The sequence below is a fragment of the Squalius cephalus genome (assembly GCF_949319135.1).
Source record: "Squalius cephalus genome assembly, chromosome: 16".
In the NCBI taxonomy this organism is placed as follows: Eukaryota; Metazoa; Chordata; class Actinopteri; order Cypriniformes; family Leuciscidae; genus Squalius; species Squalius cephalus.
In genome coordinates, this window is record NC_137137.1 from 20034713 (window position 1) to 20096113 (window position 61401).

The 61401-nt window shown below is 37.2% G+C and overlaps 3 protein-coding genes across 6 annotated transcripts; 1 reads left to right on the forward strand and 2 right to left on the reverse strand.

Annotated features, from left to right (window-relative positions):
- Positions 1 to 14274: 14274 nt before the first annotated feature.
- Positions 14275 to 32358, forward strand: ccdc92 (coiled-coil domain containing 92). Of its 3 annotated transcripts, none has more exons than XM_079896724.1 (4): positions 14275 to 14684; positions 25573 to 25782; positions 27528 to 27569; positions 30650 to 32358. In XM_079896724.1, exons 2-4 carry the CDS (start codon positions 25647 to 25649, stop codon positions 31531 to 31533), a joined length of 1062 nt encoding a protein of 353 aa, XP_079752850.1. In that variant the 5' UTR covers positions 14275 to 14684; positions 25573 to 25646; the 3' UTR covers positions 31534 to 32358. The 3 variants fall into 3 exon arrangements, with proteins under 3 accessions (XP_079752850.1, XP_079752849.1, XP_079752851.1); XM_079896723.1 differs by having other exon boundaries at positions 14275 to 14520; XM_079896725.1 differs by lacking the exon at positions 14275 to 14684 and adding an exon at positions 16026 to 16050.
- Positions 32359 to 35405: 3047 nt separating this feature from the next.
- Positions 35406 to 37828, reverse strand: prnpa (prion protein a (Kanno blood group)). The gene is made up of 2 exons (XM_079897976.1): positions 37749 to 37828; positions 35406 to 36648 (listed from the first exon to the last, which is right to left on the reverse strand). Exon 2 carries the CDS (start codon positions 36635 to 36637, stop codon positions 36110 to 36112), a length of 528 nt encoding a protein of 175 aa, XP_079754102.1. The 5' UTR covers positions 36638 to 36648; positions 37749 to 37828; the 3' UTR covers positions 35406 to 36109.
- A 1709-nt stretch (positions 37829 to 39537) lies between these two features.
- rassf2a (Ras association domain family member 2a) lies at positions 39538 to 59925 on the reverse strand. Of its 2 annotated transcripts, none has more exons than XM_079897530.1 (10): positions 59585 to 59925; positions 50262 to 50345; positions 49018 to 49093; positions 48511 to 48662; positions 46299 to 46411; positions 46074 to 46216; positions 45819 to 45972; positions 42004 to 42125; positions 41784 to 41881; positions 39538 to 40614 (listed from the first exon to the last, which is right to left on the reverse strand). In XM_079897530.1, the coding sequence occupies exons 2-10, from the start codon at positions 50312 to 50314 to the stop codon at positions 40545 to 40547; spliced, it is 981 nt and encodes a 326-aa protein (XP_079753656.1). In that variant the 5' UTR covers positions 50315 to 50345; positions 59585 to 59925; the 3' UTR covers positions 39538 to 40544. The 2 variants fall into 2 exon arrangements, with proteins under 2 accessions (XP_079753656.1, XP_079753657.1); XM_079897531.1 differs by lacking the exon at positions 59585 to 59925 and adding an exon at positions 53360 to 53513.
- Between the last annotated feature and the right edge of the window lie 1476 nt (positions 59926 to 61401).

Sequence of the window (61401 nt, forward strand, 5' to 3'; positions counted from 1 at the left end):
ACTGAGTGCGCCACGCACAAGCTCGCATCCTTGAGATATAAATTATAGGCCGATACATTTTAATAAAAAAAGGCCTACATCATAAAACTCAGAAGAGTATGTATTTTAATATCTCTGATGTTCCCTGTTCTCTGGTTGTTAGACAGTAAGTCTGAATGACAGTTCATGCATGAACGTTAGGACTATACAGTCAATTACCTTTTTGTAGCTATTGTTTAAAATATTTAATATACAACGAATTATATTGATTTATATCTTAATTTATTATTATTATTATTATTATTATTATTTAAAACTTACTGACGAGGGCGACCATGGTAGGCCAACAGTCGTCATTCACCCTGTGCAGTATACAGAAGAAAGACCTGTCTAGGCTCTTCGGTACGGGTTGTGTCGAAGCATTCGTTAATCTGGTTGTTTGATGAGAAAAAGATGAAATGTGGTTGCAATAAATGCGTTAAGAATCCGTACAACTGCAGCAGAGGATGACTATTTTATTCTGCAGTGCGGAACTGAGGAAGAGCTGATGACGGAACAGTTTGATCAAGATATAGCAATCTTGTGAACTTTAATTCTTTAAAAAAATGTTTCCTTCATCTCAGTAGCAGAAGATTATTAGCCTGTTGTTTATTTTTTATCAATACACATACAAATACAAAGTTTATTCAAAGTATATTCAAAGTTAATACAATTATTTGAATTGTGACTAAAATATGCCTCTAAGTCTTGTCTTTAATAGCACCTTGCTTGAGATTTTTGCTAAAATAAACACTTCAAAACATGTCAAACAACAACATAAATGATATATACATCATCCATATTTCCACATTTGTATTAATGACGCTATAATGCAAACCGAAAGTTTCTCGTGCGCACGCGATAGTTTCTCGTGCGCACGCGAAAGTTTCTCGTGCGCACGCGAAAGTCCTTTTTTTTTTTTTTTTCACAGGTCCCCTCAGGGGCTCCGTACTATTTGCACTGGAAAAGGAGAAAAAAAAAAAACAGATCATGCAGGAGGAAATGGTTGGGGAGACGAGGGGAGCAAGGATTGTATGTTCTGCAGTGTTCTGAGTTGGGGGTAAATAAATAATTTTGCGATTTGCTGCTGGTCAAGCAAATGTTTGTGCTTTGTTTCTGTTTGATATAATTATAAATGTATCTATTAGAATACTGATATTCTGGTCTATAACTCCTCCCCGAACATCCCACTGTCCTGTTTCTTGCTCTCTCACGAGGTGTAGGTGCTCAATTCTCATCCATCAAGAGAGTCAAACATAGGTGTAGCTTATCACCATGACTGCTTCACAAAGCATGCATTCAACTCCCTCGAGAGCTGAACGCACTCCGTTCAAACGCTAGATTCGTATCACTTTATCAAGAATCAGACGAGAACAGAGTCTGCTGCCATGAGCCATTCAAATCTCCAAATCACAGAGGGAGGAACAGGATCCTCTGACCCTGATTAGCTGTTCAAACTCCTGACCCCCTATCAGTCTGATCTTAGATCAGATATCCAGAGCTCTGAGAGCTGCAAATAAACAGTGGAAGACTGTCGAGCTGCTTCAGTAGGCCCGGGTAACGGAGCCCTGGTGAGCCATTTGGTCTTCTCTACACTTTTGCTCCGCTCACTGTGGAGTTTAATAGTGTGTTTTTTTAACAGCCTCCATCATTCTGGGAGAGTTTAGGGCGAGCAGCTGCAAGCCACGCAGGGGGAACTTGGTCTGATTCCAGTGCTTTCATTTACTATTACTTTAGGTACTGTATGAGAGGGGCTTGAACACACAGTACTGTACAAAATGCCTCTGTGAAAGTGCTGATCTGAGATAATATGTCCCTTAGGATCATTCAGTAAAAACTGTGGAAGCTTGATTCTGCCTCAAAATAAAAAAATAAGAAATAAAGAAATTCGGTGAGATATAAAATTTATTCTGAAGCTGGCTTCTAGCAAATCAGCACAAAGAAACTTTATACAAAATCTATACCTAGAGTTAATAAAGAACATTGCAGTGGATGTGAAGCAAGCCCATTTTTCAGATGGATTAGTAGCTCCCACGCCTCCTCTGACATGAGTTTAGCAGAACATGCAGATGACCAGAAGAATTTCAGGCATTGCAAAATCCCTTCTGCTATAAATTTGACTTATGTCTCTTCCTCCACTCTCACTTTCTTTAAAGTTTTTTCATATATATAAATGTATTCAACTCTTTAGTATGTAATGTTGCTGTTTGAGCATGAAAAATGTCCGCCAGATGGAGTGCCCATAATCTCCGCAGAGGACACTCCTCCCGACTCCTGGGATATCTCATCATGAACTTCAATTCCCATAACACATTGCCTGGACTCATTATGTTGTGATTAGGTTCAGCTGTGTGTCATTAGCTTGTTATGCCCTGTGTTTTCACTTTTTCTTTGCGTAGTCTTGTTTGTGTCACCACTGTATTTCTGAATGCTCTTTCTGATTTTCCCGTGTAATGATTCTGACTTTCCTGGATTTCCCTGTTTGCTTGTTTTCTGCCCTGTGTTTTGACCTTTTGCCTGTATTTTGTACTATGATTGTGGATTACCCTAATAATGCTGCATTTAGATCTCTTCAACCTGTGTATGTCAGAGCAGTTTGTAACAGCCTGAAAAGTTAAAAAGCACAAAGTCCACTCCAAAGTGAGTTATATCAGTACGTTTCTAAACTCCCTGGAATGCCTCGATTGTAGTCTTGAGTTTTTTGAACAATCAAGCATGAAAACCTATATTCTAGTAGCCCCCAAAAACAAAATCAAGATGTTGTAAAAGGCATAATAGGTCGTCTTTAAAACATAAAGCAGGCTAGATTAGAGCAACATAATTTGTTAGAGTAAACCTTTCAGTCATAACTCAGAGTATGTGGGCTTTCACATTTCCAACAGCAGATTCTTAAAAAAAGATTGTAAAAGGTTGTAAAAATTGCAGTATATAGTTTTTGCTCAGCTATGTAATCTAAGCAAATTGGTATTACCAATTAAGGCAATGTTACATACTAAAGCAAAACTATTGGACATTTATGAAAATAAGGAATGCTGGAGTGTTACTCTACATTATCCTGAAACACACTTCTGGAATGCTTAAATGTATAACAGTGGAAAAGACAACATTGAGTCTTTTGCTAAATCTGTGCATTGGAACAAAACCAAGCAGAACAAGCACAGAGAAACCGTTCTATATTTAAGCCACCATGATGACAGGATAGCTTGAACAGCGACAGCGTTGATCTGTCTGAGCTTAGGCCAGGATCTCCCAGACACATGTGGGCTGCTCATGGGACTCAACATGCTTTAGTTTCCCGACAGTGCTGTAAGACGTTCTTATCTTTGCCTTTATTTGTGCTGAAAGATTCATTGTGAGTTTTGAATTGTGGGCCACCCTGATGCTTTCTAAGCATTCACATACAGTATACACAATATACAGCATCATTCATCTTTAAAAAAGGGAAGTGGCGCAAAAATGGTTGCGGTGTGTGCCCCATTACACCATAGTGTTTAAAGTGTCAGCACCTGAAGCTATGAACCACTTCACCTGCATGGTCTATAAAGTCTCTGACTGAGCTAAATGAACCTATTTTAACCTGTCAAAGCCCACTCATTAGTTCTCAGTAGTAACACTCCACTTCTGAGGAATCAAAAGGTTTCACAAGAGTTTGATTTATTAAATGCATCAATCACATGCCCTAACCAATTTGATATTCCTCATCAGTTCCAAAAAAACATTCGCCCTTACAAAAAAGAGAATTTAACTGCAATTAGTATACTTCTTTTAATCTAAAAATCAGAGAGTACACTTTGTATATTTTTATGTATCAGAGATATACAACAAATGTGTACTTGGCATATATAAGTTATACTTATTTACTCCAAAGTGTACTTTCATTAACCCCAAAATGAGCTAGAGGTACATAGCTATTATTAGTTGTGTCTACAACTGTTACTTAAAGAACACTCAAAAGTATACTTTTATAAACTAAAAGGCCAGTTTAGTCACAAGTACAGAAATAGTACTGAATTAGTACAATTACAAGTATACAACTGCTACATACAAGTACATTGATTAGTATACTTATTAGATAAAATATACTTGGAAAATGTAATTGGTAAAATAAAACCCTAATAAATATCACTATACTTCACTAGTTGATTGATTACATTAATAATAGCAAACATTCTTTGTATTACAAGTTTTCTGAAATGTATGTTTAAATATGCAAATGAGGCAATGTCTACTTAAATATGCATTAATTTGCATAGATTTCTAGAAAAAAAATTTGAACATTGGATGAAGTCAGGTTAAAAATGATTGTTTCATGTATTTGATATATTAGAGCCAAAGGTTTTTACAGAGGCGATTTTGGATCTCTATTTATAACTCCACAAATCAGAAAATACTGTCAACGGCCAAAAATAATAAAATTTTCGGCATTTTTTTAGGAATAAAATGTTGTATAAAATCAGGAAAATTATATATATGAACAAACCCCTTTGTAAAAAAAAACTTCTTAATATAGATGAATAAAACTGTATGTAAGAGATACTGAAGTGGAGATTTCTGACTCAATGTAGGAGGAAAAACTCATTTTGAGAAAACGGCTTTTAAAGATATATACTGCAATTGAAATCTGCAAATAGATAAAGTGCTCTAAAAGATACAGTTAAAAGTGTAGTTTGGATGTTTTCTGTCCACTAGTCTGAAAAAAAAACACTATGAAAAGCCAAAAGGCCCAAAATCTCAAAATTGACAGATGCATGAAAAAACAGTGTTTTTGCCTGTAGTGTCTCCCCTTAATGTATACTTCTTTTGTGTAAAGGCATCCATCTAGTGCATACATTTTCTAAGAGCAGTAAAATTGTATCAAATAAAAAACATTTTTTTTTGTTATTACACAAAAACATTTGTCATTTTTCAGTGTAGGTAAATGCACATCGTCTTTTTGTTTTGTGTTGCCCTTTTTTAAGTTGAACACAAGTATCCAAGTCCTAGTATGGAGAACATAATTCACTATTAACTACGACTTTTGCCTCAATAAACTCCTAATTTACTGCTTATTAATAGTTATTAAGGTAGTTTTTGTTGCATTTAAGTTTACGTGGGTAGGATTAAGTGATGTAGAATAAGGTCATTCAAAATAAGGCATTAATATGTGCTTTATAAATACTAAACAGACAATATACTAGTAATATGCAAGCTAATAAGCAACTAGTTAGTGAGAATTTGACCTTAAAATAAAGTGTTAGCTTACTTTTTACATAGTATCAAATATATTTGAGACATAAATACACAAAAACATTTTGACTTGAACATCAGCCCCCCCTGTATGTGTATGTAAGTGAAATTACATACAAAATGGCTTAGAATAGAGAATAAATATGTCAAATGGAACTGACATTCTAGCACCATCATTCTGTCGATCACGAGCCAAAACAGCATCATCTGAGACAGGCTCTTTGTTTGATTTTGTATGTTTGCCATCCAATACATTATCTAATGGCTCATCACAGTAATGACATGCGGTCCACCACTGCCCAGTTTTCACACATTTTTCCTGAGTTCCATCTCTCCAGTGTTTATGTGCTATCTCTCTATCTTTCTTGCTTCCTCCCTGTGTGTTCCAGCTGCAGAGCCCTCAGAGGAACCCAGCAAATACTTTCCATACCTCACCACAGACGAGAGAAAGAGAAACTCGTTTTGCTTTAACATCTGGTCTGAACATGATGAGGGGTATTAATGAAATAGACGGATGTCTCTTTGGAGAACGCTGATGGGGAAAAGGTTTATCTCAATGGTTAGGATTAACCCCTTGAGTTGAGCTTCGCAATGTGTCTTTATTCCCCCCTGAATTTTTGCCACTGATTGTGTTTTATGACTAAAACATGTGTACCTATACATTATGAAACAAAAGAATATGTCTGGTACCAGTGAAGGGAGTGGATTGGAATCCACTGCTGCTTCGATGTATATCTAATGAGTGATTATAATCAAGGTATTAATCAATATTTTTCCTTCTAAATATAAAATGAGATTTTACTTTGTTATAGAAGTTACCAGTGTGATTACTGAAATGTTCTTTTCATGTATTCTTTAATGTCAGTATTTGATATCTGAATGCAGAAACAGTGCTTTCTTATTTAGCCCGGCTATGAAATAGGGACTTGTTTTGTGTTTGAGAAAGATCTTCAACGTGTTAAAACATATAAGGGTCATTGAAGCCAAAAATTTAACGGACCATTTCTTTGTTAAAGCCTTACTTTCCAGTTAGACTAAAGTGTCCTCTCCTTGAGAGAAAGAACGCATTATTTTGATGTTTTGAGACGAGACTCCAGTTTATAGTTAGAGCCTGGCCAAATTCAACCTTGGAAAAGCTGTGTGTCGGTGTGTGTGTGTTAGTCTTCTTGGTTACAGGTTAAGGAACCACTGGCATAATTTGAGATTGACTGAGTTGTTGTTCTGGACATGCTGGCGCCCAGCAACCCAAATCTGCGACCTGGAAGGTCACGACGTGCCTAACTTCAGCGTCCGAGTGCCAGCTGCATAATCTATGGAGATATGCTTCCGTCTATCTGTATATGTATGGAAAATTACTATTTTTATCTATTTCTTAGCCAATCAGAAACTGCAACCTGAAGCAAGGACGCAGCTTAGACCTTGGTGAAGGGTATAACTGCTGTGATCTTTGTAACTGTAAGCGGGGTGGCCTACAAACTCCTGTGTGAGTCTTGAAGCTGACTTCTGCTGATGAAACTGCAACCCATCTTCAGTAAAACTTTTCTTCAATTTTTTATAATTCTGACTCCGGGTCTTCTTTCAAACATCTGGTCCTTGGGTCCTAATCTGTTAACCCCTAACACCAGAATGCAATATGTGCATTTTTATGTAAGTCGCTTTGGGAAGACGGTGTCTAAAGCCATAAATATAGGCCTAATGCAATGATCACAGATGCAGTTATGTTAGTGCATGTGGATGTCAAATGCATACTGCATCATATAAAGCAGTGATTCCTAAGCAATGGCACACACCCCCAGGCGGTATACTTTACTATAAGGAAGAATTACTACATATACATTTTTTTTTATATATATATATACACTCACCTAAAGGATTATTAGGAACACCTGTTAAATTTCTCATTAATGCAATTATCTAATCAACCAATCACATGGCAGTTGCTTCAATGCATTTAGGGGTGTGGTCCTGGTCAAGACAATCTCCTGAACTCCAAACTGAATGTCAGAATGGGAAAGAAAGGTGATTTAAGCAATTTTGAGCGTGGCATGGTTGTTGGTGCCAGACGGGCCGGTCTGAGTATTTCACAATCTGCTCAGTTACTGGGATTTTCACGCACAACCATTTCTAGGGTTTACAAAGAATGGTGTGAAAAGGGAACAACATCCAGTATGCGGCAGTCCTGTGGGCGAAAATGCCTTGTTGATGCTAGAGGTCAGAGGAGAATGGGCCGACTGATTCAAGCTGATAGAAGAGCAACTTTGACTGAAATAACCACTCGTTACAACCGAGGTATGCAGCAAAGCATTTGTGAAGCCACAACACGCACAACCTTGAGGCGGATGGGCTACAACAGCAGAAGACCCCACCGGGTACCACTCATCTCCACTACAAATAGGAAAAAGAGGCTACAATTTGCACGAGCTCACCAAAATTGGACAGTTGAAGACTGGAAAAATGTTGCCTGGTCTGATGAGTCTCGATTTCTGTTGAGACATTCAGATGGTAGAGTCAGAATTTGGCGTAAACAGAATGAGAACATGGATCCATCATGCCTTGTTACCACTGTGCAGGCTGGTGGTGGTGGTGTAATGGTGTGGGGGATGTTTTCTTGGCACACTTTAGGCCCCTTAGTGCCAGTTGGGCATCGTTTAAATGCCACGGCCTACCTGAGCATTGTTTCTGACCATGTCCATCCCTTTATGACCACCATGTACCCATCCTCTGATGGCTACTTCCAGCAGGATAATGCACCATGTCACAAAGCTCGAATCATTTCAAATTGGTTTCTTGAACATGACAATGAGTTCACTGTACTAAAATGACCCCCACAGTCACCAGATCTCAACCCAATAGAGCATCTTTGGGATGTGGTGGAACGGGAGCTTCGTGCCCTGGATGTGCATCCCACAAATCTCCATCAACTGCAAGATGCTATCCTATCAATATGGGCCAACATTTCTAAAGAATGCTTTCAGCACCTTATTGAATCAATGCCACGTAGAATTAAGGCAGTTCTGAAGGCGAAAGGGGGTCAAACACAGTATTAGTATGGTGTTCCTAATAATCCTTTAGGTGAGTGTATATATATATATGTGTGTGTGTGTGTTTTATTAATATTATTATTTTATATTTTTATATTAAAAATACATTTTTAAACTTTAATTTTAAATGTATAAACTAATAGATATAAAATACTATATTATATTATAAATTGAAAATAATATACTATAAATTACACAAAGACAAGACAACATTTTGTGTTAGAGTATGTTTGCATGGTGCACATGGATTTTGTGTTTGCTTATTACCATCATTTGAAAACAAATGCTCCATTTTGGGTCTCTAAAAGTCATTTCACTCTTGGCAAGCAGACAATATTAAGCAGTCAGTTATTTTATGGTGCATTTGAAAAACCGAGGAGTTCAAATTCAAACTCTAGGCTGTACAGTAATGAGGGCTCAAAAACTCCATTGTGGACCACGGTTTGCTGAAATCTGTCATTTTATTCAGTGGCTGTGAATACATTGGCAGGCTTGCTAGCTTTGAACTAATCAAATAAATGACACTTTCAATCCGATCTCAGAGCGATTATGACTTCCCTTTTTAAATGAAGGGGAAAAAAACTTTTGGAAAATTAAATTAGCTTTACGTTTTTGGGGAGAGATAGGCCCTGCCAACTCCAATATAATAACTGTAAGACTATTACTACCTGAAAATGGTTGGTTTTGGCAGCATGTCAGAAAGAGGGCAATAAAAAGTTGGTTTATTTGCCATCGTCCGATCTGCATCTGTGGGATTGAGTTTCTGAGCTTTTTACCAGCACTGAACCCACAGCCTGAACACCACCCAATCCAGATCAGCCAAACAGGACCTGTTCACACATACTCTATTCTGCTGATTTCATGCTTATTCCTCCTCACAACCTGCTTCTACTGAATCTACTGTAAACCACACCTGACCTCATTTCTGGCCTGGCACATACACTGCTGGGCTTGTAGTTTTTTACAGGTACGGTGTGCATAGGGGTACTGTTTCACAGAGCACTGTGTTTCCTCACGGTGACACTCGTAATGTGTGATTTCTCATTTTAGAATGTACCCGGTGGTGAGTGAGCAGTAAATCATTCTCACACATTTATGACACTCTCTGTCTGTTCAAGAAAATTGCTGACTTTGGTTGAGAAACTTTGTTTGCTTGTGAATAGTGAACATAAGCATCCCAAACCCTTCACAACTGCTCCTAAAATGTTGCTCCTAAATGTTACTTATTGTTCAATAAAGCAATATTACAAAAGTGTTTTAAGAGTGATGTTGGTCAAATCAGCATGCTATGATAATGTTGTCAATATTGAATAACAAAACTTTTAGGCACAATATTGCCAGCTACCAAAATTACCAAAACAAGCCACAGAATTAACCATAATTTAGTGAGGAATGAAGTTTATGACCATTAAAAATGTGTTCTAGTATGAATATATTCAGGCTGTAGGCCTACTACATTTGTCAAGTCATTATCATGTGACCTACATCGTCAGTTGTGTCGCTTCAGTGCCATTCGCAAATCCTCCTGTGGCCTCATGGAATGATAAAGTGTCCATTGGATGCGCACTTCAGAATCTTGCCAGAAGTAGGCAATCTGGGTACTTTTCACCTGCTTTGTGAATGCTATGGCTGCATTTGAAAGCTAAAAAAATGCTGCCTCCCTAGGCAACATATGGAGGTTGGAAAGCAACAAGTCATGTAGCCTAAGAATCATCGGATCGTGTCAACTCTCACAGATGCGGTCTATGAATTCAGACATACTTAATTCACATACTGTTTTTCACCTATACTATGATGTAAGAAAATAGGCATATTCATACTCGGGGTGTCATTTGTCGCCACATACTGGTATATCTACTCTTGTAAAAAAAAAAAAAAAAAAATTGTGTAAAAAAAGTTGAGTGTGCACTTCTACTTCAAATCTTAAAAGTATATTCTACTTAAAAAAATCTTTACTTGCAGTTTATATCCGAGTGAAATATATTTTTGAACAAGAAAAAATGTAGGGCGGTACTTGATTTTGTCCGTTGGAAATTGATTGGATTGTTGGATGGTTGTGGTTTGCTATTGGTCGATCTCATGTGATTGACACGTTGTCCCGCTCTCGCGCCAGTAAACACATCATCAGAGAAGAGAAGGGAAATGGGAAGTTACTTTGACATTTCAAGAGCACATGGATGGATGAGTCATTTATAATAAATACTGCAATATTCCATAAAACCGAGCATTGTCAATTTTGATTTCATGGTGACAGTTAAGTGCACTTTGTAATCCTGTCAAATTACATTTGACTTTAAAGTACATTTTAAATCATTATGCTTTAATAATATTTTGTTGTGCTTAAAAGTACACTTATTTTGATGTTGAGCAACATACTACAGCACATGCAAGTACTTTATCATTTTAATTATAATTTGTTATTTTATATTAGCCTACATGTAAATATAATATATTTTGTTCTAAATTGCAACTTCATTACAAAAATGTGTAGTTAAATATACATGATATACAAGGTTCAATAGAAATGACATTTCTATATTTTAGTTTAGCATAAATGTTTGTCAGAACATTCGGCAGTATACGCTTTGTATGTGCTTAAGTCCTACTTAAGTGGGTCAAAAAAGCACTCTTAAGTTATAATACTTTTATATTTAATTGCAGAACTCTTTTTCACAACGGGATGTAACCTGCTAAAAGAGTAATTGAAAAATGATCACCACTGAAGCACAGACAGACCATCTGGAACGCACAAACATCGGAGCGGAGTCATACTAACATATCTGTCACAAGACGATGAAGACCGGATACAAATATAAACATGATTTAATAAAACAAAAAGGCAGACAGGCATAACAGTGTGCATAACATAGCATACACACACAAACAACCAAATCAAAGACTGAAAACAGAGGAACTAAATATACAGAGATAATGAAATGAATGCGAACAGGTGCGATAATGATGAATGTGTGCAGATGTGAGCCAGGAGGGATTATGGGAACTGTAGTTCGAGGTCACTGAGGACTGTGACAGTATCAGTATCTGTTTGTTTCTTTGACAGTGAAAGAAAAAAAAGTCATCAAAGTCTCTTTCACTTGATTAGCTGGAGTTGCCTGAACGGTGCATTTTTTGCGTGGTTGAAATAGCTGATGGTAGTTTGACTGGGAATTTTTTGGAAAACTGTGCCAAAAGTTCTGGAAATCGCTTCAGGGAGTTGAGGAGACTAATCGCATTTACAGGCATACATCTTCAACTAGTACCATAGCGCCTGACAGCGGTATGTGTGTGTGTGTGTGTGTACTGAAAGCATGCTGGTATTTAAACTTGACCCACGTCGCACAAGATTTCTCTCGAATGATTCAGTGTGTTTTGAAACACTAGACCGATTTCCTCTGGATGGACGTTTACTGTGGTCTTCATGTTTTATTTGGGGAGTCCTCCTTCCCCCTTCTGAACTTTTATGGCTACCTGTTATGAAACATAAATAACTCAGAAGACACAAAGTAAAACAAATCTTGAATGAGGTATGTGTTTCAATGGAGAAGTTTGCTTTCATGGGAAAAGAGACGGTTGTGCCCTCAACCACCTCTTTCTCTCTCTTACTCATTTTTCTCTCCTTTCCAGATTCTGGGCTTTTAGCCAGACGCCCTAAAATAAAGACATGAGAAAAATTTAATCCAGGTCAATAGACTGAAAGCTGGGTAAAGATTCAAACAATAACGTCTCGGTAGCATGACAACAATTCCGTTTCTCCCACAGACCTGCTGCCTTTTATTTGAGACTGTCCTCGCTCTCTTCTTCGCGAGTGGTTATGAAAATTGATTTCTTGTTTGGTTCATATCACTTTACACAGTAGCTGGGCCACTGCGGAATTCACCATGCCAAATGTAATTTCAGGAAGAGAGAGGTCTGTTTGTGTGGAGAGAGAAGTACAGAGGGACTTCTGTTCTCGGCCTCAGTCGTTCAGTGAACGGTTTTGAGGGTTTGGGCTCAGGGAATAGACACTCTTCGTTTTTCGAAATGTAAACTGTAAAGTGGAAACTGAACATGGGTGATTTGTTTCTTTAAGGGTATCAGCATGTCCACAGCAGGGTAGGTGCGGACGTGTCGTCTGTTGTAACAAGTGACGGAGTGACACCGTATACGGACTTAGGCTTTTTAACCACTGTTGGTTAAATATTATAAGTGCGCTAAATGTAATTTAAACCAAACAATGCAAAATCTAAACAGCCTGATTTGTTCCATAGTTAGACTGAGTGATGAATAAACAACAGATTCAGCTACTTTTTCCCCCCACAAAGGGGTTCAAGTTTTAGATGGTTGGCATCATGTTTGACTTAGATGTAGCCCATGAATCCGCATCTGTGTTTGTTAGATGAAAAAGCTTTCGCAAAAACCACATAAGCATTCTCTCCAGCCTTAACTGTCCTTTGGAAAAAGAAAGAAATGTGTATATAAGGTATTACTCCGTCATGCCTGTCTGCAAAAGGCATGCGAAATGTTACTGAAATACACTGTAAAACAAATGCTGCCTTAAAATTTTAAGTACAATCAACTTGGATGTTTAAGTTGCAACTTGAGTTAAACTGCCTTTAAAAAAAATTTGTTGAATCTTGTATAACTTGTAAAAAAAAATTGTTGAAAATTGTTTAACTTAATTTGATGAGTTAAAACAAAACATATGTTGTCATAACTTATTGATCATACCATTTTTTTTTTACAGTGAGAGAGAGGGAGTGTATCCATCTGCTTTTGTGCAAGGTCAAAGTCAAGATGTCCAAATGAAATGGTAAAACACTGCTCTCTTGTGGACATTCTCTGCTCAGAATGTTGAACATACTGTATATAGTGTGAATATAATTCCCCACTGGATTAGCTCTAAGAATTGATTTGATGTTGCTGTGAACTCTCAAAATAATTTGTACAACTGCCTCAAATTAGCTAAGACTTTATTTAAACTGGGCAGCAGGAGAGGGCTGACTATGAAGGACACGTCTGTTTTGTGTTTTCAGAAAATGCGGAGGCTTCACTCAAGCAGATTGGTTTTGTTGTGGAATGTTCCACTTGGTGGAGTTCCAGTCTGCACTTTTGAAGGCTTTTATAATTTGACTAATCCAGGAGATTGTATCTTGGCAAGAAGATGCTCCTCATGTTCTCATGATCAGACACTAACCAAAACAAGAGTCATATTGTGTAGTGAAAAATATCTTACCTTAACTTGGCTTCTTAAATCGTTATGAGCAGTTATGGCGTCACGGAATACAATTCCTTTTTAAAGATTATTAAAATAATGGCTAATCGTCCAAACGTTTATTGTGTAAAAGACAAAGAGAATAAGGATTAAAATATGTGTTTATTGAAGTGATGTGGGGAAAAAAGGGAAATGTAGTAAATGAAAATGTTTTTATTGGCCTATATATTCTAAAAATGACACACAAAAAAAAATCTAACAGTGGATCAGGTGATCTTTTTCCACTTGTTGGCAACTGTGTGAAAAGATTTTTTATTTTTTATTTTTTTATTTTTTTATTTTTTACATTTATGAACATCTTTTTAAGCAACTTATTTTATCATTTTTTATTAAGAACTTATAGCACTACAAACTATCATATACGCTCATAATTAGGCTACATTTAGCAGATGCCTTTAGACTTAACATTTTGCCATATTGTTTCTACTGTAGATCCAAGATTGTTTGAGCTACAGAATGAATGAGTCTTTCTTGTTTTTTGTTTTTTTTAGACATGTTGATTCAATAATTAAAAGGACATTTTTTTTTTTACTTTAATTTACATAATGATACAGAAATTAAGACTTCTCGGAGACGTGTATCAAGCGGGCGCGCGCTGTTTCTATAGTGATGGTGACGCTTCGGGTCAAATACATTTCGGTTGACACAATTAACTCGCCATCGCCAGATATCATAGTTTATATCATATTGATAACCATTAAACTATTTATCACTAAAACTAAGACGATAATAAAGAGACTTGTGTGTGCGTTTCACCTGCGCAAGAGGCCCTCTGAGGTGCGCGCGCGCGTGTTTTCCTCAGTATCCCGGCATGCACCGCTTTATTTAGTGTTGTATCTCCGGGAGATGACAGACACAGCCCTCTCTCTCTTCCCCGGCGAGGAGAAACCCCCCCGCGAAGCTCTCCTCTCAGCAACCCGCAGACACCAGAACCAAGCCCATCTCTACCCATCAGCCACATACTAATCTCAGCCCGTCTTTCTGGTAGGTGTCGGCCGCATCTTTGCGCTTCGCTCCCGGTAACGCGCATCTCAGCTGCACCTGCTCGCGCTCGAGCCCGAGCCTCTGACTGAAACAAGCGATGTGTTTCAAAGAATGCCTACTGTAGGCTACTACATTATTCTGAAAACAGTACTGGCACGTATAGTGTAAGTATGCAGCTTAGCGTTGGCACAGATAGCGGTTGTTGTTGTTGTTGGTTGCTGCTTGTTGCGTATTTTCGGACGGATGAGGTCATTAATCGACTCGAATGAGCCGGTGGCTGATTATTGTGACAGTAACTAGACGATGGTGAGGAAGATGGGTGTTATAAAGTGGTATATAGATGTCATTGAACACATTATTGACATTGACACATTCTGGCTGCTTGTTTTGGATGTTGTGTGTAGGATACATCCTGGAACGGAATGCATTTTAGGATATTTGTGTTTAATTATTTATCATGATTGTCAGCTTACTTGTATTATATATAAAAAATGAACTGCTTTGATGTAACTATCAATTGAATGTTTTGTATTTTTATAATATTTTTGTATTAATGCGTCAGCCTTTGTTTTATTAAAATGGTCTTGTTAGCTGAACATCTATAGATTTTACTTCGCATATGCATATATGCAGTATTGTTTTGAACACGTGCTGTCGTTTCTCCAATGTTCACAGGTTTTTAGCAAAGCGCAACAGACACCGTCTTGTGTTTCTAGCATTTTGAATGTCTTATGATGTTATTTTTTTAGGATTGTGGTTTATCTCGATTGTTGCGCTGTCCGCAATGCAGGTGCTGTTTATGACCCTGCTCATCCCCAGCCATTCTCACGTGCATGTGTTGATGTGCACTGGCCAATCAGATGCTGCCATGAAAGTCCCACATTTTATTTAGCATGATTTTTTGTACTGTCTTCTTTATATATGCCCCATATTCAGTTATAAGTGTTTTTATTCAATAATTAAAACAAAAAGCAATATCTGATATTCAGTTGCTATTAATCTGCTGCTGTTTTTTGTGCAGTGCATAATATGTCATCATGTAGCTTACATCATGCAGGAGAATGAAGGCCTAGTGGGTGTGACTCAAGGGCTGGTCCTCTCCAAAGCACTGGATGTTTGTGTGTGCGAAGTGGCTATCTGGACTAGGATATAACAGTGTTTTAAGAGTCTCCTCTAACGCTGCAGCTCATTGATTATTAATGCGAGAGGAGAGAGAATTTGGAGGTCAAGAAAAAGAGCTGTTAAGGGAGAGAGTGAGAGACAGTACGGGGAGAAAGAACAACAGAGTTAAGTAGTAATGTCAGGGGGATTCTTTTGTCTCATGTGGAGCGGGGCGGGGGAGGCCTCACCCTCTGACTGAAGGGACCAACGTCAGTCAGATCAGAACAAATGTCAGCATCAGCGCTCTAAAATGTCTACCAGCCCATAAATGGCCCCTAAAGGAGGGGCGAGGGAGTGAGTCGTGACATATGCCGTGGAATATCACTTCTAAAGTGCTTCCAGTGCCTGTGATTGAACGGTCAATTTACGGTAAGCAGTGAGATACGGGATACAGATGGTGATGGGGTGCACTCTGATGCTGATGCTTGCTTGATGCCTCATCAGTGAGTTATGATTTATTGTGTTATAACACTCAGAAAAAATGGTACAAAAGCTGTTACTGGGACAGTCCCCTTTAAAAAGGTTCTAATATGTACACCAATTACCTTTGAGGTACTAATATGCACTATTTAGGTATGAAATGTGTGTCTTTTTAAAGGGTACCGCTCCAGTGACATCTTTTGTAAAAAAAAAAAAATTCTGAGAGTGTTCTATTAGGGTTATCTTTTGAAATATTGTGTGAATTTATAGACTATAATGTCAAATAGGATGCCTGTTGTGTTAAGGACTTGAATAATGGTCAGAGGCTTTAAAGAAAGGTGTCAATGAAATACAAAAACAATGTAGGCTAATTGGAAAAAAAGTGCTCTTCCTACATTTTTGCAGAGCTCCAAAAAAACGTACGGATGCATACCATTCACCGCAGTTTCATGCTGAAATTATCGCTATTGGCAGTGAAACACCAATAACTTTTATTTGCACTCACAAATAAGTCAAATAGAGTAATGGTATGCGTATTTGGCACGCTGTCCGATTAAAGGGCTCAGAGCTCGGTATTTGGCCCGATCCCAGAGTACTTCCCCGTATTCCTGGCTGTGGTAGGAACAGGCCAAGAGTGAGGAGTCGGGGTGGTGGAGGGATGCTGAAAAACTATCGAGGAATGTAAGTGAGTATGTAAGGTGAGTTGACTGTGTGTATAGGCTTCCTCTCATGCTAATCGGATAGACGTGTTAATTGCTTAGATCATTTGAACGTGCTCCTCCCGAACTTTGTTAATGAAAACACAAATTATGATCGCAGATTATCGATTAATAGTAGGGGTGTAACAATATATCGTGTCACAATATATTGCAATGCAAAAAATGCAACAATATGTATCTTGAATAGTGACAATATGAATTGTGTATTCACCCAAAATGAAAATTACTGTGTGTGAAAAATTTCACGTTTACAGAGTTTAACGTCAGTACTATATTAAACTATTATATATAATGTTGAATATAATTTATAATAATGCAATGGGGAATATTTGTGGGTCCTTATAATGCCAAATGTCTTATGTTACCAATAAAAATGTTGCCTTCATTATTTTAAATACATCTAGTCAGTGAAAGAGTGCAAGCATATTTGTCTAAAATAATTCTGTTTGTATTCATGAAAAATAAATCATGAATATTTTTATTCTGGTGTCACCATTGTTCTGTGCATTGGGTTAACAGCACCAAATCCAAGCCTATTCATTTACACACCCAATGTAATACCAAATTTAGCATTTTAATCAACAGTTCATATTTTGCTTAACCTTTTACTGGAATATCGCAATAATATCGTATCGTGTGTTCAATATCGTGATATGTATCGAATCGTGACATGAGTGTATTGTTACACCCCTAATTAATAGCCTTATTTTCACGTGGTTCCTTGCACAATACTATGTTATGACCTCAAGACTTTTACAATACAGTGCAATATTTGTAAACTAATACATTTGTAAACAAATACATTTTGTCACTTTGCACCTTTCTCCTTGCTCGGTAGCTGACTTGGTACAAAAAAAAAAATATTGTGCTTGTATATAGTCCTGGCTGTGAAAATAGGAGAAAAAAAACACCAATCTACAGATACCCCTTTTCCACCAAAAAAGCGAACGACGTCGTTACGTCACTGTGTACGTTGCCATAGGCTACGTCTTAGCTTTCCTAGAAACGCTTGCGCCAACTTCAAGCGTAACAATTGCAATGACTACATCGTCTTTTTGCAAATGTTTCTCCTGGCTTTGCGATCCTACAGTGCTATGCATAAGTTTAGACACCCATGCTAAAGTTGACTAAAAAGAGGAATAAAAAATCATCTTTTGGAAATTGAACTTAATGCCTTAATTAAAAAAATTAGGAAAAATCCAACCTTTAAGGACATCAATTTTCTTTGTGAATGAATAATGTATCGTAAATAAATAAATGTTCTTTCTTAAAATACAGGGTGCATAAGTCTGGACACCCTTATGTTAAATTCCCATAGAGGCAGGCAGATTTTTATTTTTAAAGGCCAGTTACTTCATGGATCCAGGATACTATGCATCCTGATAAAGTTCCCTTGGCCTTTGGAATTAAAATAGCCCCAAATCATCACAGCCTTCAACATAGCTAGAGATTGGCATGGAGTACTTTCCATAAGATCATCTCTCAATGCAAATCAAACCAGCTATTAGGCTAACTGAAATAAAACCATGCCAGGGAACTTTATCAGGATGCATAGTATCCTGGATCCATGAAGTAACTGGTAGAGTTGAGCCGGATACTCGGCTGAAACGAGTATCCGGTACGGATAAAGCACTTTTGCAGAGTACGAGTATTATATGAGTAATACGAGTCAATATCTGTGCGCGCACTCTCACGTCTTCAAAGCGATGTCTTGCTCTCTCTCCCTCACGCAATTTATCAAAATCAAATGACACAATGGTAAGCTATTCAGTGATGAAATGTGTTCTGTGTTGACACAATCTTGTGCGATGACCTAACTGCTGGGATTATCACACAACACGTACACGTCCGACTCGCAACATAATGACTCCTTTGAACCGATTCACTTTAATGAATTTTAAAACAACTGATCTGTCCAACACTGAACTAACAAGACGTCTGAATCGGTGTATAACAGACCACTTTACAATAAGGTTCCATTATCAAACTCTCTCTCTCTCTCTTACTCACTCACACACACATATACCTGGTGTAGAAAAAAAAGAAAAAAAAAAGAAGCAAAAAACAAAAAATTCACACTGATCATAAGAAAACTAAAAGTTAAAAAAAGAAAGTTATGTTGAGATGAAAACTCTTGTTCAGTACATTTTGCATAATTGCAACCACATGTGTTGTATTCATTGTTGCAAAACTTGTTCTGTATATAGTTTGTTTGTTATCGTGATCAAAACCATTGATCTGAAGCTCAATGCTGATATCAGCATCGATGCTGTCATGTAAATAGTTTTCTAATCAGCAATAAATATAACAATTTCTGATCAACCAAATGCATGCTTAAAATAACATACCGGTTAAAGCCCCGCCCATTTCAAGACAACCCGACCCACTTCCGGGTTAAATCCTGTCCACTTCCGGGTTAGGCCCCGCCCATTCCGAGTACAGATAATTCATATGGTTAACAGATACAGATACAGATAAAGATAATGCTGTACTCCCTCATCCCTAGTAACTGGCCTTTAAAAATAAAAATCTGCCTGCCTCTATGGGAATTTAACATAGGGGTGTCCAGACTTATGCACCAAGGAAGAACATTTATTTATTTACGATACATTATTCATTCACAAAGAAAATTGGTGTCCTTAAAGGTTGGATTTTTCCTAATTTTTTTAATTAAGGCATTAAGTTCAATTTCCAAAAGATGATTTTTTATTCCTCTTTTTAGTCAACTTTAGCATGGGTGTCTAAACTTATGCATAGCACTGTATATTGGGGTTAGAAGAAGACGTTTAGAACACATTTGTGCTGCTCGTCTGGATTACTATAGATGGAGGTTACGTTCGAGAAGAAGTTCGACAATAACCCCGCCCCCAGCCCCCGAAGTAAGCATGACGTGGTAAAAGAACGGTTCTAGTCCAGCAAAGAGTTGGTGCCGCTTTGGAACCAATTTTCCTGGCCGAGAACCGGTTCTTTGGCTCTCGAAACACAAAGAACTGGTTTACGAGTAGGCACCGGCTCCGAACCGGCACCAGCACTGCCTTGGTGGAAAAGGGGTAAGACCGATCCGCTGAGCACCAAAACACACTTGTAGCCAATCATCAGTAGGGGGCGGATACACTTAATATTGGAAAAGCTTTCCAACGCTTGATTAGCCTGGAAACCCAGACCTAAATCTGGAAGATTAATGGTCTGGCATCGACTAATGAAAATCGGCCAGCTCGAGGGGCGGCTACAGGCATGCATTCGAAAATCTCACTGCATGCAATTGGATAACACTACAACCAATCACAACAATAAGCCTGATACCTTAGCTACCAGCGGAGCTAACTGATAGATTAGACTCTTGCCGTATCCAGTCGGCAAAACAGCAGAAATGCACTTTGTGCAGCCCTAATATATTCTATAATATAATCTATATTTGCTCGAATTGGCTGATACACCAATTGTTAGTGGGTTCCTGTTTCAGCGTGTTCATTATTTTAGGGGCGGAGTAATGAAGGGAGGGGTGTGTTTGCTTATTTGTTTGGGTGTCATTTTCAGAAATCAACAGTGTTTCTCAGAAATCGCTTATTGCACCTTTAACCCTTAGCGACACTCACTGGACATTTCTCTTTCGAACTGCCGTGATACGTGCAACAACCGATGTAATAAAACGCTGCCAGATTTATGTTCATCTGTTTCAGATAAAACCGAACAAGCGCTTAGTTCAACTCAATTTGAAAGTGCGGCGATTCGAGAGCACGTTTTTTTTCCAATGAGCCTGGGTTGAACAAAAGTCTGTCCACATTACAAATCTAAGAAGTTCATTTAGAATTTTAGAATTTAGAACATTTTAAAACAAACAAATGGTATGATGTAAAATGAATAAGCAATATGTCAGATTCTGCACTTTTTCTAGGACATTAATCAAAGTGAATTTGAGATGTTGATCATGTGACTCTTTGTGCAGCTAGTCAGATGTTCTTGCTTTCATTGAAGATGCTCTTTGGATCTTCTCATAACAGTCTGGAGAACACGGTCATCATTCAAGCAAAACCAAATTTTAGGAGCTCATTATATGATGTTGTTATGATGTCATGGCGGGTGCTGGGAAGGTCTCTTATTTCAGGAAGTGCTCATGTCATTTACTTGGTGACACCATCACTTGCAGTTGTGCATTATTATTAGTATTACTCATAGTAGGCATACAAACCACTTCACTTTTCATTATTCATAAAATATTCATAGTTTTTGCCTTCTCCACGGAGCCTCGTAGTCTATCTCTTTCTGTCTTTAAGTAATGGAGGTCATCTGTCAAAGTCCTTTGTTATGTAGCTGTCGTCTTGAGCATTACTGTACCTTTTTTTTAATCTTTTTAAGCACAGCAGGTTTGACCGTGGCAAAGTCATTCTGACTGTGTAAGGTCTATATGTGCTGTGCTGCGAAAAAACAGATGCGCTATTAATGACACCCAACTGTTTGTTATAAGTGGATTGTGTAGGTGTCCACCTACAGTATAACATGGAAGAACTGATGTTAAAAAATTATTCTTCATCAGGATGTGTATATATGAGCAATATGGAATTTTACAGTGATTTCTGAAGGATCATGTGACACTGAAGACTGGAGTAATGATGCTGAAAATTCTGCGTTGACATCACAGGAATAAATTACATTTTAAAATATATTTAAATAGAAAAAAAAATATTTTGAATTGTAATATTATTTGCACATGCATTTTTGATCAAATAAATACAGCCTTGGTGAGCATAAAAGACTTTAAAAACCATAGCCTATACCGACCCCAAACTTTTGAACAGTAGTGTATATATTTCATTATATTTAATAAAGCTTATCATTTCATGGACCACCACTTTTCAAAATGGATGCAAACAACAAAAATTATTATTATTTTAGTTTTGTCACAAAACTTGGGTTGGACAAATGAAATTCCTCTTTTGTGCGACCGTGTCGAGTTTCTTTGAATTGCAAATCAGTAAATTCCTGTAATTCTAATTCAACTTCCTGCGGGGTGCACTGGAGAGAAGACAGCAAGTGAATGAATAAAAGAGTGGGACAGAGTCTACTGGAGTCTTCTCTGCGCCGCACCCACAGCCTTCCATTACTCATTCATGCTCATAGGCTTTTCATGAGTTCCACTGACTAGCAGTCTAACTCCAACATCGTCTTACCCTTTTTTAGCCATACCGTTCTTCAAATATATGCATGTTTTTTTTTTTGTTTTTTTTTCAGAAACCCACAGTGCTTTTGTTTTCCCTTTCAGTGTTTAAAGCGATTCAAGTCTTCCTTTTGTTGTCTGTCTGGTGAAGGGCTGTGGTTAGTCTGTCAGAGTGAGACTGTGTTTAAAGCATCTGCTCCTGTCTTCTGATCAACCACACTACCAGTTTCGGCTGCTCCTTTTTCTCGTTTTCAACTTGATCTCATGAGAAAAACGTGACTATATGCTTTATAAGTATAAATCACTGCAGCGTCCAGATGAAATGTCCACTGTGTGGTGCTAAAAGTGTCTAAAAGTCTGAATAGTGTTTCAGTGTGAATGCATTTTGTCCTAACCCCATTCCTGACCAAAATCCTAGATTTTTAAATGTCATTTTTATCACTATTGCATTTGAAGTCTTTTACTGTAATCTTGATTTTGTGTTTTGGCAGCAAAGTTGGAGCACTAGTGAGCACTAGTGCTCATTTCACTTGGAAACTGCAGCAGTTTGTTCCCGCAGTAATATTTTGTAGTCATGTTTTTTTCCCATGAGAGCAGAATAGCAGATTGAATGTATCAATGCGGACCCTCAACATACCCCCGAGGCGCTTTCTCCTATCTTTGTGTTTCTCCTCTCGATTTGTCAGTTTTATTCTGTTGCATTATCATGATAGAAAGAAGTGCACCCAAAGGGAAGAGTCTGCCGAAATACAATGGAGGCAGTAAGATCTCTGTTAATAATTCATACTAAACACAGGGCTTTATGAGAACCCTTTTACTAAATCAAAGCCTTTCTTAAGGAGCCATGAATGGGACATCTTCTGGTAGAAGCAAGAAAAAAATTAAACGTGTTAGATTAATAAATTAGCCCAAGTGAGTTTAATTTAGGAAGTACAAACTGGAATATGTTATATTAGGCTGGGCCAAAGTGGTCACATCATGAGAAATTTAAGTTTATTTGATTTTTGTAATAAGAGACAAACGTTTGATGTACTGTAAATGTGGTTTTGTTTATTGTGATTTTGATTTGATTGAGTTCTGTCATTATTTGATCTGATTTCCTAGTTTGTCACCTAGGTTACCCATTAATTAATCATTCTGTTCAGCTGGTCTTGATTAGTTCCTTTTGTTTGCTCCTTGTATTTAAACCCTGTGTTTCGTTCTGGTCCTTGTCTAGTGTTGTTTATATTAAAGTGTAGTTGTCTTGTTCTTTTTTACTTTAAAAGACTTTCTGCATTCATCCTGAGTTGTGCGAGTTATAATACTCGTTACAGTAATCATATAAATTTTAGTCATATGACTTTTTTTTTCATATAGATATTTCATTTAAACTAAGAAACTCAACATTACAAAGTTACATTTCAGATATGACCAGAGAATTTACATAAAAGTCAAAGTCACAGCAGTGAAATGATTTAAAATAATTAACTCGTTTTCTATAGTTTTTCCACTAAATGACCATGAGGAAAGTCTATTTTAACCTAGTCATTTTCATTTCATTTCTATGCAATTTTTTTATTACTCTTATGCCCGCCAAGCATTGTATCGTATTTTTATTTGGTAAAAATAGAATCTAAAAACAGTAATATTGTTAAATATTACAATTTAAAATAAAATTTAATTTTAAAACATAATCCTTTTAGAAATCATTCTAATTGGCTGAATTAATGCCAATGAAACATTTCTTATTATCTGTTGAAAACAATTGTGCTGTTTAATATTTTTGTGAAAACCATGCTACTTTTTTTAATTTTTTAACGAATAGAAAGTTCAAAAGAGCAGCATTTATTTGAATAATTTCTCAATTTTATTTGAAAAATTGTGACATTATAAATGTCTATACTGTCACTTTTGCAGACTTACTGAATAAAAAAATAGTTTTTCCAAAAAAAAATATATTTATATTTTAATATTTGAAAAATGCCATATAGAGACTGATGACAGTCAAACTAAGTGTGTAAACCTTAGCACTGTTTTTACAACTCAAGTGTACATGACTCCATTAAAGCATTTTTGTCTTAACACTATAGTCATGAGGCAAGAGAGGATCGCAAAACTAATCAAATAACAATAATGGCCAGATAAGAAGCGCAACGTTGCTTAATTTGAATCACCAGCTATATACCATAAATATTCAATACCACCCAGCCCTACATACACTTTAAGTGGATCAGAAAACTTCAAGGGCAAAAAATAAAATGATGAAATATGTATGATTCTCTTTCTGGATGGGAGAGGATCCCTGAGCAGTTTTGGGTCTGTGGAAACCAGCATTCACCCCCTTAAATCAATACTATCTCCCTCACTTCTCTGCCACATCTGAGAGGCATTACGTAATGTCAAACCATTATGCTGTCATTAGCTAAATATAGCTCTTTGTCCTCTCAGACAGAGGAACGGTGATTCGGGGAAGGGTTTGTGATATCCGGAGTAAACTTAATTTGATTGCTGTAATGTGTGTGACAGTCTCCGTCACTCCATTGCATCACACATGCATTTGTCTCTGAGTAAACCTCTCATCTGAGTGTATAGCTTTAGCCAGCACTGTGGCGTGTGCTGTTTTAAAGAAGTACAGTCACAAATATTTCACTGCTGGTGAATTGTAGGAAGAGTGACTGGGGTGTTATTTTAAAGGTTGTGTTATGTACTCTGGGACTTAAAGAGTAGCAGAGATATTGATGATTATGTGTCAGTTATAAGATATTTAATTAAAGATGCCGTAAGTGATTTTTTTTTTTTTTTAATGAATGACACTCATAAAATGTCCCTATTACAGTACCTGACAGATCTGAATTGGATGTCCTGGAATGTCACACCTGTGTCTATTACAGCCCTGACTCTCTAAACTGTAAAAATGTGACTGCGGACCACAGTGAAATTCTTTTTAGATACTTTTTTTCCCCAGTTGTTTTGTGTGTTCACCAAATAGGAGGTAGCAGAAGTATATCGTTCAAATTAAGCTGTTTATTAACTTTATACAGTTGTTGGATTGTCATGCAAGAATGTTTTTTTTTTTTTTTGTGTGTGCATTTTATTACTTTGGGGTTCACAATAGACCGATATTATACCATTTTTTATTTGTAATAATTTCTTATAATTTAGATTACATATATAATGGAAATCTTTAGCATATATGTATATTAATATGTGTGTGTGTGTGTATATATATATATACAGTATATATATATATATATATATATATATATATATATATATAATGATTTGGTAGTTTAAAAAAAAAAGTAAATATAAAATAATATTTTAAATATAATTTATTTAATACAATTTTAATTCATATTTAATATAATATATTTTATTTAATATCATCCAGCTTTTGGGCATAATAACATGATAAATAATAAATTATCAGCGAATCAGTATAATTTAGGCTATATAATTTTTTATATCAGTCTCATCACTGTAAGGTGGGCTTTGGAGAGAAGGAGCTAGGCGTGTAATTGGCTTATGACTTTTTTATGCAAAAGGGTAATAACTGTCATAAGGCTTAATATTTGGTATATTGTGTTTGATTAGTATTTTCTATTCTTGTGTTTACAGGTGTCCTGGGCTAGTGTGTGTGCCCGTGTGAGTGAGTTTATTTCTACATGTGAGTGTGACCGTGTATCATCATAATGGCCTCGGCGAGTGTGACCTTGGAGAATCAACTGCACAGTGCGCAGAAGAACCTGCTGTTCCTGCAACAAGATCATGCCAACACATTAAAAGGCCTTCACGCTGAGATCCGCCGCCTACAGCAGCACTGCACAGGTACACACACATGCCAATACACTTACAGCATACAAACATACACACACATACATTATTCAATTGTAAAATGTCTACAGTAAATAAAGCACTATAATCATTAAAAATGAAGTGTCTAATTTATTTAATGGCTCAAATTCTTATTATAATTGCTTGCGTAAAATAGTTTTGCTGAGCAATGAAGATAAATTAATTCCAATTTACAGTGCATTTATTCATATTTTATTTGGCCACTTTGTATTGTTTTTATTTTATTTTTGGACTTTTGCCACTTTTTATTCAGAGGACAACTGAGATTTGACAAAATGAGGATGAAGAGGGTAGGATGGGATTAGGATGTGACTCGAGCCGGATTTGAGCTCGCCCACACACTTGCCCTCATGAAATGTTTCCAAGCCTGTGTATTACATGACAAGCAACTCTATTATTAGTTTAATGATGTTGACATCTTGAGGTCATTTTGGTGTCGTTTTAAACATCTGCATCAAAAACAAACACAAGTCTCTGGCACATATTGCACGTACATCTTATGCAGTCCTGCCACCAGGTCACCTCTCCATGCTAATAGAGTAAAACAGTGCCACAGGGATTAATATTCAGGCCTGGGAGAATACAGTTAATCTCATTGAGGCTCGATCCTCATTAATGCTGCTTCACACTCCAATCAACATTAAATCCTGGTTCTATTGTGTGTAATTCATTAATGCACACACAAAAAAGCATAATAATAATAAAAAATAAAAAATAATAATAACAAAACAAATAGAAAGAAAGTCAACATAAATCCTGGTCCTATTGTGTGCATAAAAAAACAAAAACAAAGAAAAACAGCAAAGTAAAGCAAAATAGGAAAAGAAAGTCAACGTGAAATCCTGGTCCTTTTGTGTGTGGTTTATTAATGCACAAAACAAAACGGTAAAGCAAAACAACAAAACAAAACAGCAAAATAAAACAAACAAAAACCAACAAAATACAGCAAAATAACAAAACAAATCAAAGGAAAGTCAACCTAAAATCCTGGTCCTTTTGTGTGTGGTTCATTAATGCACAAAACAAAACAGCAAAGCAAAACAACAAAACAAAACAGCAAAATAAAACAAATAAACAAACAAAAAACAACAAAGTAAAACAAAATAACACAACATATCAAAGGAAAGTCTACCTAAAATCCTGGTCCTTTTGTGTGTGGTTCATTAATGAACAAAAAACAAAATGAAACAAACAGACAAAAAAACAAAATAAAACAGCTAAGCAAAAAACAAAGCAAAGTAATGCAAAATAAAAAGGCGTTTTTTAACAAAACCAAAAAATAAACAGCAAAGTAAAGCTAAACAACAAAACAAAGCAAATAAAATCAAAACAAAGTCAACATGAAATCCTGGTCCTTTTGTCTGCCGTGCTAAGCAAAACAGCACATTTAAAGCATAGCAAATCAAATCGAAACTGTCAACATAAAATCCAGGTCAATATTCACTCAAAATTCAGACTACAGATTTTAAAGTTTCATGTTGTTTGACTCCCACATGCTCTTTTATCCCTGGTTGACTGTCTTCTGTTTCTCTCACTCTCTTGATCTCCTCCTGTTGCAGGTGATGTCTTGTGTCATGTGATCTTCAGCTGCTGTCATTGACGGTAGTGTGATTCTCTGTGCTGCCAGCCTAACATTTGATCTCTCTCCCCCCCCCTTCTCTCACACTCCTCCTTTTGTTGTCCTGTCCACTCCCTCTGTCCTCTCTTTTGTTTCACAGAACTGACATATGAGCTGACAATGCGGAGCTCAGATCCTGGCGGTAAGATTTCTCACGCACACTTTGTGTGTCTGCATTCACACTCACATGTGGTCAGAACAAAATGCTTATGCAAGGGGGCTATGTGTGTGTCAGGTGTTGCTAGGATGCTGTTAAAGTGCCAAAAATTCACCCGTTAAAAGAAATCTCAGATAGCCTGGTAGATGGACATACAACCAGGAGAAGAAAGGCCGCTCATATTTAGCTTCTTGTTTGTCTGGCAGTCTCTTTATTTATCTTCCACTGTCTTGCTCTCTTTGCAGAAGGTTGTAAATAAGACTTTTTTGTTTTCCGCAAAGAAAGAGAACTGTGTCCCTCAACAGCGCACATATACCACCACAGCCGTGCCTTGCAACCTGGCAACCAGCGACCAACCCAGCAAGCACACACATACACAGACATTTCCCTCAAGCACACACATACACAGACATTTCCCTCTCTCTCCCTTTATATATTACCCTGTATAATCTATGTTCGCCTTTCAGTCTCAGCACAAACACACAATGCACTGATGAAACGTTTAGGCAACGTCAACGCATTTCCCACAGACATGACAAAACACTTCCAATGTTCTTCTGTACATGATAACTGACTGACTGTACATTATTATGTTTATTACACACCAACTTAACAAATACATACACAAAGTATTGATATTGATTGCAAAATGGTAAGAAGAAATAAAAGTCCATTATAAAAGAAACAAAGCAACAGCAAAAACACTGTAATTGACCAATCAGAATCAAGTATTCCAGAGAGCTTTGTAATATTGCTGTATAATGAATTTGTTTCACATTTGTTTGGCGTCTGTATGGTTGTTTGTGTTCTCGCATGCGGCAGATGTGAGCCAGTTTTGAGTCTAGCACAGGAAATGAGATTATGAATGACTGCGCTAATACAGCACTAATGCAAAAGGCTAATGCATCATCTGCAACCTGCTGACTAGATCCCTACGCTCATGTTCCTAACAATAGACCAACAGCACTGCCGTACATCATAACACTTGTTTTTCATGTGCAAAGACGTTCACAAATGACAGAGGGTTTGTAAATGAGAATAACATATTCACCCTTAATCCAGCCATCACATAATAATTTAGATTATTTCTGTTACATCTTAAACCCAGCTCTTGACTGAAGTAACGGCAGAAGGTTCATTCTCATTACACTAGCAATCTCTCATACTGAAGCTGTCGCTTTGACCTCAGATGTCTGTGCTGGGAGTGTGTTTCATGGTGGATATATTATGGCTGTCCAACTGGGTTTGTGTGTGAATTTGAAGGTGACCTCATTAACTTGTGTGGCTCATTAATTGCTAAGTGGTAATGAAGCGGTCAGGGAAAGTGAGAGAAAGAGAGCGTGTCTAAAAAAAAAACATGTCTTATACCAAACGCTTATATGCACTGCTCTGAGTCGGGTATTATGGAAATGATCGGTGTCTGTGTTCTTTAATTTGCGCGTCGTTAGTATTTCCACCACTCCCATCAGCGCTTTTTGGGAACTGTGCTTTCACACTAATTTGCCTTGTTGAATAAATCTACCCTTTTTTTGGTCAATTTGCTTAAGTTTTCTGATTAATTTGATACATTTTCCTGATTTAGATTTTTAGTTACATTTGCTAAATATTTTGTAAAATTTCCTGATTCTATATTTTTTTTTTGATTATTTTTTATTTATTTTATTTTGCAGTTACAAATGCTTAGTTTTTGTAATGCAAATAAAGCACACTAAATTTAAATTGATAGAAAGCAGGAGAGTACACGAGAGAGAGAAATCCTCCCCTGAGTGCAATTGTTTAGACTGTTGCAAAGCTGAAGGTCAGTAAAGCAGGACACTGCTATTCGCTCAACCTTCATATCCATTAGCAGTGTAATGGGAGATAGGATCTGTGTCTGTGCCTGCCTTGCACACCCCCTCGCCTCTCTCTGAGGTGCCCCGTCTCAGACCCACCCTATTCGCCTGCTAAATACGTCTTTAACATGGCTTTTATAAGACTAAACCAAATGGATAACATGCTGTAAAAGATGCTTCAGAATTATCCGCGCAATTTCAGTGTCTATCCAGCTAAATTTATGGAGAAATCGATAATAACTGTGCTTAGCTAAGCTGAATGAGCTGTTCCCATAATACAACAAACGTTGTTTGTCAAAAGCTGAACATCAGATCTTAAGGGAGCGCTGGGAGAGAGTTCCTGTTCCTGGTTTGATGTTTCATAGCCATTAGTTTCTCAGAGGTAATTGGTTTATTGATATCTGATTCACAGTTCACTGCTGCCCTCTAAAGGCTAATGTAGAATGTTTTTAGTTTTTTTTTTTTTTTTTTCAGTTTGCAGGAATATCTTTATTTGAACGTATTATTTCAGACTTTGTTTTTAACACAATAGCTTTATTCCAAAACATAGTGATCTGCTTCTCTGCCTAGACAGGCTTCTATGATCATCACTGAACCTCACAAGCGATCAATTTAAAAACACTCAATATAGCTAATAACTCATGCGTCACACAAATAGCACTGGAGACTAGAGCTATTGATTGGAAATGGAGTTTGACGTTATCATTTTACTAAGCTAACAAGGCTATACTTTAATAAGCATTATACACAGCACACACAAATTTGACTAAATAGTATTTTTTTAAATATACTGAAACTGTCAATACTTTTCAGTAGTGAATGAAACCACCTTTTTGGATTTATTTTTCACTGAGGTTATTTTGCAGTGCTTTCTGGGATTGCCTTCAGTGAAGGATATATGTAATTCTGCTAAAAGGAGGTATTTTAGGAGATGCATAGGCAGCTCATTGGGTTTTGGAATAGAGCAGGGCTCTTCAACCCTAGTCCCAGAGAGCCAGTGTCCCGCAGACATTAGTACTAATCCCAATTCAACCCACCTGCCTGTAATTTTCAGGTAATTCTAAATACCTTGATTAGCTTGTTTGCTTGTGTTTGGTGTGGGTTAGCGCTAAACCTAGCAGGACACTGGCCATCCAGGACTGGAGTTGAAGAACCTTGGATCAAAGTATATTATATATGTGTATAGCATTCCTTTAAATGTTTGCATGTATCATCTTTCTATCTCTCTATCAGATGATGGCGAGGCTCGCTGCAGAGAGCTGCACCAGCGCTGTGAGGAGCTGGAGGCTCAGCTGAAGGCTAAAGAGCAGGAGAACACGGAGCTCCTGCGGGATCTGGAGCAGAAGAACGCCATGATCTCAGTGCTGGAGAACACCATCCGTGAGCGAGAGAAGAAGTACCTGGATGAGTTGAAGTTGAAGAGCCATAAGTTGGCTGTGCTGTCCGGAGAGCTGGAGCAGAGAGCCAGCACCATCGCCTACCTCACCTCCCAGCTCCACGCCACCAAAAAACGCCTTCTCGCCGGCGGGACGGCAGGTATAAGCCCCTCCGTCAGTCCCGTCAGCTCTTTCAAACCCAGCCCCCCTCCCGCTCCAGTGCCCGTGCCGTCGGGAAACGACAAGGACATCCGGCAACCCGAGACTCCCCGCAGGCGCATGCGCAAAAGCCTTTCGCAGCCGCTGCACTCTGAATACACAGAGCTGTACCGGTTGGGCGCCACAGACGGCCGTAGGGTGGTACTTAGAGATTCGGTAGATGCCATGCCAGATCCTACACCATTCCTGCAAGCCAGAGAGCCAGCGGCCCCTGCGGAACCTCAACCGGTGCTGCGGGAACGCCCCTCTGTAATCCCGCCCATCGCTTCTTCAGCCACACCCCCTGCGCCTTCAAGCCCCGCCCACATCCCTGTGCCTCCGAGCCCTAGGAATAGTCCAGCGCGGGACGGACCCCATCCCCGTGCTAACGCGCATATAGGAGTGGCGCATAGGATCCACCGCTCACCCTCATCAGGAGGAGGAGCAGCTCGGAAACAGGCGGAGGTGGAGACCCTCGCCGTGGACCAGGTCAATGGAGAACAGGTGGTTCGCAAACGCTCAGGCGCGGACAGAACTGTTTAAGACTGACAACTGCGCATATTTACACATCCTAAAACATAGTATATCAACATAGATGTATTAAGACCAATGCAGTATATGCGGAGCTCCTTATGACTGTGAAAACACACACACACACACACACCCATACAAATGCTCAAATCATCAACACATCACTTGTCAATAAACGTATCAAACACAAACACACCCCTTAATACACTACGGATAGATATAGACAACTAACAAACACAGTCACACAGCACAAACTTGGGAAACGCTGAACAATACACACTGGCGAGGTTTAGGCAAAGACTGGTTTTCCGGGAATGTGAGAGAATTTGAAAGATTGAGAGACTACGGATGGCAGCAAGAGCTTCTGTATGTCCTGCTGCTTTTATGCAACACTGTATAAACGGAAAGACTTTTGTTCATGGTCATTTGAATAACGTCTTTGTCTCACGTCGGTTGAGAAGGAGAACTGTGAGCATGCCAAATGATTGTTTTCCTGTTTTCCTTTCCCATTTGACTTTTTTAGCCTCTTTTTTTGCGCGTTCTGTTCTTCTTGTCATCAATGTCCCGCTCTGCTTTACTCAAGGTGCAAACACACACACACACACACACACACGCACGCACACACACACTCATATATTGCCAAATGTCGTCATTGCCTGCTGATTTAATGTTCTAATGCATATTCATATCTACTCATATTTATTCATGAGCACTGCAGTAGTACTGGAATCTCCACTCTCCTTCAGCTCTCCTTCCCCTCTCACTCACATATCTACTGGCTAATGTGAACAATCCTGCTGCTCCTTATTAAACTCCTACTGAAATAACCGTCTCAAAGAGGTCACTTCTATTCATAAACTCATTGCTGCACTTCATTTTATTAATACTCTACGCATAAAATTTATTAAAGATGTTGTGTAGGGTGAAAAAAGTTGGAGCTGCATTAAAGGGGTCATATAATGGTACATGCACTTTTACAAGTTGATTGTACTGAAATGTGTGTTGGCAGTGCCTGTACTCAACCATCATAAAATGATAAAAATCCATCCAGTGTTTTTTTTTAATCTTCTTATATGTTTCCTCCTGTCTCAAATCAAGCTGTTCGATATTGTGACGTCACAAAATCGACGCCCCTCCCACGATGGCTGATTGACAGCAGCGTTTCAAACACAGACCCGCCCTCGTGAGCGAACTGTCAATCATAGCACGCGCCGACCAGCGCGTTCATTGTTGATAGCTGGAGTGCTGAGTAGAATGGCGTCTAACGATTGTGGTGTTCTGTTCTTGGGTGTAATAACGAACACAGCAGTCATATTGCTGATGTTTCTAAATCCGTACAGCTGAAGACGCAGTGGCTGAGTTTGTTTTCGAAGGGAATATTCCCCACGATCAACGTCAATGCTGTCATGTTTGCGCGAATCATTTCACCAGACTGCTTTACAAACGAGGGTCAGTATAAAGCTGGTTTTGCTAAGAAGCTGCTCCTGAAAAAAGGATCAGTACCAACTATTCGTGTTCCTGCTGAACCTCCAGAAGAACAAGTGAGTGTAACGTTTTATTGACCTTTATATTAATCTTTATATTAATCTTTGAAAATAGCTTGCACGCTTCACGATGAATGTGGCTATTTTTACACTCAGGGTACATTATGGCATGTTTTCTATGTATGACGTTATCAATATAATTCATAATCCCACGTTTATAATGAATGACGCGTTATGGTTATTGTCAGAGAATGTCCGTAGACAGGCTCTGGTTATTGTGTTATTGTGTTACAAACGGTGTGTGCACAGAACAGAGGGGCGGGGGTGAGCAAAGCTCATTATCATTTAAAGACACATGCACTTAAACGGCGTGCTGAAAACAGAGCTGTTTTTGACCAGGTAAAATGAGTGTTTTCTTACAATACCAATGAGAATTTTTAATTTAAGTATATTACAAACTTTTAATTTAGACCCTAAAGAATCATATTAGCTTGTACAAAAATGACATTATATGACCCCTTTAACATATGTTGGGAAGAAATGCCTCCAGCCTAATTCTAAACACAGATGGTAAATATTTTTGTGAATATCAAGTGTAAGAAAAAGCTGTTTGTCAGGGTTATTTTGCACATGACATGTTTTTGGGATCATGCATTAAAGGAATAGTTCACCCAAAAATGAAAGTTAATTTATTTTTATTTTTTTACTCAGCCTTATGTAATTCAAAGGATATATAGAATATTTAAAGTGTAATGATCTTTGTTTTATTTATTACTATTTATTATTATTTATATGCAGTTTTAAAGAATGAAGACTTTTATAGCGCTTTTGGTTCTTTTTTTTTTAGGCTTGAAAGCTCCGGTCCTCGTTCATTGTAATTGCACCAGTTGCATGAACACCAGTTCATTCTTTATTTATTTTTTATTTTTTTATCCACTGAAGAAAGAAAGTCATAAAGGTTTGAAATGACGATGAATAAATAATGACAGAATTTTTGGGGGGTGAACTATCCCTTTAAAACTTGACGTTGCCTTGTTATCCTCACACTTCCTCCCAGTTCTCATTATTGTTATTTGAGGAAAACAGCTTGCGCTTCAGATTCTATGACTCTCAATTCGCACAAGTTTATTCTGATCTATTTCACGTTTCAGATTTGGTTTTTAAGTTTGCAGATAGAGAGAGGAAGCTGGTTGAGCGCTAATACACACCTAATGTAACCGCTCCATACTGTATATGTTTCACATGTGAAGTGTAATCACGTCTGTTTATATTACTCTATGATGTACATTTAAAATTCTTGACTGAGAATCAGAAACGAAAAGTCTGATATGGCCAGAGCGAAGAACATGGATTTGAATGTATGTTTTACTTGAATCAAGCCACATCCTACCCATATTTCCTGCTGAAAAATCAAGGTATGTTTTGCATGCTGGGAAAAGGGGTAGGGATACTTAATGGATCAAATAATGAGGATTAAGTTTGATACTTGCATGTTTCGCCCATTTGAATAGAAGTGTCCTAATGCAATTTGTCGAGGCTCCAGTTGATCTGTGCTGATGTTGTTTTGATGAGAGAGAACCAGTTGGAGTCAGAGGACTTTGGTGAATGGAAAAACAAGACCGTAGCCTGGCACAAACTTAAGGGTTCTTAGAAGACTTCTAGCTCAGCATCATCTTCACGTCAGAATTTCTCAGAATCCACCTTTGATCGACGATCTTTTAAAGTGTTAAGATGTCACACCTCCAGGTCAGTGAGCCAAGGGTAACTTTGTTTGGGTGTTGATGGAGAAACTTAAAGATTCTACTAATATTCTGCACAGGTATCGACTTATAATATAAATGATCATTCAAGAAATTAAAATAGAAACTTTAGATATTCATCTTTAGCTTGATGAAGTAATTAAGGTTAAAACATGCATTCAAAGAGTTTAGAATAGGTAAATACATGGGCAAAACACTATAAAGAAACATATGCTAGGAAATTTGGATATATGATTGTGCATATCTCAAGTGCTTATAAATAGAGGGTATAGGATTAGAATGGATGGTTTAGAAAAAGGGTACATTTGTCTATTTCAAAGAAAATTTAGAATGAAATGGTTGTAAACCAGTCTTATCAGAACTCTACCTCATGGTTTGCTTATGGGTGAGGGGTATTGTGGATTATTTGTTAGATTTAACAAATAATTGTGTGTCTGATCTGTCTCAGTCGCTATACCAGCATGGAAAGTGAGATTGTTGGAGGAACAGCTCAGTTTTGCATGAGTTGGTCCACCAGCTAATCCAACACTACACCAGCTCTAACAGCATAAGCCTGGACCAACATGGATTTTATGCTGGTTTATGCTTTATTTCCCTGCGTATCACTCACACGAAATGAAAAATGACAAAAAGTCGAGTATTGTAGGAATTATATTTCATTTATTTTAGCAGTACAAAAATAAACATACACACTGATAAACAGATCTAAGAAGGTGTACAAGCGAAAGCAATGAGATCTTATTGGTTTAAGCCAATCAGCTGGTTGGTAAATCTTTAACAAGATTTGCTCTCGACTCGAAACACTTTATTGTTAATGTGATTTTACCATAAGCCTTGTTTTATTTTGAATGTTCTCTGACGTAAATGGCAGGAACAAACAAATTAAAACTGAGAAGGTTGAAAAGGTTCGGTAGAGAACTAAACAATCAATGAACAATATACAGGAGATATGATGCTCTGAAAAACTCTATAGATAATAAACTACCGGCTTTTTATCATATATTTTAAATTGTACAAAATTACATTATTCAAGGAAACTACATGATGAAAAATCTACATTTTTCATTAAAAAAATAAACATCAATCTGATGTTTAAATAATGTACAAACTTCTGACTTCAGGCTTGTGCTCATCATAACTCGCTTCCAAGCCAAAACACAGGAAACAAATTTAAATGGATGTGGTCTATTTCTCAGGCAGAAATCCTTGATAGTGCTGTTTAATTGCGTTTAGTCCGTGTTTTAACACTGCATGTCACACATTTTTATTTAGTTAGACTATTTTTTATTGACAGATGCAAGAAGTTGCCCAAGAATGACCTGTGCCAATTGCCAAAAGTGCCCTTTATGACAGAAAGTACCCAAGTAAGAATGGCATCACGAGTCCCAATACTGTCACACAGCTATAAAGGGGTCCGGCACTGGCAGCACCCGTGTAGTAATCCATATCTGTCTCGTTGTGAACTCCTGAATGCCCACCACCATGCCCGTGTCCATACCCGTGCCCATACCCAGCGCCATAGCCTCCGTATCCTCCATACCCTCCGTGCCCGTACCCGTATCCGGGTCGAGCCATTGAGCTCAAGCCGTGGCCGACCAGCATTCCCCCCAGAGCTCCAGCGGCAGCTGCTCCGGCTACCTTCCCAGTGCTGTGTCCCGGGGAGCCTCCGGTGTGGACAGGTGGGGCACGGTAATGCCCTCCGCCTGCTCCTCCACCCCAGCCCGCACGGCCAGAGCTGCTGCCGCCCCATCCTCCACCTCGACCCCCTCCACGGCCGAAGCCCCCGCCCCGACGCGACTGGACCGCCGGGAGCATCACAATCAGGAGTAACAGGCAGCTCAGCAAAGAGAAGATTTTATAATGGGAAGACATGCCGGGAGACGCTGTGAAAACAGAAGGTCAGAGGTTGACTACATCCACGTGTACTGTGTAGACTGCTTACAGTGCACTAGATGAGATCATCTGAACGCTGTGTGCATGCACACACTCTTTGAAAGAGTTAAACATAATCCGGAAAACCAATAAGTCTTTTGACTCGCCGGTCACAATGAGATTTGTCCCTCAGTGATTAGTGGACACAGAGGACACAGACAGTGTCATGAGACGGATGCAGACAAAGCCAATAATGCCACGAAGAGAAATTTAGTCTCATTACTGAAATGTGTAGAGGCTCTTAACGGCAAAAAACAGTATTTTGTCTTGTATTTCAGTAAAAATAAAACAAGACGAGTGTTTTAAGTGGTACAAACCACAAACTGTTTTCAGATATAACTTTTTTAATATGAATATTAGTAATTTTAGTACCCTATTGGCAAGTCTTTTTAAATTATTTTCAAGGATATAATAATGAATATATCAATTATTAGAATTATTAATGATTAAGGAAAAATAATGTCCTTAATCAGTATATATATATTGACTAGATAGGTTCTTGACTAGAACTTGAGAACCTTATGATCTTCCACCATGATGCACTATAAAATACCTCTATGAATGTTATGATCTAGAGTCAGACAATGAAATGAGCAGCACATGATCTTTTCAGAAACTGGGCCGCCAGTCCGGCAGCTTTAGAAAGCCAATCTGTTTTCGTTCAGTGTTTGGTTATCTCATAAGAAGAATATTCTCGTTCCCTGCACAAATCACACATGTGCAACAAGACTTTGTTCATTTTCAAAATCTTTTACAATTGAATGATTTTAAAAATGTATAAGGTCACCACTGGAAACCACATCAAACCACTGGAATTCAATTATTGAAATTCAATTATTTTCATTGACATGATATATATACAAGCATTTGATTTCAAATATGAACAGAACTAAACAAGAATACAGCATTCTGCACTAGAAAGGGAACATTTTCAAGTATATGGGTATTGTACTTTCCTTCAGAAATAACAATATAAATAATTAAGCATATAGTAGATATTCTTATAAAATAGAATAGTTTAGTTCCTCTAAAGGAGAATACACTGACTTACGTTGAATACGTGCCTGGAGGAAATGTATTTTTTGGAAGGTTCAGGATGGCTGTCCAAGTGTCGTCCTCCTCTCTAGTCTGCTGTGCTTGAATGGATGAGAGTACGAGACAGAACTCACACATTTACACGTACACAGTGGCATTAACTGACTGCTGCTCATTCTCTGATTGGCTGAGTGAATGAACCTACGTCGGTCCGTCTCACCGGCATAGGATCAGAACACTGCTCTAATCCATCAACAGGATTAAGAAAGTCTATGGATTTGACATACGTGTTTAGTCCCAGGGGTCATAGTGTGGGGTCGTTGTGTCTCTCCATGAGCTCAGAGATGGTTAGGTAACACATTAGAGGACCTACAGTCAAATTATGTGGAAGACTGAGAGTTCTTACATTTACGCTGTTGTTGGTAGTGTGTGCTAAAAGTCTGAGAAGACACAAATGTAAAACAGAACCCAGATAACACATATCCAGGCCTCATCTGGCCTAACTGTCACATATATGCTCAGTTCCAGCAGCAGAAAAGGTCATAGGCTGTATCTGGTCCACATACGTCAAGCCGGTTTTAGTGTGACTCAGGTTGAGTCATGGCTGTCATTCCATGCGGTATGTGGGCCAGAAGATAGAGATGTGGGCCACAACTGGGCCAGATGTCATTTGCTATCTGGGTACTGTGGGTAGCATTTTAACTTTCGGTCTTTTGGACTCACTGCTAAATCTGTATGATGCTATGATGCTACAAATGTAAAGTGTCATAATATCAAGATGTATATTTACTGTACTAGATGGAATGTATGGAAGCCATTCACTTGTATATTTCCACCACATAGTGGATGTATAGTTCCACCACATAATTAAAAGATAATTGCGACTTTTTTCCCCTCAAAATTATGAGATAAAAACTCGCATATAACTCTCAATAACTCAATAAAAAAAAAATTGTGAAAAAAAGTCACGATTACACTTTTTAATTTTTATTCAGTGATGGAAACAAGCTTCCATATTAGCCTAGGTTAAATGCATAATACATTTGTATCTTACCATATTTGTAGTGCATATTAGGTGTAGGGTACACTGTAGCGATTGAAAGGGTTGGTGTAAATCCGAAATAATCTGATCAACATATAAAAATTAAGAATGTAAACTATTTTCTCATTCGGATTCGAAAAGTCCTTGCCAACATGCGCCGTGTCGATGCGTAGCATATGTTTATGCATAATGGTATGATACGAATATTACGAACTGGATATTTACTAAATATTTGCTGATCAAGTTCTTCTGAAATAAATGTCAGCTTTCGTTTTTGATATCAAAAATGACAATTAACGACTCGGCACTACGTTTGCACTTAGATTTCGTTTGGAATACATGTTGGCACATGTAAACAAATATGTGAATCGGACTGCAGTGTTTAGGGTTCATAGCCTACTGTGCACTCTTAAAAATAAAGGTTATTACTGGCATCTATGGTTCCATGAAGAACATTTAACATTCCTGAACCCTTTTAGTGCAATAAGGTTCTTTAGAATAATAAAAAAAAAAAAAATATATATATATATATATATATCTTGAACTTTTCACTAAAATTGGTTCTTTGGGGAACCAACAATGTACAACTCTTCTCTGCGAAAAAAAAAACCCATTTGAAACTTAAAAAAAAAATAAAAATTTTTTATAGTGTAAACTTTCAGAACCGGAAATCGGATTGGATTCATTCTGATTGACGTATATTAGTGATGTAAACAAACCTACTAATACACACGCACAAATGTATTCCAATAACAGACGCATTTGGTTGTGGAGGTTTTTAATTTTCTGATGATAACATTTTATTCAAATATAATTATCACCATATTCTTAGTTTTACAATCAGTCTCATAATACAGACAAACACATGCCAGATGAAAGGTCAGAAGTATGACAACCCATAGGAAGTCATACAACAGGTGAGAATGAGAGAACAATATGAACCTTTCTTAGCAACTACAGCCAGGCTGTCCTCCTCAGGAACCCAAGTCACCATGATTCTGCCAAGTAAGACGTGTTCCTGGATCAACATATTCTGTTGAGCCCGGAACAACATTCCAGCCTGAAAACAGTCTTAAACTTATCAGCGGGAAATGATAGGTGAATAACGGTGGTGTAGAAGCACCTCAGTGATGTTGATCCAGGAACATGTTGTACTTGGTAAAATCACATTCACCTCAGGAACCCAAACATGCATACTAGTCATACTAAGTCACTCACTCAAACATCATTCAGATGTTCAGACGCTACATTCCCTTGTGCTTCTTCACTCTGTTCTCAGTCATCCTTTAAATTCACAGTCTTTTACTTCAATATGGGTTACACCTCTTACCATCCTGGTCCAGAAAGATTTTAAGCACCTTCTAATAGAGACGCTGGTCAGTTGGAGTTGGCTCAGACCGCATGTATTCTCAATACATCCATGCAAAGTGATCAGTCAGTCATGACCCTTTATAATGGGTTTAACCAAACAAATAATACTAAAGTTCAAAGCATTTCTCTTTGTTACTTTGTGCTTGTCATAGTAATATAAATTCCCTGGTTTAGTGGAATGTGCTTCTATATTATTGTACCTGGATTCACTACAGCACCAAGTAATGCAAAGGAAAAAATATACAACGAATTTTTATATTACAAGATGTACCATCCTTCTTCGCTGGTCAGCAAATATCAATGCATATTTAGTGGTTTGGATTAACGATCATTGAGGGAGGAAGGGGCTGATGACATTGTGTCTGGAAGTCCGTAAGCTCTGAGAGAAGGTTGAGAGAGTCACATACAGGTGGAAGCCTCTGGTAAACACTGGAGCTGTTTCTCAATGATACACCGCAGATACTTGTATCTATTCACAAACAGAGAGAGAGAAAGTTATTTAACCCTCTGATGCATGATTATTAAATCACAATTTTTTTTTTTTAACTCATTTGTTAACAACATTAGATAATGTATTAGCTAACATGAACTGAAAATGAGCAATACATTTGTTACAGTATTTGTTAATGTTAGTTAATAAAAAATCCAGCAGTTTATTGTTCACAGTGCATTAACGTTAATGTTAACAAATACAACTTTTGATTTGAATAATTTATGGTAAGTGTTAACTCGTTAGGTCATTAACTAATGTTAACTAATGAAACCTTATTGTAAAGTGTTACTACAAAAATCAAATAAAAAACAACATACTGATGTATGAAATTTCAGAAATTCAGAACATTCAGAAATTTGGCGTTGGTAAGATTTTTTGATATTTATGACAGAAGTCTCATATGCTCACCAAGACTGCATGTATTTGATCAAAAATACAGTTAAAAACAATGGATGTTTGTTTCCGCCACAGAATAAAAGAAAAAAACGTAACCAACTTTTTATCTCCCAATTTGGACTTTATAACTCACAACTGCAAGTTTCTGTATTCTGTATTAATTACTGTATAATAAATACATTAAAAAAAATAAAAAAATCATACTGGCCTCCAAACTTTCGAACGGTAGTGTATTAGGCTATATTAAACAATAATACAATACTCTTTTTGTGATGATTTTAAGAAAGTTACATACAAATCCATTGCAAATTAAAATAATAGTAAATATCATGCGATCACAAGAAATTAATTCATTATATTACAGTAGATAATTCATTTTTGGATGGCTCTTAAAAGCATGAAACTGATATTTGTCCTTGTGTGCTTCCTTTGACGTCACCGCTCAGGATAGTCACTAGTTGAAGGGCTTGTGACTGTGTGTCTTACTGTGGTGCAATCAGCCAATTAGCATTGTCATGACTCATGACATCATTTTCTGTGGCTCTAAGGGCAGCAGTCACATGGCATTCAGCTTCAACCTGGCAGCAGACCTGAGCCACCGTGAGCAAAGACGACACGATTCTATCACAAACTTTAAATAAAAATATGCCTGCAATTTCTGACGTACAGTATTGTGTCATTGTAGCTGACAGCAGAAGCCTCACGCATGTGCTCAGACGCATGTGTTACTTATGTAAGGTAAATCATACCTGCTTCTCAGCTTCTGCACCTCCCTGTCCTCCTCTTCCTTCAGTTTGGTAATAAAGCTCTGCAGGACAGGCATCTCAAATTTGATGTACTGCGCCACCTAGAGCAGTGGAGAGCAACTGCAGTCAGGTATCAATTTATTTGTATTTCAGTATCAGTAACCTCATTATAAACCCTCCTTCTCTCTCTCACACACACACACACACACACACACACACTCACTTCATAGGGAATCTCCTCTCCCAGATCCTGCTCCATGAGAAAGATCTTGCAGACGTGTTCGCACGGTCCCTGAAGTATTCTCACTACTAAAGGGTAGTCTGTACGCTTCAACTGGACACGCTCTGAAACATAGAGCACATACGTACATAAACAACTAGATTTATACATTTTCTGAAGAATATATGGGGTACAATGGGGCTATAGGCACACCTTAAAGGGGGGGTGAAATGCTATTTCATGCATACTGAGTTTTTTACACTGTTAAAGAGTTGGATTCCCATGCTAAACATGGACAAAGTTTCAAAAATTAAATTGTACGTTTGAAGGAGTATTTCTGTGCCAAAAATTGTCCTTCCGGTTTGTCACAAGTTTCGGAAAGTTTTTTTCGAGTATGGGCATGTGTGACGTCAGATGTAACGGAATTTCCTTATATGGGTCCTAAGGGCACTTCTCCGGAAAGATCGCGGGCGCGCGCGCACTCTTAGACCAGAGCAAGAGAGCGAAAGCAGTTCGCCATCAAAGCGCCCTGCCCGGCTTTTGGGAAGCCAATGTCACCAAAGAAGTGTGTTTTTGGTTGCCAGGGGAAGACAACCCTGCACAGATTCCCAAAGAACCCAGCGTTAAGGCACCAGTGGATGGAGTTTGTTTTTCCTGAGCATCAACGGAGGTTGTGCTAGACTGTTTGTTCCCTGCATTTCGACGATGATTGTTTTATAAACAAAGCCCAGATCGACGGATTTGCAGATCGTCTAATGCTTAAGGATCGAGCAGTCACAATGATAAAGGTTCGGTGAGTAAAACTGCTTCTATTGTCTCTGTGTGTTATTAGCTCGGCGCGTTAGCACAGCTTTAGCTCCGCCCACACGGCCCGCCTTCAGCCGCTCGGTCTTTTCCGGAAAGACTCGGTACAGCCTATCTTTCTTTTATAAATATAATAAAACTAAATACTTTTTGGAGATATGAACGATGCAATACTACTCTATAGGTACTCAAGATTAACAGGAGATTGAGTGAAAATGAGCATTTCACCCCCCTTTAAGGAAAATTTTCTTTTTAATACCCCCATAGTGTATGATTGCAGAATTGTTTTTATATATTTTTATTGAGTCAGCCAGCTATTTATTATTATGTGAATTATTGTGCCTTTAGCATGAACAATACTTTAACATATTCTTAATTTATTAAAAAAACTGTTGATTTAATTACCTTAAACAAAACTGAAAATCATTAACAAGACCTTTTTTTTTCTAAATATATTCTGTAATGTTATCGATTTATTTGCTACATAAATCAACACTTGTCGACATTAGATCAGCTTTGCGTTGCTGCTTGTGATCATGTCAAGGATCAGTTTTCAAATTTCTCCGAACAGAGTGAAACGCAGATTTTTATCCTTTTACCCTAGTGTGCTTTTAGCCCAGTTGTACCCTAATGTTATCTGAAGAAAATGTAACTGGTGCTTGTTCTTGCCAAAACTCTTCTTCATGGTGTTGTGGGAGGTTGCCAGAATGTTGCTATGTGGTTGCTTAGGTGTTTTGGTTACTGGCCCGCAGATGTAAGAGCCTTTACACTCTGGGTTCTAGATTTGTCTTTGGTCTCTCCTTCAATGTTATTCTCTGCCCACTTTAACATCAGCCAGGCAAATTTACCAAACATCAACATCCGCCAGAAGATATGAGGTATCATTCATGTCTTTAGCACAAATATCAAGTTTTAATACTCAGGCTTGAGGTTTGTTCAGATCCACAAATCTAAGGCTATGTTCACACTGCAACCCTTAGCGCTCAATTCTGATTTATTGCTCAGATCCATTTTTGTTGTTGTTGTTGATTGGCTGTTCACATAATAAAAATAAAAAAAGTGTCCAAAATCAGATTCTAGTCTGAAACAAGTCACGATCTTGAACTGAACCGCATTCGCAAAAGAACAATAACAATGTCGGCACGCAGTAGGTGTGTTGAAATCAATCGTTTCTACGATGCATCGCGTTGTGGACGTGGAAGTCCAATATAATATTTTCTGTAAAAAGTGTCTTATATAGCTGAAAATTCATGATTTCTTGTTGTCCGAATTAGTCTGTGTATTTTTTTTCTATCATGTATGATTATGTGATCAAAATATTTTATTTTACTGTTCTTTTGGTAATATTTCATTTGTTTTATTTATAAAAGCCCTGAATAGTCAACTTGTAAAAATTGTGTTGTGTTCATAAATCTTTGGTTACCGTGCCATACTTTGCCTTTAAATTGCTGGAATTATTTCTCACAACTATGTAAGATACAGGAAATGATGTCACTTTCCCTCACTGATAAGATCTGAAGCACTGAAAGATGTGTGAGTTCTCTCTGAGAAAATATTTTAATCTAAAAAGTTTTTACGTCAAGAGTTATTTTGTGCAACGTCAAAATTGTTACCATAATATCCAAAGGAAAACAGAATTTATCACTGATCACGCAGTGGGTGTTTAAAAATCTTTCAATCATGATTTCATTAGTGCAATGTACTCTTAGCATTTCTTTGGCTAATAAGTTCAAAATGGTCAATTCTGTTACCGTCAAACTCTGTTACAAATGTAATTTCTACACATTACCTTGATAGTCTGTAACAGAGTTGACAGACAATACTATAAACAGATTACTTTTTTCTTAAAAGTAAAAAAGGAAGTAACTTTTTTTATATTGAATATGTTTTAAATAAGATACTGGAAAGAATTTCTGTTAGTGAACAGTTTTTTGTTTAACTTTTTGAAATGCAAAATGTAGAATCACTCATTTACAGCGTGTGAGCGTGTGCCTGCGTGCGAGGAACCTGTGTGTATGTGTATGTGTGTGTGCGAGTGTGTGTGGGCGTGTGTAACTTGTAACTTGAGTACACTACTTGACAGTTTAATGTTAGTGTTTATTAGTTCTAAATGCTCCAATCGTCTGCTTTGTTCAGACTTAACTTTTGTTTAACTACATTCAGGAAGTGAACTTTCTTGAAGCAGATAAAACAAAAAGAGTTCCTATATCTGACTGATTGTATTCAATGACGAAAATGTAGCCATGTGCAGTAATATACGTATTGCAACGCATCGTGATGAATCATGATATCGAATCGAATTATTGACATGATAATCGTAATCGAATTGAATTGTGAGACCAGTGATGATTAACACCCCTAGCGCCAGCAAGGAATTATATGGAAGCAAACACATTTACACGTTCATTTATAAGGTGATGTGCGGCAGAGGCCAGCCAATTTATGTGCAGGCGATAATGAGGATGCCGACGAGACTGAGGAGAACGAGCAATGTTTTTCTTGGACATTTTTTCCAAGTTTTGCTTGTATAGAGCTGTCACCTTAATACTTAAATGAGGATAACAGCTCACTGTCCCGACACTGACTAACCTCACTGCAGAGCTCAGACCTGTATCTGATTTAGGACCATATTTGGAAGTGGCCCAAATCAGAATCGAAAAGATCAGATTCCATGTGGTTTGTGCTGTTCACACTGTTTTGAAAGAAACACTCAAGTGTTCAAATGAGTTCTTTGTTTTGCTATGCAAATTATCGTATAACATGATCCCATTTTAGTTTTATAACTTCTCTTTTCTATTTTCCCCAAAATGTGAGGACATAAAAAAATTACAAAACTGATTTGGGACACTTTTGCCCGCAGCCTGAACGTAGCCTAAGCGTCAGCGATTATAATAGTGATTAAAGCCTCCATTATAGAATATATACTGTATAGTTTAAGTTGTGTTGTTCTCTGTCCACTAGATGGCGATTCAGTGTTGTAGTCAAGTGTAAAATAAAAGAAGACAGCAGCTGACCTCCGCTGGTATGAACGAGGTAGAGGGCGAAATCATCTGGGCTGTTCTCAATCTTGAACTTGTTCAGTAACACCCGCAGCACCTGTGGTGTGGTCATGCAGCTGTTGATCCGTACGTTAGTAACGGAACCATACGCAGGTGTGAACACGGCCGTCTGAACGAGAGAGACAGAAAGAAGAACAAGAGATCGCATGACTGATCAACTTATACTCAAACACTCACACACACTCAGACACACGTTTTATCTCAAGTTACCTTGTGGTTGTAGAAGTGACCGTTGATGGAAAATCTGTGCCTTCTGATTCGCCGCTGGTCACTAGGAGACCGTCTCCTGCCCCGTCTCAGTACACCGGCATCGCTTTTGGTTCTAAGAAGCTGAGCGGAGATGTCACACCCCTCTGCCAAGAGAAAACACAAGATGAGGCGGGAAAACCAGTCACAGGTTTATTCAAAGCAATTGTTTTTAAAAGCAAGTTTTACCCTCTTCTTCTTCTTCTTCATGGTGTTGTGTCGTGCCGTTGCTTGATTGGTCCTCTGGGGGAGTCACTTCCATCTGAGGAGGAGATTGAGGAGTCTGTGTCTGACCCTCCTGACTGGACAAGTGAAGAGGAACAGAACAATTATTCCACTACATAATAGTCACAATTCACGGCACAACACAACGTTCTTAATATGTTTAGGCAAAAACATTTGAGTGAACTTGCATACTCTCTTGATCTTGAATAGGTTCTTATTTTGAATAAGTAATTACTACACTCTATATAGTATGAATGTTATCTCGACGTACTACATTTGCCATGTTGTCATTACGTCACTTCACCTCCATTCACAAATCCTCTCCCGTGGCCTCATGGGATAGTAAAGTGTCCACACTTCAGAATCTCACCATCCGGGTACTTTTTGCCTACTCTTTTATGAGTACTGTTAATTCAGACATACTTCTTTTGTCACGTACTGTTTTTCATCTACTACGTAGGGAAGTATGTGATTTCAGATGCAGCCATTTTCTTCAATTTTCCACCATAATTGAACCACAGACATCACATCACCGTTCAAAAGTTTGTGGTCAGTATGATTTTTTTATGTTTTTGAAAGAAGTCTCTTATATTTGTCATTAAACACAGAAATTAAGTTTTTATTTACAAAGTACTTTGAAACGGGAATAGAACAACCAAACTAAACACAACATGAACTGACAAAGAACTGAAGGAAACACAGGGCTTGAAAAGAACAAACTAACCAATCAGCTAAATGAATGACAGGTGTAAGACATAATCAATGAACAACCAAGGAAACAAACTGAAAACTATCCCTGCGTCCTAATGTCCATACTATCCATCCTATATGTGAGGTTAGAATAAGTGTGTCCCAATAGTTGATAAGAGTATGTCAAAATGGATGGTCTACTATTTCCACTAGATTTTCGAAGTGTGGATCCATGCACACTCTAAAGGCTAATATTACCCACAACCCATTGCGCTTTGGAGGAGGAACTACAAACACGAGTAAAAGGTGTTAAAAAACGACAAGACATGGTGGATGTGCGCAACCGACAGTGAGAGGTTTAGATGATTTTAGTGACTAATAATCAAAGTTTAACCTGATCAAACATATTTATTTAATATTATCCGTGTTATATTTCATCTGCAATAACAATGTGGACTTTTATAAAGATCCGTTTGGCCATTAACTTTTAAATGCATCATTATGCATTAATAAGAGGAGAGTTCTCCGCATGAAAGACCCGCGACTGCAGATCAACGTACTGCATTTCTCTCCGATTCGATAGGAAATGAAATTAAATGAAATGTGGAGGATTTTAACTGGGACAACATGATTGAGAGGCCAGTTTACTGTGACAGGATGCGACAGAGAGCAACCGTTAAAGACTGTATGTCTCAAAGCTTGTCTCCTCTTTTGCTACACACTCAAAAGTATGCACTTTTTCTTCACAAAAACAGTACATACTGGAAACTGCTTGTTAAGATAACATAATTATCAAGACGTTTCTGGCACAAACTGATGCCTAAAGTCTTTCATTCTGTTATCCACCTCAGTAGGTGCTGGAAACAATATTTGAGTTGGAGCTCTCAAATATATAAATAGTTCTTTTGAACCCCTCATTTGGATTTGAGGAAAAAATAGATCAGAACCATAAAACATTAGAAACGCGTGCGTTATTTATATCACACAAGTCCAACACATTTGAGCTGATCGAATGCCAAAAGCACGGTCATCACAAGGATAGAGTTGCTATGGCAACAAACAAAGCAGGCTTTCAGTGTATGAGCTGCTATGGTGTGTCAAGGTTACTTGAGTTTAAAGAACTGGGCTTAGTTTCTATGATGATGAAGATGTTTATATGCTATGGTTGATAAGTTACAACTGATTAATCGCCAATTCGCCATTTTATTTACTAAAGTGATGTTTAATGATGGAAAAATTCAGCAGTGCAAAAAAAAATCTTAGTATTTATCAATCTTGAGCAGCAAATCATATTAGAATGATTTATGAAGGATCATGTGACATCCCAAAACGAGATATATTTACTTGAGAAGAAAGATTAACCTTCTTGGTAAGAAGAATTACTGTTTTTTAGCAGCGTACTATTCTTTTGCTCTTCACTGATGTATACTAGTTTCTCAATAAAGCATGTACAGGAAGTCAGTGAGCTAATGCAAAAATATCTGACCTCTGGTTGTCTAGGTTACACCCTGAGTGCCAGGAGGTAGATGAGGGAGGTGGTTTGATTCGCTCGTGGTCATCCTGCATCTGAAGCCTGATTGGTCGACGCAAACCCCATGAGATATTGAGAAGTCCTTCTATGATCAGCTCCTCCTCTTCCTGCCGGCAGAATACATACAACATACATATACGCTCGTACTTGAGTTTGTTATCCTGATGAACAGAAGTGACGATACATAAAGGTATTAGGTTTAAGTGACCCACAAGCCACCTTTTGACTTTTAGAATAAATGAGGCTTATAAATGATAAATACAGCATGTCAGTAATTTGGCACCTGGGCAAGCTGCATTTACAGACACAAAAGAAGCCTCAGTCACCCCCACACATGGGCGCACATCCCCTCCAGACACAGACGCTTAATACTCCCCTGACAATAGTGAATAATTGAGAAAGCACAGAAGGGGTCAAACGCTTCCCCACCTGCCACACAATGAGTGTAAAACTCTTTCTTACCTCTCTGTGTCGTAGCTGCAGGTTCTTCCCTTCATAGTAGAGATTGTAGGTCTTTAAATACGAGAGAATGCTGTTCCTGAGAAAGAACAAAGTCTTGCTTAATAATTCATTTAATCTTTAAAAAGTTAAACTTATATATTGTGTCAGAGGGGGTGTGTCTTAAAAGTTCATTGGGTGCAACCATGTGATAACCTTTCCAATAAATCATTTTTTTGACTGAACTGGCAACTGAATAAAGAAATGAAACCAGCAAATATTTTAAGAAATGCCAGTTAAAAGTTGTAGTTATTTATTAATTTACTATTTTATTGAAACATATATCGATGTGTATTTATTTGTCAATTTATAAAGTCATTTTTTCTTTTGCATATTAGTGCTGTCAAATCGAGTAATCGTGATAAATCTCATCTAACATAAAAGTTTTTGTTTACATAATATGTGTATATATTATATATTTATATATATATATATCTGTCTGTGTGTGTCTGTGCATATATATATATATATATATATATGTATAAATATGTGTCTGTATATACACACAGACATATATATATATATAATATATATAATAATATATATACACACATTACACACATATATTATGTAAACAAAAACTATGTTGGATGCAGTTAATCACGATTAATTTGTGTGTGTGTATATACTGTATATATACTGTATATATACTGTATATATATATATATATATATATATATATATATGTATATGTATATATATATGTATATGTATGTATATATGTATGTATGTATATATGTATGTATATATGTATGTATATATATATGTGTATATATATATGTATATATATATGTATATGTATATGTGTGTGTGTGTGTGTGTGTGGTTATTGTATATATATGTAAATTTCCTGTACTTTCAAGTTACATGGATTGTAAATAATAATAATAATAATAACAATACCTAAAATCTAACATAAATGTAATATATATATACATTAATATATGTAGTTGCAGTATCTAATCTGGTTACTACACACATTCTTTTCTACAATGTGATTAACTATTTTTAACTTTAATCTAGTAGGATTAATTAATTAAGATGAAATCATTTTAATTCAAATTAATGTTCATGTCCATGTATTCTGTAGGGTTTATTTATAATATTTAGACTTACTGTACATAATCCCTTACATAGTGAATACATTATTACAGAACCGTAACAGCCATTAGTTCAGATGTTATCAAGAGTTTAAGATTTATACTCACTTGCTGATGAATTTGTTCTCTCCAACCCGTACACCGTCATTCCTGTCATCCATTTTATCCCAGCCACGACTGCATGGAAGAACTCTAGAGAGACCGAGAGGGAGGAGAACGGAGAAAGAGAATGTTTCTGTTTCTTGTTTTAACATCAAAGAATTAACTCTTCGTTATCTAGGTCAGAGGGAAAAAAGAGGGTAAGAGAACAATCCCTTAAAACAAAGCAAATAATGTATGCATATCTCACACTCCTCACTAGCGCATGTATTTTTGATATCTCAAGACAAGAGACTATGCTCTGTTCTATATCACACAAACCCACGTGAAGCCGACATCTGCAAGTCACAGCTGAAAGTAAACTATTCATGAGGATGTGACCAGAATAGACATGGAGCACATACTGGAATGAATAAGGGGATTGAAACAGTTCATCAACACATTTAAAGACCCCATGAATTCAAAGCTAAAGTTTTGTGTTCTTTAGTCCATGAGTGTTAGCTTTGAGGTCAGCTATAGTAGGCTATAACTCAATGTAAACGCTAGGGCAGTGCTACAGGGAGACAGGAAGGACTGCTGATCGGCCTTGCAGTGCCAAACCACGTGTAACCATATGTCCCTCAGACATGTTTGAGAATAGTAACTTGGTGGAAGAGTGGAGTAACATCTCAGAGCAAGAACTGGAAAATATGGCACAGTCCATAAAGATGAGATGTATTATAGAACTTAAATCGGCTGTCCAGGGACTCATTATTCCATTTCTGTTTGTCATATGTGAAATTTGTTCAGTTTATGCCTCAGTGGTGGAATATTATGTTCATACACATATTTCCACGTTAAGAAAAAAACAAACAAACAAACAAAACCAGTTGAACGTTTCTTTAACTGCTACTTTCGTTTTTACCTTACTTAAGTTTGGGGTCAGTAAGATTTTTATTTTTGAAGAAATTAATACTTTTATTCATCAAGGACACATTCAGTTGATCAACATTTATAATGTTACAAACATTTTTTTTTTTTAACTAACAAAGAAAAACAAAATTCCAGATAAATATTAAGCAGTACTGTTTTCAACCATAATAATAATCAGAAAAGTTTCTTGAGCAGGAAATCAGCATATTAGAATGATTTCTGAAGGATCATGTGACTCTGAAGAAGACTGAGTCTGATGAATGATGTTGAAAATTCAGCTTTAAAGGTTGGGTAGGTAAGAATTGTCTAAAGAACTTTTTTTCAAATTGGCTTAAACTGTCTTTATATACCAATACATAATTAAAATGTAAGTACTTTGAAAAAGAGAGTATAAAAATTGAGTAACTATAGCGTATTTAATCTTCAAAAAACACAGCTCATTAATTCCTACCGGGACGAAACAAGTGATTGGCTTGCGCGACTGTCACTCTCCGTCGCCATGACTACCGCCGCTATTACTGGCTCTGCCCACGTGCGCGCAGTCGCGCACCCGTTTTTAGGTGGGAGTGAATGGAATTAATGAGCTGTGTTTATTGAATATTAAATACACTAGAGTCACTCAATTTTTTATATTCTCTATTTCAGAGTACTTGCATTTTAATTATGTATTGGTATATAAAGACAGTTTAAACAAATTTGAATAAAAGTTTTTTTAGACAATTCTGACCTACCCTACCTTTAACATCATTTAAAAATATATTCAAATAGAAAACAATTATTTTAAACTATAATTTTAAACTTTATATACTCATACCTGGCATTTCAATTTGATGTGTTTCTTCTGGGAAAACACAAAAAATACTGATGACTCATGCTGCACTACACAGATTGTTGTCCAATCAAATGATCTCTAGATTAAGAGTGTCCCGCCCCCCAACTTGATCAGACTTTAAACATTTAAACTGGTAAAAGATGCTCAGTCACAATGATGATCAATATATTAAAAAATGTAGGAATGCCATTGATTGAAATACAATCAGTACTATAGGATAATACAGTATTGTCCCTTGTGGATCATTACAGATGAAACCAGAGACTAAAATGAAACAAGATATAAAGAGCCTACAAGCAAAATAACCAAGAGAGCAATAATCGAAAGAAAACTGTTCCCCAACAGTTCACAGAAATGCTTTATATATTACCTTTTCTAAAAGGCTCAATTGCATGCTGACACATAAACTCATGTTTGGAGGTTCCCCTGGCACAATACAAACTGCTCTACTCAAGGCTTCCTTCCTCACCAGCTGGAGAGGCTTTACTGACTCTTCCGGAGACGGGGACAGGTGCGGGACAACAGGGGTACTGTTACCCTGCTGATACAAATACTCAACATCTCTGAGTGACTACAGCTCTGAAACAATCCTTGCTGTTGCCGTTCTATTGTGTCTCATTCAGTACATAACTGTCATTCCAACAAAGCTGAAACAAATAGTGTCAAACCATATCTAACTTTAATAAAACGATACATTTTCACACTGACTGAACCTAACGTTAAAGGAACTAAAAGTGAGGAAATTGCAGTGACTATCTGCATAGTACGTGGTTTCACAACTTTGTAGGAGCGAATCAGTGTTAAGGGAAAAAATGAAAATTCTGTAATTATTTACTCACTCTCATGTCATTTAAAGCCTGAATGACTTTCATTGTTCTGTGGAAGATAAAAGAAGACATTTTGAAGAAGGTTGATAATCAAACCATTTCGTTTCCAATTGACTTCCATAATATGGACAGGAAATACAATGGAAGTCAATAGGATCCAAAAATGTTTGATTACAAATGTTCTTTAAAATATCTTGTTTTATATTCCATTACAAAGACAGGTTTGGATTGGAACGAAATGAGGGTGAGTAGCCTAAATAATGACAGAATTTTCTCCTTTGGGTGGACTATTCCTTTAAATACAGAAACACACTGCAGAAAGCAGTCATGTGTCCTCTGTATAACATGATAAAATAGCATACTGAAATCAACCTTTTTGCATTTATTCATCTTCATCAGAAATACAACAAAACAGCACATTTCAAATGCCACAAGACATTGATTTAAATCCTGAAGAATACTTTCCATTATCTGTCTCACTATTTCATGGCATGTCTTAAACTAGACATAAGAAGACTAAACCGAGCGCACATTACCTTATCTCTGAAGTAAACGGCTCTTTCGCAGCGGATCGCCTGGTGGTCTTTAAATGCTAAGGGAGTGCTGAACCCATGTGACACTCCTAAACTCTTCCTCTCAGATTTGCACAGCGGAAACTGACACGAGGTTTCAGACTTCCTCAATTGTGGTTTCGCTGGCTGCCTCCTCCTCCCTTTATCTCCTTGTGTCTGTTTCTCTAAAGTTCACCAATGTCTTTATGCACACCACCATCAATCACATACCAACAAAAGATATATGAACCCCATCAACTTTATGAGCACTTAGAATCACTTTAGGAGAACTACTTAGTGTACACAGACATGAGCATGTAACTCAAGGGTCCGGTACACACACAAATACACACAAACAAGGCACAGTCGACCTAGTGAGAGACTCCAAATGGAACCGTTAAAGGCCTAATTCAATCCCTGACAAAACTCCTGCTCGATTATTCTTTCACAAGATTATTATCCCACATGCAAAAATGCAAACGGGTCTCTCTTTTGTACGGGCATGTTTTCTTATCAACACTACCATCTCCTGACCCAGCGTTAAGTATGTGTGGCTGTTAGTGTGTGTGTGTGTGTGTGGCCCCTCCCACGTCTTTCATACACACCACTCGCTGCGCTCAATCAGGAGATGATGAAATATTCAATACCAATCGACCCAGAGCAGCTTATTCTGACATGAATATTTCATATCCCAAATAAAGTCCTGTCAGAACTACAGATGATCAGTATAAGAGCTATTAGTTTCTGAAACACGTCCAAAAGTCATTGCCAACAGATAACAGGGATCAGATGACAGGTGCTGATTAGAAGGGGTCTGTATTTAGGGATGCATGATATATCAGTGCCCTCTCGACCGATATTGTACAAGCTCATTTCCCCGCCATCTAACATCATTTAATTACAATGTTAAATGTTACTGTAAACGGTAACACTTTACAATAAGGTTCATTAGTTAACATTACCTTAGTTAACATGAAATAAGAATGAACAATGCTTCTACAGCATTTATTAATCTTTGTTAATGTTAAAGTCAACATTAGCTACTTATTAAAATCAAAAGTTGTATTTGTTAACATTAGTTAATGCACTGTAAACTTGTACAAACAAACAATGAACAGCTGGATGTTTATTAACTATCATTAACAAAGATTAATAAATACTGTAACAAATGTATTGCTCATTGTTAGCTCGTGTTAGTTAATACATTAACTAATGTTGTTAACTAATGAACCTTATTGTAAAGTGTTACCATGTAACTTTAGTAAATCTCAAAATGAATATAATTTTTTTATACTGTATGTTATATCAGAATATATACTGTTTATAAGTTTAGGGTCAGTGAGATTTTTTTCTTCTAAAGAAATTAATACTTTTATTCTGCAATTAAATGGATCGAAAGTGACAGTTAAAGCAACAACATGGAACTTTTCCTCTGCGGTCGCCCTACAGGTTGGAAGCGGAATTGTCCATTACCGCTGTCGTAAAATGATTTACGGTTACTGTATATGAAGCATGTAGGTTTTTTTTCATATGGGTAATGATATTATTAATCTTCCTCCTTTTATAATTTATACATATTTAGTAGACTAAACATTTTAACTCAACATTTGCGATTTGCATGTCGATTACAATGCTCAAATCTGAACGAGAATGATAGCGATAGCATCCTAACCATCTAAAACTAACGCATGTTAGTGTTTACTAGCTACCAGATTGATAATTCGCTCATCTACTAGCTGATTCATGAAGATAAATAAATGGAGGACCAGATAGTTTCCGTAACGTAGCCAGGCAGACAACAGATTAGAAAAACTAAAGATAGTATGCAAGCAATTTACAGTTACTTACTAGTTCAACAGCATGACGGCCAAGTCAGCATCGGTCTGGTAACACTCCTCTTCCATTAGCTCACGCCAGCGAGCAAACGCTCGACCCATATTGATCCTCGTCCTGCCTTTCAGTTTATCACTCTCCCTTTTCCTCTTCCGACTCTACTCCGACAAAACCTTGGACTTCTTACGTTTCGCTGCTGCTTCAGCCATGACGAAAACAGACGCACGAAAACAAACGCGCTGGTTGGCCACATTTGAGGAAGTGGTGAGCGAAGTGACGTATGCCGTAAAGCAGTCGAATTTTGTAGTTCTTTTTGAGCGCTGGTTACTACCCGCACCGCGAAGTTACATAGTGCCAGTAAAAGCGATACAGACCCCGTCAGGCTCTGGCAGACGTCTCATTCAACCTATTGTAAGTCGATGTACTATCACAAGGGTCTTGGAAATATATTATGAAGGTTGAAAAGCTACATGTTGTTACTTTAAGACATTTATAATGTTACAATAAATGCTGTTCTGACTATTTATCAAAGAATCCTGTAAAAACGTGTACAACTGTTTCCACAAAAAAATATATTAAGCAGCACAACTGTTTTTAACATTGATAATAATAAGAAATGTTTCTTGACAAGCAAATCAGTATATTACAATGATTTCTGAAGGATCATGTGACACCGAAGACTGGAGTAATGATGCTGAAAATTTCAGCTTTGCATCACAGGAATATATACAGAAATAAATTATGTTTAAAATATATTTAACACATTTTTTTTGGATAAAAAAAAATCTTACCAATCCTAACGTTTCAACGGTAGTGTACAGTACAAAATACTGGCCAAGACATCAATCCAAAACAGGCAGAACAAGGAAAAGGGAAAGCCAAGAGAGAATAAAAACATTTCACAATCTTATCTGAACTGTTACCTTCTTCCTTTCCAGTTAACTACTTTTAATCCTTTTTTTATCCAAGATCAAATGTTGGATAGAAAATACACCCCATTATACAAAAAACTAATTTAGATAAAGAAAATGCAAAGATGACCCTGCTTCAGTCTCTGCGAAGCAATAAGCCTTTTTCACGCTTTTCACTGGAACTGCTCAAGCACCACGCTTCGAGAGACATGCACTTTCCACGCTTACGCAACTGTGCACTTGAGCATTAAATGTGTCAGGGGAATTATGAAAAATGAATGAAAAAGAGCATGAGAACTATTTTTACAGTCTTTTGGACTCAAATGACTACCCAATCTGCCAGTTCTCCTAAAGATCAACTCTGCATCTACAAAAAGTACCTAATTATGAATAATTACATGTTTTTCCAAACGCAGACTCTGTCTGGTGGGTTGGCACTTGAGTTGACTGGGCGGGCACATGTGTGGAAGTGCTGGGAAGATTGTGGAAGTGGGACAGACTGGATGGAAGTTGTGGTTCGTTCCGCTTCAGCATCCAAATGGATTGTTTTTGCTTAAGTTACTAGGCTATTTATATAATAAGTTCAACCCGGATTATTTTATGCCTGTTCATGCTATTGTTTGCAATGGCTTTAATCCAACCACGGACACCGTTCCATCCCTCTTTTTCCTTCCCACTGGTTTGAAAGTTATTCCACCTTGTTGTCCAATTCCAAAGCAACCGCTCACTAACCTCTTCCTTTAAGATCCAGGCCAAGATCTCTGCTTGATGTTTCCTGGCCTAGATCCACACACACACACCACACACACACCCACACACACACACCTCCCCCAACCAGCATCTATAGCTCGGCGGCTATTGTTTAAATTGCTACGGCAACCTGGAAAACACTTGCAAAGCAACAACGAGCTTCATCCAACAACTGCTCCTTCTTCCTTTCTTCTTCCTTCCCTTCATTTATATGTTCAGCAGCTTGCACTACCACAGTTGTCGGCATGTTTACCGATGGCTGCTGCTTTGTGTTTCTGAAACACTCAAGTGTTATGAAATATGACACAGAAGACAAAACACAGCTATACTTTGCATGGAAAATCTGCCTGGATTCCCATCTTGCATCTGAGACACTAAGGCTAGTGAGTAACTTATTTGGAACACTGAAAAAAAAAAATCCACATTTATCAAAACAAATGGTTTTTAGATGACAGTTGTTTAGTTTAGAAAAACTATTTCAAGATGAAGAGGATTCTCATTTTTTCCCCATGATTTTGTACTGGAAAGTAACTAAAACTCAAATGTGTCTCAGTCACTGCCTGAAGGTGTGAGGATCACTGTTAAAGGGATAGTTCACCCCAAAAAAAGAAAAAGATGCTATCATAAGTAATATGTAGTTCCAAACCAGTAGGCTATACATTTTTTTTGTCAGTGGAACACAAAATATGTTTTTTAGAATGTCCAAACACAAAGTTTTCATATGGCTTTTCAAGAAGACTTGAAAGAATTGCAGTACGAACTACTTAAAAGTACTCTTGAAGTTTTATACAACAATTATTCCCGGTCCTCAAATCTGATTGGTCGAGCAGCGTTCCAGGAGTGCTGATATTTACGGAAGTTCAACAGCAGTGGGACGTTTCTTTTATTTGTACCCGCCTTTTTCCTACGGCCCTTTGCGCGAATGAGTAACTTTCCGTTAAGCGGAAAACAATCAGCGAAAGGTTTGCTTTATGAGCGCGAAAAGCACTCTCAAAAAACTGAGTACAATAAGATGCCATTATTCTACTCACCCTTCAACCATCCAACATTAAAAGGAAATTTAAAAGTGTAAAAGCCTTAACAAATTACTACAACAGACCATGAACAAGCTTGCAATAATACGAACACGTTAAACATCACTGTAGTAATAAATGTCTGTATTACGTAACATATGTTTATTAACTGGAACATTGAGTGATAAGATTTCAAAGTGATTTCCATCATTTTGACTGACAATAAATATTGAATTTACCTGCTTTAGAAACATTTCAGTAATTAGATTAGAGGTGAAAAGGAGAGACAATTACATTTTAAAGCATCCGTGTGAAAAAAACCCGGAAAGAGAGGATTTGGGGAAGAAAAACGAGAGATTCTTAGTACATTCCAGTGAATTATACATGGGATATATCGTAAATTAAATCGGCAGAACAGACCGCAAGTGTGTGGTATATGTTGTCCTGTTTTATAGTTACAGCGGAATAAAAAGCGAGGAAAACATGATCAGGAGGAAAATAATGCAGCGACTGAAAAGAGCTCTTTCCATAGATATTCTTGTGTGCATTAAAATACCAAGCGTTACATTATTCTTCTGACGTCTGCAAATAGAAAATGAAGGAAATATTACAGCTCATTCAGTCAAACTGACGGATAATGATTATTTGTGACGCAATCTTATTCTAATCTTATTTGGAATGATTTCTTTCAGTCTTTTTGAGTGAAACTTCTCCAAACCGGAAGTGCCTCCCATAATCTCGTTAGGAAAAAGAGGAATACTTCCACTTGTCTGTGACTTTGGTGACTCACAAAGCTTGATGCTTTGGCTTCTTTTAGAACTATTTTCATTGGCGACAATTGAAGTAACTGGCCAATTTCAGACGGTAATCACAGTCAAATCAGATGTGATTATGAGGCAAAATCAGAAGTTATGCTCTCTATTTGAATACATCTTAAAATGTAAATTTACTCTTGTGATGACAAGTCTGAATTTTCAGCAGCCATTACTCTAGTCTTTGGAAATCATTTTGATTTGCTGCCCAAGAAACATTTCGCATCATATTTCAGTTGAAAACAATTGTGCTACTTAAATTTTTTGTTGAAACTGATATTTTTTTCCAGGAAAAAAACGGCACTTATTGGAAACAGTAATTAGTCACACTGTAAATGTCTTCACTGTCACAATGCGCCCTTGCTGAATAGAAAATATAGAATATAATAGAATAATATTTTTTTTTTTTTTAAGTACTTTAATTGTACATAAAAAGAAGAAGCACAAACTTCTCTATTTGTGCTCCATGGAAGAAAGAAAGTCATAGGGTTTAAAAAAAAAAAAAAAAAAGTATTTTTTGGGTGAACTATTCAAGATAAACCAGACTGGTTATGTAATCTGGCCAGATATAATGCCAGGCGAGTCATAGGTACTTTCATTGCTCTCAGGGAGATAAACAACTCTAAATGTTAAACACTGTGGCATATTATTATTCTCTTGACAAGAGTCTACAGATGCTATTGTAATCTGAAGCCTGAATACTAGATTACATTTCCAGTAAGACATTCTCAATGCATTTCAATACACAACTGATAATATAACACATTATGATACAAAGTTGCAAACATGGCAGTAGCAGATAACACAGTCACTCACTGGTCCACAAGCGTCCAAGTCTGAGTACGTCGTGAGTAACAAACATCTACGAAAACAGTGAACACAAGCACCCACCACTCTCTTGTAGATCTCTGCTGCCCAGATGTCACGATGCCCGTCGCTCAGGGGTGTAAATCTTATCAATGTTTTTCTGTCTCCAGACAACACTCAAGCTGAACGAATCTACCATCCGAGACAATATGAACCGATACAGGGCTTTACTTAGTCCAACTCGGACCGAGCTTCTGTGCGAACAATCGCAGTTTGAGGGGGGCGTCCGTCTGAGGAAGAGGAGGAGGAGGAATACCCCCATCTGCCGTTCTAGACCTCAGATAGCGCATCAGCCAATCAGCGCGCGCTCCGACGCCCCTTTGTTCGCGCGCTGCTCCTTTAGCGCTGGAGAACATATGCGTTCTGAGGGGAATCCCCAAAACAATAGCCCACTGAAGAGGAAAAGAAGGAACATAAGCTTAATTTTAACGTGTGACTAAATGCGCAAAATAAGCCCAAAAATAGCCTATTTTATAGACTTGTAAACTATAACTAACTTTTTATTAGTCAAAGAATCCTGAAAAATGTATTAAGTGTCCACAATGCAGCAAAAACTATTTTCAACACTGATAATAATAATAATATATAGCCTATATATTATGCCTGCAATTTGTTTCACTGGTTTATTCAAGGAGTAAAACACATTTTCTCATTCAGCAGTGGAAAATATGGTAACAAATGGGTTAATGACGCTGACAGTGAGGATTAGATCATCATGGGTCATCAGGTCAGAAAATGAGCAAATCTGAGCAGGGAATGACTGGTATCGTTTTAATCTCTTGTCATCTGCTACCCTTCTATGATCTCCCCATCTGTTCAGAACACAGTTAAAGGGTTAATAAAGCCTAAAAAGCTCCAAAGTGTTTTGGGAGCTCAGGATTTAAAAAAAGATTAGTATGAAGTAGGCCTAGGTAAAAAGAACAAATTATTTAGTTCATTTCTAAATATTGTGTTTTTATTGTTTTCTCTGTGTTTAAGGTTTTGTCCAGACATATTCACCATTAGACACTTCTTGTAGGCTTGTAATATAGTATATCATATGATAAATGGTGATTCCTATATTCATAACGTAGCCTACTTTTGAAACAAAATAATAGTTTTTTTAAACAAATGTAATTTTACTCAATTTATTAATGTTTTTACTCCACAGTTGTGCAGTTTTTGGTAAAAAAAAAAAAAAAAAAAGAAGCTTTTTTTATGTAAAATTCACTTTATAAAAGACCCACATTTCTAACTTTCATTCATGGATAATTTTAGTGTAATATTTTTTTTAGGGCTGTCAAAAGATTAATCGCGATTAATCGCATCCAAAATAAAAGTTTGTGTTTACATAATATATGTGTGTGTACTGTGTATAATTATTTTGTATATATAAATACACACACATGCATGTTGTATATATTTAAGAAAAATGTTGATTTTTGTATAATTTATATATACAAAATATATATTTATATATAATATAAATTATATATAAATATATACAGTATATGTATGCAAATATTTCTGTGTATTTATATATACAAAATAATTATACACAGTACACACACATATATTATGCAAACACAAACTTTTATTTTGGATGCGATTAATCGCGATTAATCTTTTGACAGCCCTAATTTTTTCCCATCTTTTAGAAAATGCAGTTTTAAAAGTAAAAAATTATCACTTCAACCAGTAGATGGCTGCAGAGCTCCACTACTTGCTATTTGACTGAAAAGACATCTTTTCCCAAGTTTTTCCATTTGGATCAATATCTACATAATGAGAACACAATTATAACAATAAAAATTACTTTTTGTCAAACATTACATTATGATTAGAATCAATCCTGTACAATA

What these genes read in the sequence shown, in the direction of transcription:
- ccdc92 (XM_079896724.1), top strand. Translation starts at nt 25,647, where the DNA reads ATGGCCTCGGCGAGTGTGACCTTGGAGAATCAACTGCACAGTGCGCAG. An exon ending in CCTACAGCAGCACTGCACAG is followed by an intron (nt 25,783 to 27,527) that starts GTACACACACAT and finishes TTTGTTTCACAG; the next exon opens with AACTGACATATGAGCTGACA. An exon ending in GCGGAGCTCAGATCCTGGCG is followed by an intron (nt 27,570 to 30,649) that starts GTAAGATTTCTC and finishes TCTCTCTATCAG; the next exon opens with ATGATGGCGAGGCTCGCTGC.
- prnpa (XM_079897976.1), bottom strand. Translation starts at nt 36,637, where the DNA reads ATGTCTTCCCATTATAAAATCTTCTCTTTGCTGAGCTGCCTGTTACTC.
- rassf2a (XM_079897530.1), bottom strand. Translation starts at nt 50,314, where the DNA reads ATGGATGACAGGAATGACGGTGTACGGGTTGGAGAGAACAAATTCATC. An exon ending in TGCAGCTACGACACAGAGAG is followed by an intron (nt 48,663 to 49,017) that starts GTAAGAAAGAGT and finishes TTCTGCCGGCAG; the next exon opens with GAAGAGGAGGAGCTGATCAT. An exon ending in TGAAGAAGAAGAAGAAGAGG is followed by an intron (nt 46,217 to 46,298) that starts GTAAAACTTGCT and finishes TTCTCTTGGCAG; the next exon opens with AGGGGTGTGACATCTCCGCT.